The sequence below is a fragment of the Theropithecus gelada genome, chromosome 3 (genome assembly GCF_003255815.1).
Source record: "Theropithecus gelada isolate Dixy chromosome 3, Tgel_1.0, whole genome shotgun sequence".
NCBI lineage: Eukaryota > Metazoa > Chordata > Mammalia > Primates > Cercopithecidae > Theropithecus > Theropithecus gelada.
The window spans coordinates 155912761-155983350 of record NC_037670.1 but is presented as its reverse complement, the minus strand read 5'-3'; the positions used below and the strand labels follow the sequence as shown (position 1 = coordinate 155983350).

Sequence of the window (70590 nt, the reverse complement as noted above, 5' to 3'; positions counted from 1 at the left end):
GGGGATCCAGGGTGGTGTGGATTTGAAAAGTTTACAAATGACTTTGGATAAGTGATTACAAGAGGTTGTGTGGGTGAACCAATCATTTCCTTGATTTTTTAAAAACACTAGTAGTCGACTGGGCGTGATGGCTCACCCCTGTAATCCCAAGACTTTGGGAGGCAGAGGCAGGCAGATCACCTGAGGTCAGGTGTTCGAGACCAGCCTGGCCAACATGGTGAAATCCCGTCTCTACTAAAAATACAAAAATTATCTGGGCATGGTGGCACACGCCTGTAGTCCCAGCTACTTGGGAGACTGAGGCAGGAGAATTGCTTGAACCCAGGAGTAGACGTTGCAGTGAGCCAAGATTGCATCACTGCACTCTAGCATGGGTGACAGACTGAGACCCTCCCTCTCAAAAACAAAACAAAAAAACACTAGTAGTCTGCTTCATCAGCATCATGTATTTTAGATTGCTCCTAGGGTCAGATAGTTCATCTTTTCGCCATGTTTATGGGACACAGAAGGCAAAGTTGTAATATAATGAATATCCGTTTGCAGCTGTTTATTTACCCTCTAAATATCATAGTAGTTTTGGGAGTCAGGCTGCCGGGTATGAACCCCGACTCCACAACTGTTAAGCTGTGTGGTTTTAGTCAAGTTACTTAATTTCCACAAAGTCCTCTGATTCCTTATCAGTAAAACAAGATTAATAACAGCACCTATCTCGTGGAGTTGTTGTGAAGATCCAATAGGCCCATCCATGTAAAACACGTAGCTCAGCGCTAGCACACACGGTAAGGATTGGTGGACTCCAGATAGTGTTCACATTGTTCTTATTATTGAATGCCAATATTGCAACTACTCTGCCCTCAACCTGGACCAGATGCTGTGCTGAGAATGAAACGGACACAAACAAATACAGTGAGGTTCTTGCCCTCAAAGAAAGAACTTAAGGTCTGTGTGAATAACTAACAAAAGGCGCACAAAGTTAGACAGTGAATGAAGGCACCAGTACAAGGCAAAGGGAATCCAGAGGAGGAAGTGTTTCTCTCTGGCCTGAGGGGCAGGGCTCAGGTCAGAATAGGCTAGGAGATCACTGGCAGGTGGGAGCAGGTTAAATCCGGCACAAAGAGCAGCATCTAAAGCATTCAAGAGTGAAAGCGAGGCCGGGTGCAGTGGCTCACCCCTGTAATCCCAGCACTTTGGGAGGCCGAGGCGGGCAGACCACTTCAGGTCAGGAGTTCAAGACCAGCCTGACCAACATGGTGAAACCTTGTCTCTATGAAAAATAAAAAAATTAGCCAGGTGTGGTTGCGGGTGCCTGTAATCCCAGCTACTTGGGAGGCTGAAGCAGGAGAATGGCTTGAACCCTGGAGATGGAGGTTGCAGTGAGCCAAGATTGTGACATCGCATTCCAGCCTGGGTGATAGAGCGAGACTCAATCTAAAAAAAAAAAAAAACAAAAAACAAAAAAAAACAAAAAAAAAAGGGAAGAGTGAAGGTGAATGTCATAGTTGAATCTAAAGAGTTTTATCTGCCGGGCCCAGTGGCTCATTCCTGTAATCCCAGCACTTGGGGAGGCTAAGGTGGGCAGATCACCTGAGGTCGGGAGTTCGAGACCAGCCTAACCAACATGGAGAAACCCTATCTTTACTAAAAATACAAAATTAGCCGGCTGTGGTGGCCCATGCCTGTAATCCCAGCTACTCAGGAGGCTGAGGCAGAAGAATTGCTTGAACCTGTGAGGTGGAAGTTGCCGTGAGCCGAGATCACGCCATTGTTGCCTGGGCAACAAGAGCAAAACTCTGTCTCAAAAAAAAAAAAAAAAAAAGAGTTTTCTCCCAGGCAGTGGGAGAAGAGGTTGGAATGGTTAGTTGGGGCCAGAATTAGGGAGTTTGGTCAGGTACGGGATGAAATCCCATCTGACTCTGAGGCCACTTCTCTGGTGGCAGGTGAAGGGAAGGTAGGAGAGGAGACGGGTGAGGATGCAAAAGTCAGGCACTGCCAAGGGTGTGAAGGAGAGCCAGACACAGCTCTGTCCTCAAGCAGCCACAGCTCATCAGGGAAATTAGCTGCATACATGTCAACATCAGGCAGCAGGGCCACATAACAAAGACACAATGATATCATCTCATCCCAAATCTCATATAGAAATGTAACCTCCAATGTTGGAGATTGGACCTAGGGGGAGCTGATGGATCATGGGGGTGGATTTCTCATGAATGTCTTAGTACCATCCTTTTTGGTGCTGTCCTTGCAATAATGAGTGAATTTTTGTGAGATCTGGTCATTTAAAAGTGTGTAGCACCTCCTCCCTCGCTGTCTTGCTCCTGGTTTTGACCATGTGATGCACCTGCTTTCCTTTTGCCTTCCACCATGATTGTAAGTTTCCTGAGGCCTCCCCAGAAGCTGATCAGATGTTGGCCCTAGGCTCCTGCACAGCCTGCAGAATTGTGAGCCAAATAAATCTTTCTTTCTTTCTTTTTTTGAGATGGAGTTTTGCTCTCATTGCCCAGGCTGGAGTTCAGTGGCACGATCTCAGCTCACTGTAACCTCCGCCTCCGGGTTCAAGCGATTCTCCTGCCTCAGCCTCTCGAGTAGCTGGGATTACAGGCACACGCCACCACACCCAGCTAAGTTTTTGTATTTTTAGTAGAGACGGGGTTTCACCATGTTGGCCAGGTTGGCCAGGCTGGTCTGAAGCTCCTGAACTCAGTGATTCACTCGCCTCAGCCTCCCAAAGTGCTGGGATTACAGGCTTACAGGCATGAGCCACTGCACCAGGCTGAATCTGTTTCTTTATAAATTATCCAGCCTCAGGTACTTCTTTATAGCAAAGTGTTAAAGCAAACTAAATATGGCCTGAGAAGGACTATATTTGAGTCCTTGTGGATGAACTGTAAGCTAGCTTAATAGGCAGACAACATTGAAAACCTAACTTAGGGGTATGCGCCTGTAACAATAGCCAAGTCTTGGCCAATCCCAGGGGCCACACTTCAACCATTCATCTACTGTTGAGTGTACAAACTGTGTTCAAATAAGGCAAACACCAAGCTGTAATCAATCCAGCTGTTCTGTACCTCACTTCCAATTTCTGTATGTCATTTCCCTTTTTTTGTCTGTAAATCTTCTTCCACCACGTGACTGTGCTAGAGTCTCTGTGAATCTGCTGTGATTCTGGGGGCCGCCCAATTTGCAAATCGGTCATTGATCAATTAAACTCCTTTAAATTTAATCAGCTGAAGTTTTTCTTTATATATATATATACACTTATATACTTTATATATATATATACTGTTTTTTTTTTTTTTGAGATGGAGTCTCGCTCTGTCACCCAGGCTAGAGTATAACAGTGCGATCTCGGCTCACTGCAATCTCCATCTCCTGAGTTCAAGCAATTCTCTTGCCTCAGCCTCCTGAGTAGCTGGGACTACAGGCATCTGCCGCCACGCCCAGCTAATTTTTGTATTTTTTAGTAGAGATGGTGCTTCACCATATTGGCCAGGCTGTTCTTGAACTCCTGAATTCAAGTGATCTGGCCATCTCAGTCTCCCAAAGTGCTGGGATTACAGGCGTGAGCCACCGTGCCCGGCCTGAAGTTTTTCTTTTAGCAAATGTGAGAACAGAGTAATACACATGTCTACCTTCGGGTTATCCTAGGGAAATAAGGTTTTCATCTGCTCATCTGTAAAATGGGATCATGGTAATATATTTGCCTTTCCAGATATATGAAGATTAAATCATGTTAGGAATGTAAAGTGTTTAGCACCATGCCCAGAATACGGGCAAAATTCCATGCAGTACTATCCAAGTGCTGATTCTGGTCCTGGTCAGCCTCCAGGGTGGAGGAAGCTAACTGCACACTATTTTTACTATACCGGGCAGGGGAATGGGAGGGATGGTCAGGGACTGAGTGAGAATGGAAAGCAGGTTGGGGTGTATGGCGAAGACTGAGCCGAAGCTGATGCCTTGGTCTTCTTTTAGTTCAATGTAAGTAGTAATTGTCTCATAACTCCCTCCCTCAGTTCCATCTCCATGGCACATTGTCTTTTGCTCCTGCCAGGGGACCTGTGCCTTTTTGAGTTGTAAGACCAACAGCTGTGGGACACAGATGCATGCAATGGGCTGTTAGAACAGGAGCTAGAGTTCTAAGCTGCTTCTGGAACCTGCGCTGTTGATGAGTTGAGTGAGGGAGGACTTCACCTCCACTCTCTGGGACTCTGCTTTCTTCCCACATTGGGCCAAGTGCTCTCTAACATCTGCTGAGCCTTCGACTCTCTCTTAGATGCTAGGCCTGGTCCCAAGGGCCCACGTTCAGGTAACTCCATTACATCCGAGCAGGAGGGACAACCCCAGTTTTGCAACCCACAGCTCTGGCCTGCAATGGATGCAGCCATCGTGGAAAACCCTCTCTACCTGCTGTGCCAGGGCATGACCTGCTCTTCCAACCCACGGCGAAGGGCGTCCAAAAGAAAAAACATCTGTTGAAGAGCAGGCTCCTCATTGGAGTGAATGCAGCAGGAACCACACGGGCATTGAAGCTCTGCTGTGGACACAAAGTTTTGCTCTTTTTTTGAGACGGAGTCTCGCTCTGTCGCCCAGGCTGGAGTGCAGTGGCGCGATCTCTGCTCACTTCAAGCTCTGCCTCCCTGGTTCAAGTGATTCTTCTACTTCAGTCTCCTGAGTAGCTGGGACTACAGGTGCCCGCCACCTCGCCTGGCTAATTTTTTGTATTTTTTAGTAGAGACGGGGTTTCAGTGGTTAGTGAGGATGGTCTCGATCTCCTGGTCTCGTGATCTGCCTGTCTCAGCCTCCCAAAGTGCTGGAATTACAGGCGTGAGCCACCGCGCCTGGCAAGTTTTGCTTTTTAAATGTATTTATTGTGCACCAGCGAGACATTGTGCACCCCCCAACACACAAATTCTCGCAGAGATTCTGCAAAATTGATGTTATTTATTTCATAAAGGGGAAGACTGGGGCTCACAGAGGTTAAGTAAAAGCTCAAAATCACACAGTTACTAAGTCAAAAAGCAAAGATGAAGTTCTAACTCACTGCAAGGCTATTCCTATCTACCATGACAAACTGCGTTTCCATCCATACCTTCAGTGGCGAGGTTCCCTTGGCCTGAGATTAGTCCTTCCATCTCTGCTTCTCATCCCATCTCTTGTAACTTCTCCCTTTCAAATATCTTCTTCCGGTTGGCCCACAGTCATATACACCTTTCCAATTTTCTTTTTCTTTTTTGTTTTTTTTTTGAGACAGAGTCTCTCCCTGTCGCCCAGGCTGGAGTGCAGTGGCGCGATCTCGGCTCACTGCAAGTTCCGCCTCCCGGGTTCACGCCATTCTCCTGCCTCAGCCTCCCAAGCAGCTGAGACTACAGACGCCCGCCACCACGCCCAGCTAATTTTTTGTATTTTTAGTAGAGACGGGGTTTCACCATGTTAGCCAGGATGGTCTCGATCTATTGACCTCATGATCTGCCCGCCTACATTTCCAATTTTTTAAATTTTATTTTATTTTTTGAGACAGGGTCTCACTCTGTAACCCAGGTGGAAGTGGCGTGATCTTGGTTCACTGCAACCTCTGTCTCCCGGGCTCATGCTATCCTCCCACTCAGCCTCCTGAATAGCGGGGACTACAGGCATGTGCCACCATACATGGCTAATTTTTACATTTTGTGCCGAGATGACATTTCACCATATTGGCCAGGCTGGTCTCAAACTCCTGGGCTCAAACGATCCGCCTGCCTCAGGCTCCCAAAGTGCTGGGATTATAGGCATGAGTCACGGCGCCTGGCCACATTTCCAATTTTTAAATGAACCAATGCACACAAACTTTTCCCTTGACTTCATGTTCTCCCTTCTTCCCTTCCCATCCACACTTGCTGCCTCCATTTCCTCATCTCCATTCTCTCCCCTCAGTTACTTCACTTTACTAAAATCACCCTGGGTAAGATCCCCAAGGACCCTTTCATTGTAAACTTCAGCTGGTAGATTTCAGTCGTTGGAGCAGGTGACACTCTTGACCACCTCCTTCTTATTAAAACACTCTCCTCCCTCCGTTTCTATGGCCTCCTTCTCTGTTGGTTGACTTTCTATTCAGCAACACATTCTCCATCTCTTCCTAAGCCCATTCCTTAATGTTGATCTTCTTTTTTTTTTTTTTTTTTTTTTTTGGGAGATGGAGTCTTGCTCTGTCACCCAGGCTGGAGTGCAGTGGCAGGATCTTGGCTCACTACAAGCTCCGCCTCCTGGGTTCACGCCATTCTCCTGCCTCAGCCTCTGGAGTAGCTGGGACTATAGGTGCCCACCACCATGTCCGGCTAGTTGTTTTTTTTTTTTTTTTTTTTTTTTTTAGTAGAGACGGGTTTCACCGTGTTAGCCAGGATGTTCTCGATCTCCTGACCTTGTGATCCACCCGCCTTGGCCTCCCAGAGTGCTGGGATCACAGGAGTGAGCCACCGCACCCTGCCTTAATGTTGATCTTTTGAAGGGCTCTGACTTTAGCCTCTTCTCTTCTCCACGGCAGAATATTCCTAGCCCATCATCTATAGTCATGGCTACAACCCCATCTGCTTGGTTATGGTTCTTGGATCTCCATTTCCAGTCCTGACTTCAGGTCTGAGCTTCACTGTCACAAATAAAACTTCTAGGTCAGGTGTGGTGGCTCACATCCGGAATCCTAGCACTTTGAGAGGTCAAGCTGGGAGGATCGCATGAGGCCAGGAGTTTGAGACCAGCCTGGGTAACACAGCAAGACCCCATCTCTATTTATTGGGGGGTGGGGGAGGAAGGAAAGAACTTCTAGACATAGCCCCTGAGTCTTGTCTTGGATATAACTTTGAGACATGGCCATGGGTCTTCATAGTCAACCTGCTTGAAATTGGACCCATCATTTTCTTCTCCCACATTTGCTTCTCTTCTTATATTCTCCATCATGGTTTGTTCCATTTGCTCTCCCTCCAACCATGGCACTCAGATAATTCATGCAGTCCTGCCACGTCTTTCTGCCCTCAACATACCACACACACCAGCCCACATACCATGTCCACATCCAGTGGGCCACTGAGTCCTATATCAATGCTACCCTCAGATACCTCTTGCATCAGGCCCTTCTCTTCTTTCCCACCACCACTGTCTGAGGGCAGGCCCTTTAGGGACAGCTGCACTAGCCTCCCCAAATGCTGTGCTCACCTCCCACCTCACATCAGCCCACCCTTCCTAAGTCCACTGCAGCTAGAATGATCTTTCTCTCATGAAAAGCTGATCTTGAGGCCAGGTGCAGTGGCTCATGCCTGTAATCCCAGCACTTTGGGAGGCCAAGGTGGGCAGATCATGAGGTCAGGAGTTCGAGACCAGCCTGGCCTACATGGTGAAACCCCATCTCTACTAAGAATAAAAAAAAAAAAAAAGTAGCTGGGCATGGTGGCATGGGCCAGTAATCCCAATTACTCAAGAGGCTGAGGCAGGAGAATTGCTCGAACCTGGCAGGTGGAGGTTGCAGTGAGCTGAGATCGCACCACTGTACCCCAGCCTGGTTGACAAAGCAAGACTCTGTCTCAGGAAAAAAAAAAAAAAAGGAAAAGAAAAGCTGGTCTTGCCCCTTCCAGCTGAAACCCTGTAGTGACTCTTCATTGTCTAAGCATCTCACCTTTACCCACCTCCCAAGCCTCATCTCCCATCACCCCCACAAATCCTATGCTCTGCTGAGGGCAAAATACCTGTAGATCTTGTTCCATCTGCCCAAAAAGCCCTCCCTTTCACTCTTCCCTTGGTGAAGTCCTACAACTCCTCCGAGACCCAGTTCCCTCCTCTGGAGCCTTCCTTGACCTCCCCAGGTGGGGCTGAGCCATCCTGCTCTCCACTTCCCACATGCCCACCCATGCCGGTGTTACAGCCCCTACTACACGTTAGTCATGTTTGTGTACAGGGTTGCATTCTCAGCCCAGTGCACAGAACCTAGCACACTCTGCCTGTTAGAGTCAATGTTATTGAATAATAGTACATAGAGGCATGACTTTGGGGTGAGCTGCCCAACTTGAGTCCCAGCTGACATTCATAGAACCACACAACTTGGCAGTCAGGGGTAACCCAACCTTGGAGATAAAATCCAATCACTTCTTCATCCATGCAGCCTTTGAATATCATGCACCTGCTTGGGGTCAGACACCACCATACTGGGCACTGGATTCCAAGATGAAGTAAACACTGCTCCAACCCACAAGGAACTCAGAGGTCCGTGATTAGAAAGCCCAGGTAAGAGCATCCCTAGCTCCTTACAAGTAGGAGGTGTAGCTTCAGGATGGATACATGTGTGCACTCATCTTTTACTGGGGGATGTGGTAGCGGACAGTCTGTCTCACCCCTAGATGTTGTGTCTAGGGATCAATATTACTTAGGAAGAGGGTCAAGAGGACTTACTGAGTCTGTACTTAGGGATGCACTTACGTAAACAACATCACCAAATTGCACCTGGGGCAGAGAATTATGACCCCTAACATTGACAGCCAGGGGCCATGGAAAAATGTGTAACCTTGTGCCATGGGTTCCTGCGTAATATCTTCCAGGTGACATTCATATTTGCATTCAAGATCTGTATCTATAGATCTGTATCTGTATGTATGATGTTGTAACTGAGGGACAAGCCCAAACTGGGCTTACTCTGTTGATAACAAAATGTCATGTTGCCCCCAGCATGAGCAATAGAAATCTCCCCTGGAACTAAAATGACTAAGAGACTTGATGGGAACCCGAATGCCAGAACTCTCTCAGAAGCCAGAGGTACAATGGCTTGGAAGATGTGGGGCTAAAAGTCCACCTCAACATACCTTTCTGTATATGGTCACATTTATTTATTTATTTATTTATTTATTTAGAGATGCAGTCTCGCTCTGTCACCCAGGCTGGAGTGCAGTGGCACGATCTTGGCTTACTGCAAGCTCCGCCTCCCGGGTTCACGCCATTCTCCTGCCTCAGCCTCCTGAGTAGCTGGGACTACAGGTGCCTGACACCATGCCTGGCTAATTTTTTTTGTATTTTTAGTAGAGACAGGGTTTCACCGTGTTCGCCAGGATGGTCTCGATCTCCTGACCTCGTGATCCACCCGCCTCGGCCTCCCAAAGTGCTGGGATTACAGGCGTGAGCCACCGCGTCTGGCCAAATGGTCAAATTTAAAGCCCTCCAATCAGATTCTGTCAGGTCAACATTCCCAAATCTTTTCCCTTGCCTTTGGATCCCATAAATTTACCCCAGGTCCCAAATCGGGGAGACATTTTTTCTTTTATTTTTGAGATGCAGTCTTGCTCTGTTGCCCAGGCTGCAGTGCAGTGGTGCAATCTCAGCTCACTGCACCCTCCACCTCCCAGGTTCAAGCAATTCTCCAGCCTCAGCCTCCTAAGTAGCTGGGATTACAGACGCATGCCACCAAGCCTGGCTATTTTTTGTATTTTTAGTAGAGATGGGGTTTCACCATGTTGGCTGGGCTGGTCTCAAACTCCTGACCTCAGGTGATCTGCCCACTTCGGCCTCCCAAAGTTCTGGGATTAAAGGCATGAGTCACCATGCCCGGCTGGGGAGACAGATTTGAATTCACTCCTGTCTCTTTGCTGACCAGTTTTGCAAACAAAGCCACTACTTTCTCAAAAGCTAGTGTTTCATAGTATTGGCTTCTGCGCCCATGGGGCAGCAAAACCATTTGATTGATAAAAATGTGAAGGCCAGGCACAGTGGTTCTCGCCAGGAATCCCAGCACTCTGGGAGACCGAGGAGGGCAGATCACCCGAGGTCGGGAGTTCCAGACCAGCCTGACCAACATGGAGAAACCCCATCTCTACTAAAAATACAAAATTAGCAGGGTATGGTGGTGGATGCCTGTAATTCTAGCTACTCAGGAGGCTAAGGCAGGAGAATCGCTTGAACCCAGGAAAATAACCAAAATGCAACAAACCTCAGAAGGAATGATCCTGCAAACTTCCTGATGAAAAGCTTCAAAAACAGCATCCATAAAGTGCTTTGGGTTTCAAATATAAGCTCAGGTGTTCTGGGCTGGCGAACTCACTAGTTGGAGCACAATGCTAAATGGGGCCAAAGGCACAGGCCAATCACCTGAGGCTGGCTCATCTCACTGGCCACCAGTGACCTCAAAACCCAGCCAGCTTCATTCCAGAAAGCCACGTTGTACACAAGTTGAGGGGGGCTGTTGGATACTGGGAAGAGTTCAGCACAATTCTCACTTTTCTGTGTCTTCTCTAAGCCCAGATGTCTGCTCTCATTTTAATTTTGCATGATCTTGTAATGGCACCAATCCCAAATCATGTGCATTTCAAATGCCCTAAGCTTCAAAATATATGCTCTCTTTATAAAGTTAACGTGATTGCTTCTGAGTTTCTAGAGAAATTGAATGATTGAGTGCAAAACACTGTTTAAATCAGAGTGCTATACACATTTTTAAAAATCCCAGTTAAAAAAAATATGTATATATTGCTTGGTTTCAGAAGAAAACAGGCCTTTTATTGACATGATGTCAGGGGAACAGTACTAAAAAAACATCAAAGATAGTCACACACACACACACACACACCGGGAACACCCTCTGTCTTTCCCATATGCGGTGTGGAAAACGGGGCCAGACGATCCTGCAGAAACTTCCTGATGAAAACAGCCCCGTCAGCCCTTCCTAAGCTTGAGGCCGGCTGCCACGGAACCCCATCCAGGGCTCCAGAGCTTCCTTCGCGGCTGCAGGGACGCACTGCCCTGCAGGCATCGCCTGCTTACAGCCGACTTGAGGGGCTCACGAAGTGCCCCGTCCCCGGGACGCGGCTAGATCCTGGGGAAAACCCCTCCACCCAGCCCCATCTGGCAGAGAGACTCCAGATTAGCAGCTCCGGAGTCACGTGAGCCAAATTCACGCCGTACCCCGGTTCCAAGGTTAACCACCCCTCGCCCCCTCCGCTTCCCGGCCGCTCTGATGTGCCTCCTCCTCAGGCGGTCCTGGGGTCTGCGTCTCCCAAGCAGCTTTCAGGGGTAAAAAGGAGGGGAGCGGGGGAGGGGAGACGAACTTCTTTGTTCTTTCGCCGGATAAACTCAGTTTACGGAATTCTCCAAAACTCACTCCCATCCGCAATGTGCAAATATCTCTGATCCTCACGTGGAGCGCGAGCTACTTCATTCATTGAGACTTTTGTGTTCCTGGCCCTAAGCTAAGTATTATCTTGTAGGATCACATTTAAGTTTCCCAACAACCCCCTGAGGTAGGTGTTATTATCCCTATTCTACAGATGAAAAGAAATGAGGTACTGAGAATAACTTGCCTAGGGTTTTACAATTAACAGATTGGCACAGTTAGGTTTTGAGTCCAAGTCTGTTTTGACCCAAAAGTTCTAAATCTTTATAACTGTTCTTTATATAGCAGGAATAAAAGTAACAACCACTCCTTGCAGAGCAATTACTATATTCCAGGCACGGTATTTCTCCAAACTACTCTCAGAGGCAGGTTTGCCACTTACCTGTTATGTGACCTCAGAAGTTTCTTAACTTCTTTTTGACTCAATTTCCCTGTCTGCAAAATGAGGCTAAAAATATGGTTGTCATGAAGAGCAAACGAATTAATATACGTAAAGCCTGGCACACATTCATCCCTGAAATTGTTGCTGTTGTTTTTTAACCATCATCTCCATTTCACAGGTAAGGAACCTAGCCTTGGAGAGGTGAAGCAGTGAATTAGTCCAGCTTGCCCGGTGCACACCCAGCTGCAGAGACCCGCTCAGAAGTAGTGCGGGATGGGGGCCCGCCGGCAGGTGAATTGCACTTGGCAGGTGGGAGATGAGCTTCTCCGGGGTCGCTGCAGAACACGCCGCAGCCCGGGAGGCCGCGAACGGTTATCAGTTACCACGCAAGGTTGGAGGTCCGCCGGCTCCGGATTTGCTCGTAGTGCGAGGGCCCCTGCTGTGTGCTGGGGGTTCCCGCCAGGCCCACTCAGAAGCACTCGGGGGGACACCTGTGGGCGGGGCCCAGCTGCCCCGCAGAAGCCCCCGGCCCCGGCCCGCGCGCACACACTCAAAGCCCCCCAAGGCGCGGAGGCCGCCCGCCCTCCCGCCCGCCGAGCTCCAGGGCGGAGTTTCCTCCTCTGCTCATTGTTCACGGCCCAGCGCCCGCCCAGCCCCGGCCCCGCCCTGCCCGGCCGCCGCCGCGGGCGGGCTCCTGGGGGAGGGGGAGGGGAGGGGGAGGGGGAGGGGAGGGGGAGGGGAGGGGGCGGGGGCCGGCGCGGACGGGACGGGCCAGGAGTAGCCGCAGCCGCCAGTGGGGCCGCAGCCGCGCAGACGCCGCCCAGGACGCAGCCGCCGCCGCCGCTCCTCTGCTGCTGGCTCTGCGCCCCAGCCCCGCTCTGCGGCAGCAGTAGGGAGGAAGAGCCGGCGCAGCGCGACCCGGGAGCCCCAGGCCACAGCCCGGTCGCCGGAGCCACCCACAGGCCTCCCCGAGCGGCGCCCACGCTCCTACCGCCCGGACGCGCGGACCCTCCGCCGGCCCCGCAGCCACCTGCTCCCGGCCCAGAGGCGAGGACACGATGCGCTGCGCGCTGGCGCTCTCGGCGCTGCTGCTGCTGCTGTTGTCGCCGCTGCTGGCCTCCCAGGATGGTGAGTGGCCGGCCCGGGCTCCGCCGGATGCCCCACCGTGCCCGTGTGCCCCCTACCCGGCCAGGTTGCAGGGAAGCCCGACGCGCCGCGTGGTCTGACCCGGAGCAGCCCTGTCGCCGCCGGGGTCACATACGAAGCCCTGACCTTGCACCCTCCACGCCCCCTCCAAACTCCACTACGCGGCAGGTGCAGAGTCCGAGCGTGGATTCGTCTCCAGTCTCCACTCGGGAGGAGTGGGCAGTGGATTCTGCCCGGGCAGACAGGGGCGCGCCGTTGCTAAGTGGGTTTGCTTGGGAAAGAAAAGGGAGACAGCACCGCGAGGCTCGACGCTTCTGCGGGACCCTCGGGATCTGATTACACCTTTCCTTCGTGTTGGAGGGAATGTGGGGCTATATTGTGTATTCGTTAATTCCAGGCAAAGAGGCAGGCGAGAAGCTCCCGAGGAAGTCCCTGAAGCAGGTGACAAGCCTCCAGCCACTGCCCACGCGGGCAATGTGCTTACCCATTTGCAGAGAGGGTTTTCCAAGCAATGTGTGCAGGCTCAACCCCCTGGGCCTGTGCTGGGGCAGGTACAGAGACTGTGGAAGTGGACCTTCCATAGTCCCAGAGTCACCTGGCTGAGTGGGGGTCCTATCTCCGTGTCCCCAAAGCAGTCACTTCTTAGTGCGTGGCTACGGTGGTGAGACCCCCTCGAATCCTGTTGTTCAAACGGGAACTTCTCTCTCCTAGAATAGGATTGAGCTGCATTTTAGACACACCTTAGAAACCGTACCTGTCTCTCACGGAACAGAGCTGTACCTCAGAACATTCCCTCCTTGTTTCTTTTCAAGGTGAAATGTTACTCATTCTCTTTGGGGGAACAGGCGATGGCTGCAAACTCAACCAGAGCAGGTGTTCCTAAGCCCCTAGGAACAGCCGGAGTCGGATCAGGACCGGGAGAAGCACATTTCTCATTCTCTCTTGCCCACCTGAGCACGTGTCTGCAGGGAGAAAGAGGGGAGGTGGTGTGATCACCCTAGGCCAGGAGGACTGCAGGGACAGCACAGACAGGGAAGGGACTCTGCCGCGAGCAAGTGCTGGCGGTTTGGGACTGGACTGCAAGGGGCCGGGGGAGATGGGAGGGCAGTACAGTCTCTCCTCTACACCGCAGGAAACCTTTGGTAGTGGGCAGGGGCTGGCACTCAGGGAGCAGGCAGGTGTGGGCATCCTCCTGTGGCCGGCGGGAGACTCCACCAGCCTGACTAGAAAGGAAAGGTCCTGGCGGGGGAAGAATGGGGGAAGAATGTGTGTCCCCGGAAGAGGGGCTGCAGTGTGAGGAACAGTCAAAACAGCTTTCAGGGTGGCAATCACTGAAGAGCCACATGACATGCAGGGTTGAGATGACACCAGAGTGTGGTGGCACTCCTCAGCCCTACTCTCTGGGGACAGCTGGACTTCAGGGTGGGCCTTCATATGAACCTTTTGTTGGGAAGCCTCTTAGAACCACCCAGAAGGGCGTTGGGCTGTGTCAGGAAAGAGGGGTTAGTCCCTAGTGCTTCTGAGCTTAAGGTGGCTGAGCCACCCTCACTTTGAGGAGTGGGAGGTGCTGTGGGACAGACCCTCCCTGTTCTGCCCTAAAAGGAAATGTTCCTAAGCCACCAGTGGGCAAAGCTCTGACTCCAGCTCACTGCTGGCTTCAAGGATGGATGGGACTGTCTTTCCTGGCACCTGGGCACTGCCAGAAACCATGTCTCTTCCATGAAGCACCACTTCTAGCCTAGCACGGGGCATGGCACATGGCAGAAGCTTGGTATGTGGCAAACAAAAATGACCATAACCCAGTGCCTGCTATAACCAGCAAGTAACCTGGCCCATCCGAGCACTGTGTGCATTACAGTGTGCAGCACTGTTGGGAAGCACTTAGGAAAGTGCAAAGTGCTAAGTGGGGGATGGGGGGAGGATGATGATCATGATGGTGATGATGATTTGCATATATTGAGGCCAGAAAAGTCTTGGTAGGGGGGTTGCGGCAAGCTTGGTCTGTTTGGTAGCTATGGTGCATTTTACACCACCCTCTAGGGACTCAGTAAGGCCAGCTCCATCCCTGTCCTTCTGAAGGTCTGGTCGCCTGGGCCGCTGTCATCAGGAATAGCATAAACACTGCCCCTCACCTGCTGGAATCCTGTGATTTGATTCAAAGCAAGAAAGATTTATAGCTCGAGTCTCTGCAACAAAGGAATTATCCCCAGACAGATCCATCCCTGCCCCTCTCCCCCAGCTTACCTTCCAATATTTGGGCAGATCATGCAGCCTACAGCAAAGAAAGCATTCTCCTTAGGGGCCGGACAATTCATCAGACCCTCTTTCCGTGCTTTTCGGTTTGATAACCATCTGGCAGAACCACAATGGTAAGTCACATCTCTGTGCCTCCGTTTCCTTATCTGTGAGACAGAATAAAAAACCAAAGGGAACTCTAGTTCCGCCATGATAAGATATCTGGGGTTCTGTGTTCCCTCAGCTACCGAAAGGACAAGCTGATTCAGTATTGGCAATCTGATGTTGATTGGATGAATTCTGGGCAACAGAAAGGCTGCTTGGTGGGGTGGAAACACTCAGGCTTTGGGTCAGAGAGATGTGCGTGACCATGGACAAAATAGGGGACTTCCCTGAACCTCAGTTTCTTCATCTATAAAGTAATAACAGCAATACCTTGTGGGTTGCTATGAAGATGAGTGAGTATATATATCATGGGCTTGACTTTACGCCCAACTCAGGACCACCACTCAGAAAATAGCTGTGATGATTAGTAAGCATATATATTGAGCACCTGGTGGGTTTAAGGGACCCCAGGTGTTGGGATTCTGCCAGTGTTTGTGGGTATCAGTGGATGGATGATAATAAAAACTGAAGCCCCAGTGCCACTCTGTGGGACAGGGAGGCATACGTAAAAGTGTAAGATTTGGAAGGGGTGGTCTGGAGAAAGCTTCCTGAAGGAGGTGGGGTTTTCACATAGGGATTTTAAAATTAAAAGGGTCAGTGTTTCCTAATGTGGCTGAGGCTCTACACATTGTAGTATGTAGGGGGAGATGCAGACTAGGGACGGGGAGTCTGTGATGGCAGTTCTTGAGATGGGGTCATTGAGGCTTTAGGGAGATCAGCTCTCAGAGCTGAAGAGAAAGTTCCACGGTGGCAGGGCGTGACTGCTCACACCTGGAATCCCAGCAACTTTGGGAGGCCAAGGTGGGAGGATTGCTTGATTCTAGGAGTTCAAGACCAGCCTGGGCAACCTAGTAAGACTGTCTCTACTAAAAAGACAAAAAAATTAGCTGGGCATGGTGGTGGCACACGCCTGTAGTCCCAGCTACTCGGGAGGCTGAGGTAGGAGAATTGCTTGAACCTGGGAGTCGGAGGTTGCAGTGAGCCAAGATCACGCCACTGTACTCCAGCCTGGGCAACAGAGGCAGACCCTGACTCAAGGAAAAAAACAAGGTGCCCAGGGCTGGGGTGGGGGAATGTGGGTGTCTCCAGCATGGTGCAGCTTGGGACAGGATCTGAGGCATGAGTGAGCTGGACATTGGGGATTAGGAGCCAGCCTTTCTAGGGAAGACCCAGAAGCACCTGGTGTCATTGTGGCCAGAGCTTTGGGGTGTGGTCACCCAGAGAAGGGCTGAGGAGGGGAGCATGGCCTGCCCAGGAGGGTCCTCAGGGTGTCCCCCAGGCCTAGAGACGTGAGGGAGAGGCATGGAGGCTGCCCCTAGTCTGGTTTTCCTCAGGAGCCCATGTTTGAAGGGAGAGGAGGGTGCTGCCCGGGATTTTGACACCACTGCCCTGTGGAAGCTGAGAGGGGAAGGGGACTCCATGTGGTTAGAATTCCCCCCCTGCAGGGAGGAAGGGGAAGAGTCACTCCCAGCCGCCCTCAAGCGTCATCTCTGAGACGCCTTCCCTGGTTTCCTAGGGAGAACCAACGTGTGTTCCATGATCTGTGTGTCTCTTCTGCCATGCGGTGAGGCCCTCGAGGAGCCAGCAACATACTCACTGGCCCCTCCAGGGCCCAGCCCAGCACCAGGCGCTGAGCAGTGGCTTGGGATACGCTGGACTGTGGAACCGAGGGGAACCAGCCTCAGCCCTGGCTTCAGGCTCCCTGGAAGGGGAGTTTGCATCCTGGGAAGAGATGTCTGGCCAGTGGGCTTGTTCTCCAGCAGCCAGAGCTGGTGGGAGCAACTGCTGAGGTTTAAGGCTTCTGTGGGGCAGGTGACCCCTGTTGGAACTGGGGCTCAACACTTAACTCAGAGCCCTTCACTCCTTTTTTTTTTTGGAGACAAGAGTCTCGCTCTGTCACCCAGGTTGGAGTGCAGTGGTGAGAACTCAGCTCACTGCAAGCTCCATCTCCCGGGTTCAGGCCATTCTCCTGCCTCAGCCTCCCGAATAGCTAGGACTACAGGCGCCCGCCACCACGCCCGGCTAATTTTTTTGTATTTTTTAGTAGAGACGGGGATTCACCGTGTTAGCCAGGATGGTCTCGATCTCCTGTCCTCATGCTCTGCCTGCCTCAGCCTCCCAAAGTGCTGGGATTATAGGCGTGAGCCACCGCGCCTGGCCCAGAGCCCTTCACTCTTAAGGGAAGTGGGAGGAACTGTGTCTACAGTTCACTGGACTTCTTGGGAGGGGACTTAGATGACCCCTATTCCAGGAAGGGCTGCTTCTTCACACCCTTTGAGGCAGAGGCCCTCTTCAGGGCTGCTGAATGCAAGCTTTGCTCTAGCCAAAATGGAAGCCATTCCTACATAGTCAGAGAAAGAGAATGGCATTGCCCTGCCCATCCCTACCCACCAGCCTGAGCCTGCCTAGACACTTTCATCGGACCTCAGCCAGAAGCTCTTTACCCAGCTCTGGGCTCATTTCCTATTTGCACCCACTGGGCATGAAGCAGGGCAGGGAGCTCAGCTGATGGGGTGTCCCGGACCCAGGAACACGGGCAAAGTTGAATGGGTCTCTCTTTATCATGTGTCCTGTCTGCTTGATGGTGCTGTTAAGAAATCAAGTGATGTAGCAAATCCGGGATGGTGACTCCTACCCTGCACAGGCCAAATGACGGGGGCATTCTCTTTAAGAAAAGCCTTCAAGAAAATCGACACAGAGGATCCCTTAAAGGAGCCTCTTCATATTTGCAATAACATTTGCCATATGACTGCTTCGAGTAGGCAGCCTGCGGGCTGTGTGCAATGTGTAACTCAGTTGGCAAAGGGTACTTTCCACACCACTTCTAAATGAGCCAGAAAATCATAGGACACAGAATTCTAGAGCTGCGGAGCCTTCTGGAAATCATCTGCTACAACCTGCTTGTTTCAGATGGGGGATTGCAGGCCAGGGAGGTAGGTTCATTTGACCAAGTTGCCAGTGACTCTCAATAAATGGCTTTCCAGGAGATGGGTGTGCACACCTGTGTGTGTGTGCACGTGTGCATGTGCATGTATGTGTGTGTGCGTGCATGTATGTGTGTACACGTGCGCATATGTGTCAGCTGTGGGTACCAGAATAGAACTCAGCCCTTTCAGTGCTGATTCCCTCCTGGGAATTGGAAAAACTCAGCAAATCCCCTTTATATAATTTTTTATTTTCCTTTTTTTTTTTTTTTTTGAGATGGAGTCTTGCTCTGTTGCCCAGGATGGAGTGCAGTGGCATGGTTTTGGCTTGCTGCAACCCCTGCCTCCCAGATTCAAGACATCCTCCTGCCTCAGCCTCCTGAGTAGCTGGGACTACAGGCGTGTGCCACCACACCCAGCTAATTTCTGTAGAAATGGGGTCTCACCATGTTGACCAGGCTGGTCTTGAATGCCTAACCTTGAGTGATCTGCCCACCTCGGCCTCCCAGTGCCAGGATTACAGGCATGAACCATCACGCCTGGTGAAAAGCCTCTTTAAAAAGGATTTTAGGATGGTGACAAACTGTACTGTGCCCACATCTCTTTCCCTACCCCTCTACCATCAGGGTAAATTGAGGCTTGGGGTCACTTTGCTATTTAAGAGTTAGGCTCCTAAGGGTGCCTGGAATACTGTGCCATAGTACTGGCCACCATGCATTATGCCTATATATGTCTGTGTTTGCCACTGGTCCACTGGCTGAGACCCCCGTCATGTCCACGGCCTCTAGCCAAATAGGTGGTTAAGAAATGTTTGCGGGACAATTGGCTGCACAAAATGCAGCGTTCAGCTGCAGATTCATCAGTGGCCCTTGCCCACATCTCCCGCATCCCAAGCTCTTGCATTGTCTCTGAGTCCTGGCCCTGCCCTGAATCACTGGAGCAGTGGCAAGCACAGACCCTCAGCTAAGGGGGTCCCCTAGCTAACGTTGGCTCCTGGGCCACCTCCCACCATCCCTACCCTCTTACCCGACACACATCACCACCACCCTCTCTTCCTTTGTAGCCTTATTCCCCTTGGGTCAGCCACCTCACACTTCCCAGGACCAGGGTGCAGGGTGGCACCTCGTCCGCCAATTGTCATGGCCGGAAGGCTATGTGCCTCCACTCAGGGGGAAGAGAATTCCAAGTGGCTGAAAGAGGCTTGCTATCTAGCCCTGGATTAGGGTGCAGGGGCCTTCCAGAGCCAGGCCCCTAGGGATGTGTGGACTGACCTGGGGTCTAAGCTGTCTGATCTCTTACCTTCCTGCTACCTGACCCTGATCAGGGTAGAAGGGACAGCACTTAAGCAAGCCGGTGAGGGGGGCGTTCTGTAATTCTTATACATACTGGCTGTGTGTGAGGCTGAAGCCACAGCTCCTTCTTAACTGAAATTCAGGGAGCCGCCGGGTGCGGTGGCTCATGCCTGCAATCCCAGCACTTTGGGAGGCTGAGGTGGGCAGATCATGAGGTCAGGAGTTCGAGATGAGCCTGGTCAGCATGGTGAAACCCAGTCTCTACTAAAAAGACAAAAAATTAGCCGGGCATAGTAGTCCCAGCTACTCAGGAGGCTGAGGCAGGAGACTTGCTTGAACCCAGCAGGCGGAGGTTGCAGCGAGCCGAGGTCACGCCATTGCACTCCAGTCTGGATGCCAGAGTGAGACTCTGTCTCAAAAAAAAAAAAAAAAAAGAAATTCATGGAGCTCTGCCTGAGGATGGAGGCCCTTAGGTCTCCATCCAGCCAGGTTCCCACTCCCAACACACCAATTGGAACCACAGAACCCTCCAGCTGGGGTAGCTTGACTTTATCTCACAGACCATTTCAGGGAGGAGAAACTGAGGCACAGACGCAAGGACTTGCAGTAGATCATACAACCAACTCTTCTCCCAAATATGTATGTGGTTCACTCCCTCACTTCCTTCAGCTCTCCCCGTGAATGCCACCTTCTCAAAGAGGCCTTCCGGGGCTGCTCTGCATAGAAACCCCTCCCTGCAGCACACTCGTTTCCTCCTACTCACTTTTATTTTCTCTGTAGCACTCATCACCTGATTTGTCTGTTTCTCCCCCATTAGACTGTAAGTTCCATGAGGGCAGGGACTTCCATTGCGCTGTAGCAACAGCACCTAGAATAGCACTTGGCACAAAGTAGCTGTTCCATAAATATAGGTTGAAGGAGTGAGTTAGTAAGTGAGTGGGTGTCAGGGCTGGCTTAGAACTTAAAGTCTTGCCTGCCAGCCTGTGCTCTCCAAATGCAAGGCTCTTCACCTGATTCAAGAAGGAAGTGGCAGGTGGGGACTGGCCCTAGGTCCTGGGGGAACAGGCATATGGGCAGGAAGGAGCAGGGATTCCTGGTAGGAAGTGGGAGGGGGGCCATGGGAGGTGCAGCAGCGTCATGTCTCCTGTGCTGTCCCCACCCAAAGGATCCTTCAGCTGAGAATTGGGGCTTGTGTTTGTTAGAACTTGATTTGGCTGCTCATAGCAACAAAAAATAAGTAGTGGATTAAAGAAGACAGGCGTCAGTTATATCTCTCTCATATCATAGAACTTCAGAGGGCTGGTGTAGTGGTTCTCCTATCATTCACATGTGGCCTCACGGTCCAAGATGGCTGCTGGAGTTCCAGCCATCAGGAAAAAGGAACAAGAAGCATGTGGCTCCTCTTTTGAGTGCGCCTCCCAGAAACCACACGTGACACTTCCAGTCACATTTTGTTGAATAAAACTTAGCATGTGGCCACACTAGCTGAAAGGGGGGCAGGAAAGAGTACTTAGGGAAGAATAATTTTTATTTCAGGCACCCAAGTGCCTAACTGAAGAACAGTGGTTCAGTTACATAGAGGAAGCAGCGAATGGATATTTGGAGTAGGTGACTGGCAAATGCTACTGCAGAACTGGTCCCTGCAAACCCTGGGCTTCTCTGTAGCGGCCCTCTGTCCCCGCCTTGCTGGTCAGATCAGCTTCGCCTCTGCACAAGTGAAACATGGCTCTCAGGCAGCCTGGTCCCACTTAGCCCTCCGGTTATGTGGCTGTAGCCTTCTGGTCTGAGGGGCAGTTCCTGGTAATGCACAAAGAAACCTGGCTCCTTTCTAATTGGGTCTTGAGCTGCAACAGGGATCCAAGGTGTCCCAGGACCCCCATGAGCCGGGCCTTGGGCAGGCTAGGTAGGGGAAAGACCTGGGTTCCCCCACTGGCCTGTGGATAGGGAAGAAGTGCTTCTGCTCCCCATCTCCCCCTCTCACCTCAGGGCGGGTGAGTGCAGGGCCAAGGAAATACTGTCTTAGGGGTTTGGACAGTGACCCCTCAGTGACAGCAGCAGCCGGGGCCAGTGGCTTTGAAACCTGCGGGAGGTATTCCGTGGAGCTGCCTTGGGACCACCGAGGGTTTGGGGTGCTCACCTGGAGAGGAAAATGAAGAGGAGGCTGATTTGGGGGGAGTTTTACGTCCACCCTTTTCACGAAGGCCCTTCGGTATGATGAGTCTCTACGTAGGAATTCCTTTGACAAAAAAGTTTTGCTGTGACGGTGAAAAGAAGAAAAATGGAAATCTCTGCGGATGCTCTGCGGTTAAGAGGCTTGGATTTTAGCCACGGCTTCGACACTTGCTAGCCTTGTGATCTCAGACTTGTTCCTTGACCTGGGCTTCTCCAGCAGAAAGTAGGTATTGTGCCCTCCTCCATAGCAAGGGCTAAATAGGATCATGTAGGGGGTGCCTCTGATACGCAGAAAGCATCCACATGGGTTGAATTTTTTTTTTTTTTTTTTTTGAGACGGAGTTTCACTCTTGTTTGCCCAGGCTGGAGTGCAATGGCACAATCTCGGCTCACCGCAACCTCCGTCTCCTGGGTTCAAGTGATTCTTCTGCCTCAGCCTCTGGAGTAGCTGGAATTACGGCATGCACCACCAAGCCCAGCTAATTTTGTATTTTTAGTAGAGACGGGGTTTCTCCATGTTAGTCAGGCTGGTCTTGAACTCCCAACCTCAGGTGATCCGCCTGATCGGCCTCCCAAAGTGCTAGGATTACAGGTGTGAGCCACCTGCGCCTGGCTTGTTGGTGTTGTTTCTTGTATTGGCGTCAGCCCTAGCCCAGTGTGAGGTGTGAGTCAACAGACCCTGTTACCCCACCCCCCACGCCATGCTAGAGAGCATCCTCTGCGACCTCACAGGGCCAGGCTTTCTTCTTCAAGGCCCTTCCCCATTACTCAGGCTGGGGGCCTCAGTGCGGGGAGGCAGGGTCAGTTGCAGACCGCAGTTTCAGATAAAGGTAGCCAGGGTGGGCTTAGCTAAGAAGCAGCTGAGGTGGCCCCCCGCCCCTCCCCGACCTTCCTGTTCCTGCTTGGTGCTCCTCAGCTCACCCCTAGGGGGCACTGCCCTTCACTTTGGGGCTTTGAGTCAAAACAAACTTTTTTTTGAGACAGGGTCTCACTCTTTTGCCCAGGCTAGAGTGCAGTGGCAGGATCTCGACTCACTGCAACCTCCATCTCCGGAGTTCAAGCGATCCTCTTACCTCAGCCTCCCCCATAGTTGGGATTACAGGCACCTGCCACCAAGCCCAGCTGATTTTGGGGTTTTTAGTAGAGACGGAGTTTCCCCATGTTGGCCAGGCTGGTCTTGAACTCCTGGCCTCAAGTGATCTGCCCGCCTCAGCCTCCCAAAGTGCTGGAATTACAGACGTGAGCCACGGCGCCCAGCCCAAAACAGGCTTTCTGAAGTCACCTGCACCCTGATCCTGGCAGCCCCTGAGGTGGTTAGCCCATTACTTGGTTAAATGCAGTCTTCCAGCTCCTGGCTCTCTCTCTACCTGGATAAATGCGCTTGTGGTTGGCTAATCAGCTCCTGGCCACGCCCACTGTACACTCCCTCCTAGCCCTGGGATCCCAGTCTCCCTTTCACTTTCCTTTCTCAGATCACCCAGCCCTGAGCCTACCCTAACTCTTGCACCAAATTCCTCTTGATGCCATCGAGCCAGGCAGTGAAGCAAGATGTTGATCTTTCTGTGGCCAGCTCTCCATTTTCCTTCTCAGGAAAGGGAGGGCCTGGGGGAGGTGCATGGAGCTACACCCAACAACTAGGGCAAGGAGTATTTCCTCACAAGGATGAAAAGTGGGAGGAAGATAGGAAGGGAAGGTAGAAAGTACTCACAGATCTGCCTTGGGGGCATTGCTGTGTACCTCAGTTTACCCACATGGTAAGTCTGGGGTAGCACTGTATGAGGTTTTTTATTTTACTTTTATATTCCATAAAGCAAGCTGTGTTCCAAACTGTGTCCAATAAGAACATTTCGTAGTCCTCGAGATTTTAATAGTTACGCTCTCAATGAATATTTAATAAAATGAATACATTTCCCTTCTTAGAAGGTCAAAATACATTATGATCTTACATGCTTTGAAACGTCCTCTAAGGAGATTACTTTTTTACCTTTGTTTAACCCATCATTCCCCAAACGTACTTTAACCATGGGACCATTTTTCCTTTTCGGCTTCCTCTTTTTAGTAGAACATCGATTAACATCTTGTGAAACACTCGTGTTTTCCCAGGATATTTTGGGGGAAATACTGATGTGAAGATAGAGTGACCAACTGTCCCAGTTTACCCAGTATTAACAGGTTATCCTGGTATGTGGGACTTTGAGTACTAAAACCCAGACACTCCTGCGTAAAGACCAAGCTGGAAAGGCATTAACTGTAACAACACACTGATATGTGTCCGGCTGAAATGAAAATGAAACCTCACCAGGCCCTCCGACCTTAGGGGATTATAGGAAACGACATGGCAGGTCGCAGCCAGTGTGAAGGCTGCGTGCCCCAGAGTCCATGGAGAACAAGTGATGTTCAAGGCTGGTGGCCCCTCAAGAGTGTTTGCAGTGGTGTTGCTTCTAGCCAGAAGTGGGAGGCTCTGTTAAAAGAATTGTGGAAGTATGTGTTTTTGATGTTTGATCTTTCTGCCCAGATGGGGGCAGACATTGTTTGTCGGTTGCCTGTGGCTGGCTCTTTCCTGTTGTGCCTCTGTCCCCTGCTGCTTTGAGTCCTTGACCCTGACAGCATCATGGTACTGTTTTAGATCCTGAGTCCCATCATCCTGTCAGCTTGGAGGGGAGCTTGGACAAGGGGATTCCAGGATGTTCTGGTAGCCAGCACTGTCATAGTGGCTCATGGACAGTTCTGGCTGAACAGGGCCTGCTGAGTGTGTGGGTCTCATCCACCTTCATGCTGTCATTGTTCCTGGGAGTTGGTGGCTGAGGGGGTGGTGTGCTTGTTTGTTAAGCCAGCAGCTTGCATGTGCTTTTCCAGCTGCAGCTAGCACCTAAGGCACTACTTGCAGGTGTGACAATGAGGAGGGGTGCCCGTTGCTCAGCCAGATGCAGTCCTGCACCCTGCCCTGGGGGCACTGCCGAGCATGGTGCAGGGCGTGTGGGGGCCCTGCTGCTCCCTCCCCAGGCCTGTGTTGTCCTAACTCCTGCCCATGCCTCCCCGATCTGGAGGCCCCAGGAGCACCACCCAAAAAGTTGCTTCTCATCCTGAGGCCATCCTGGGTTTAGCTTCTCCATGGCTGGGGTTCTAGAGAGCTTGTGCTGTGGTTTGGCTTCTGGGGAAGGGCAGGGTGGGAGCCCGTCCTGTCCTTTCATTCACCCATGGCATCCAATGGGGGGGTTACACTTGGGCAGGGAAATTCCCTGGCTTTACAGTCCTGGACGAATCTGGAAGTCTGGTCCTGTTGACGCAGAATCACATCTCTGAACGCCACAGGCACTCTAGGGCAGTCGTGTCCATGTGCCAGCTATAACTGGCCCTGGGGCCTCCTGTTGGTTGAGCACTGGGTGTTTATGTGTGGGTGCGCCATGTGTACAAAGGGCTGGTGGCAGACACAGTGAAGAAGCACAGCAGGGTCCATCTGAGTTGGGTGTTGAGCTGAGGAGTGGATTTGCAAAAGAAAGAGATCCTCTGTCCAGACACTCACAACCCAGGGCCCTCCCTGCAGGCCTCAGTTTCCTCATCTGTGAATGAGGAGCTGGCCCAGTGGCTCTCAGGGGCCTTCCTGTTTAGTGTTTCCCATGGTCTAAAGCTGGGTGATTTTGGCCCCAGGACTGCTGGCGTCATGGGACTGATGGGTGTGTGTGGCTGCATCTGCAGAGGGAACCTAGCTGGACAGTGTGGATGCTCTGAGCCATTGGGAATGGCTGGAGGGTCTGTTCTCGTGCATTTGGCTTCTGGGGAAGTGACACCATGGATTCCTGGGTCATGTGAAGGGGGGCATGGACACATGTCCTGTAGTGTCCTGGGGGCTCTTGGTGTTTTGCTGGCCTCGGCCCTTTCTTCATCTCACTGCAGGTCAGATGCCTCCCCTTCCCCTGTCCAATGACCAGGAGGGGTGCGGCAGCTGGAGCCAGGCACATGTGGGCACTCAGGCCCCACAGGATTGGAGAGCCGCACTGGGAGTGGGACTGCATGGTTCTAGATGCCAAAGAAGGCGTGGTGGTGCCTGGTCCTCTGACTGCTTGCTCATCTCTACTTGTTGGGCTGAGATCACATGACATCTAGGGTTCTTCTAGCTCTAACATTACGACCCTGGGATGCAGAGGAATGTGATGCCTGTGTGACTTTTAAGGAGCAGGGGACAAGGGATGACCCGGCACAATGGTTCACACCTATAATCCCAGCACTTTGGGAGGCTGAGGCAGGAGTTCAAGACCAGCCTAGGCAACATAGTGAGGCCTATCTCTATATACAGTTTAAAAATTAGCTAAGTGGCCGGGCGTGGTGGCTCACGCCTGTAATCCCAGCACTTTGGGAGGCCGAGGTGGGCGGATCATGAGGTCAGGAAATCGAGACCATCCTGGCTAACACAGTGAAACGCCATCTCTACTAAAAATACAAAAAAATTAGCCGGGGGCGGTGGCGGGCGCCTGTAGTCCCAGCTACTCCGGAGGCTGAGGCAGAAGAATGGCGTGAACCTGGGAGGCGGAGCTTGCAGTGAGCCAAGATCGCGCCACTGCACTCCAGCCTGGGCGACAGAGCAAGACTCTGTCTCAAAAAAAAAAAAAAAAAAAAAAAAATTAGCTAAGCATGGTGGTATGCACCTGTAGTTCCAGCTACCTGGGAGGCTGAGGTGGGTACTACTCGCTAATCCCAGAAGTCTGAGAGGCTGTAGTGAGCTATGATTGTGCCACTGTAGTGAGCTATGATTGTGCCACTGTACTCCAGCCTGGATGACACAAGAAGACCCTATCTTTAAATGAATATGAAAATAATAAAAAGTTTCAAAAGTAGAAAACACTGGCTTAAAAACATAACTTTGGCTGAACTGATGACCAAAAAAAAAAAAAAAAAAGAAAAACAGAGAACATCCCAGCCTCTGGTCACAGAGCACCATGGACTCAGCCCCAGCCTGGCCCTGGCCCCTGCGTCCAGCCCGAGGGGTGGCATCAGCTCTTCGTGCTGTGCATCTCTAGACCTTGTGCCAACAAAGACCAAGCTGTAAGGTAAAACAAGAAAGGTGACAGCTCCTGGGACCAGGATCTCTGGATCCCGTGATCCTGGCTGTGCCTCTCCCTAGGAGCTGCACTGCTGCCATGCTGCAGAGGGCGGGAGGCTCTAACTGGCACTGGACCTGCTTTCCAGATGGGAAATCCAAGGCGGAGGATGCGGGGGATTTTACCTAGTCATGTCTTGAGGCTCCAGGTACTCCTTTTCCCCTTCATTTGTTGTTGTTATTGTTGTCATCGTTGTTGAGACAGGGTCTCCCTCTGTCACCCAGGCTGGAGTACAGTGGCACAAACATGGCTCACTGCAGCCTTGACCTCCTAGGCTGAAGCGATCCTCCTGCCTCAGCTTCCTGTGTAACTGGGACCACAGGCATGTACCACCATGCCTTGCTAATTTTAAAAATTATTTGTAGAGATGAGGTCTCATTATATTGCCCAGACTGGTCTTGAACTCCTGGGCTCAAGTGATCCTCCTGCCTCAGCCTCCCAAAGTGCTGGGATTACAGGCGTGAGTCACTGCAGCCAGCCTCCCTCCCACTTTGAATTTGCCTTTTCTTGTTCTGGGCATGGGAGTGGCCAAATAAACTTGGCCTAGACATCTGGGCCTCTGCACCCACCTTGCAGGGTAGCCAGACTGGAAATACAGTAAAGAGGGCAGAGAGAGAAGGGGCATGCAGCCCGTGAGGGCCAGGGGGCAAGAGGCGGTGCCTGCCTTTCCTCCACCCCTTTTGGAGCCCCAAGTCTGACTTAAGAATCAATCTTGTGTGATCTAAGCAAACCTGACCCCTTTCCTGACCTGCGAAACTTTAGAGGGAAATAAATATTTTGCTCCCAGTTTCTTGGGAAAAGAAGAGCTGTGAATTCACAGCTGTGTGCATGAGTGTGTGTGTGTCATTGAGGCATTTACTCAGTCATTGCCTCTGATCCCCCTCTCTGATGTCATGAAACTACTTTTAGGGGATGAATATTCAGCTGTTTGGACACCTGGCTCCAACTGGGGCTGGCCCTGAGATTCTTGATTCACTTCCCTAGGCGGTGCCCGTAGGAAACCGGGCTTCCTTGACGAACTCTAACGTCTCAAACACAGGGAGGGCCATGACGACTTGGCTTTGTTTAAAAGGAACATGGCCTTTAACTTTCCCTGCAGGCCCTGGCAGGGGACAAGGGAGCCAGTCCTCAATTGTTTAATGATATCCACTTACTTGGTTTCTTTTCTTTTTTCTTTTTTTTTTTTTTTTAGATGGAGTCTTGCTCTGTTGCCCAGGCTGGAGTGCAGTGGCACAATCTCGGCTCACTGCAGCCTCCGCCTCCCAGGTTCAAGCAATTCTCTGCCTCAGCCTCCAGAAGAGCTAGGATTACAGGCGCCTACCACCAAGCCCGGCTAATTTTTGTATTTTTAGTAAAGATGGGGTTTCACCATGTTGGCCAGGCTGGTCTTGAACTCCTGACCTCGTGATCTACCTGCCTCAGCCTCCTAAAGTGCTGGGATTACAGGCGTGAGCCACTGTGCCTGGCCTGTTTGTTCTTTTTAAGCAACACTCCCCCACCCCTAAGTCGCCCCCAACCCCACCTCCACTCCACTCCCCACTGTCCAAAAGATACAGGCTCCACTGTCATCAACCACCAAAGAAATTTGGATTGTGTGCTCTGTAGGAGGTAATCATGCTTTTTCTTCCACCTGCGGGGCCAAGGAGAGAGTTAGGTGGTAGTTTTAGCTTTATTTGCCCTGCTTTGCAGAGTAAGCGGGTGACCATCGGAGAGCCTTAGCTCCTGCTCCTGCCCCACCCTCAGCACGCACGGAGTTAGTCTGGGATTTTGCCTGGGGAACGTGCCCGGCTGTGAATTACTGTGCAGCAGGGAGGACACAGGTGTTAGTCCTGGAAGGGGAGAATTCTCGCCAGGACAGAACACAAAGAGGATAGAAATTCAGAAAACTGTTCTTACTGCCTTCACCTTCAGTGTCCACCAGACGGAAGCAGATCCTTCCCTGGGAAATTCACAGGCTCCATTTCACAGAACTTCCTCCCTCTCTTCCCAGAGGCACTGTCCGTTTCAGAGGTGACTGTCCCACAGCCATGCGTGTGGGACTTCCCTCTGGCTCGGGGCCCTTGTTTGTTTTAGGCCAGGAGTGGAGACTGGGCCCTGGTGGAGGTTTCCAGGGGCCACTGAGAAACCCATACACATCTGGTTATTTTCACGACTGCGGGAGGCCAGAGGTGGCGTGGGAATGACAACGTGCTCCCTCAGAACAATATTTACCAAGGTTGTTTTTGAACTTACTGCTAGGGGAAGAGTTGCGTGCCAAATGTCCGCACGCTTTGGCCCTGGAAGTGTGTGTGTGCCTGGGGACAGGTCGCAGGCACTCCTGGGAGCACGAACAGGGCCAGTTGAGAAGTGTGCGGGTCTGTGCAGACCCAGTGTGATGGGTGTTGGGGGGCGGGGGTGGGGTAGAGCGCTCATCCCTGAGACAGTTGGGTTAGAATCCAGCTCTCTGACCTGGGGAGGGGCCTTCCTGGGCTAGTCTGTCTCTCCTTTTCTGAACGAGGTACATAATAGGCCAGACACTGTGGCTCACTCCTGTAATCTCAACACTTAGAGAATCTGAGGCAGGAGGATCACTTGAGCTTAGGAGTTCAAGACCAGTTTGGGCAACATAGTGAGACCCTATCTGTATAAAATAATCAAAAACATAGCTGGGTGTGGTAGCGTACACCTGTGGTCCCAGCTACATGGCAGGCTGAGGTGGGAGGATCATCTGAGCCCAGGAGGAGGTTGAAGCTGCGGTGAGCTGTGATCGTGCCACTGCACTCCAGCCTGGGTGACAGAGCAAGACCCTGTCTCTAAAAAGATTAAAAATTAAAAGGTACTAAAGATGTGTCCTCAGAGGGTGCTGGAGACACAAATGGGATCATATGCAGGAAGAACGAGGCACGGAGTCCCGCCAATATGCTAAGACCTCAGTATTTGCCCAAAATTAAGTTTACAGTCATGATGACAAACTGCTCTTAGGAGGTGTCATTTAATAGGTGGATTTATAGAAAGTTCCATCATGTGAGTGAGGCAGCATGTCCACCCCTCTACCCGGTGGTCTCAGAGCTGCCCTGAGTGTACCAGGACACATGCAGTACCCAGACTGGGCACAGACGGTCCTGTCGCCTGCTCACAGCAGGGGTCGGCAAGGCTGGCCGAGCCTGGCTGCCCCTTCCTCCAGCCCCGCCCTCAGTAAGGTTACTGTAGATTTGGAATATTTAAACATTTTCCTCAAAGGTTTTACATTTCGGGGGCTGGGAGTGGTGGCTCAGGCTGTAATCCCAGCACTTTGGGAGGCCGAGGCAGGCGGATGGTTTGAGGTCAGGAGTTCAAGACCAGCCTAGCCAACATGGCGAAACCCCATCTCTACTAAAAATACAAAAATTAGCTGGGTGTGATGGTGCACACCTGTAATCCCAGCTACTCTGGAGACTGAGACTGGAGAATCACTAGAACCCGGGAGGCGGAGGTTGCAGTGAGCCCAGATCACAATACTACACTCCAGCCTGGGTGACAGAGCAAGACCCTGTCTCAAAAAAAAAAAAAAAAAGCTTATACATTCTAAAAAATATGTTCATTTTGTTCCAACTTAGATATGTCTCCCTTGACAGATGAGGAAACCAAGGTCCAAGGACGTCTCCAGCTCACACAGACATCCAGGTCTCCATTTGCAGAGCTCACTTTTTCTGTGGAGGCTGCATCATATCTTGGATGTGGTCATTTAAACTGACCTTGAAGATAGGGCGAGGGGCCACTCTGCCACCTCCCCCAGGTGCTGTGGTGGTGACTTTTGTCTGGGAGCCCATCTTGGGCAGGCGAGGTGAGCGAAGGCATCTGGGCATCAGCCCTGTCCCCACCCTTGCCTGCCTGCTGGCCGGTGGGTTGGCTGTCCCTGGGCACACGGCCCGGGCAGACAGATCAGGATTCACATGGTCTGCAGCAGGCGAAGGGATTAGGAGGCCCTGGGGAGGGTATTGTTTTAAGGAGGTTAGTCTGTTCTTTCCAGCTCAGGAAGAAACCAGCCTCTTCCCTGGGCAGGTTGGTGGTCCCTAGACAAAGCCTGACACCACGGACAAAGCTGTCCAGGGGCTCGGCATGGGGACGCCCCTCTTGTTAGGAACAGCAACAACAGCGGGAGGGGGAGTGGGGAGATGAATGGGGAGTGGGGAGCCGTTGACAGGGAGAAGAACCAGAGCGGGCAGTGGTGGGCTAAGCCCCAGGGAGTGGCAAGGCAGGAATCTTGGGTGGCACCATCGATTGAATTCCAGGCTCTCCTGTTACCTCTCTGCCTTCAGCCACAGAATTATAGTCATGAGTAATCCAAAGAATGTATTTAGAAGCTTCCTGCTTAGGTGCTCGGTTCTTTTAGTGGGTAGGGGTGGGGTTCAACCCTCTGACCTCCACCTGGAGGATGCAGTGTCACCAACTCTGGGCCAGATTTTCATCAGGTGGGACTGCAGAGGTCATCGAACCCTGTGCTGTCTGCATTATATGGGAACTGAGCCCTGCTAGCTGCTGTGCCAGTGCAGGACAGACGATGAAGCTGGCTCCCAGCACTTCTGCCCCGCCACTCCTTCCCTGCCAGGCCTCAGGGATGGAAAGCCTGGTCAGAGAATGGGTCTGGGACACACAGCTGAGTTCGGCAGCCCACACAGAGACAGCCTGAGGGTCTGCCAGGAGCTGGGGGCATCCTGCCAACTAAGTCAGAGCACAGGGGAGGGGCCAGGAGCTGGTCTCCTGGTTCATCTCCCTCCTGTACTCGGCAGGGCCACAGTGGGTCCTGTGCAGCCTTCACACAGACCTGTTTGAAGTGCATACATAAGTTCCCCAGACAGGGACTGTGATGGTCATGGAAGCCCTACTCACAATGGCCCTAAACTGGAAGCTGCCCAAATGCCCATCAGCAGCAGAATAGACAAATAAATAGTGGCATGTGCACACAATAGAGTCCTCCACTGTAATGGGGGTGAACAGTCTGCGACCGCACCCCACGAGAAGGATGAGTTAAACCAACCAAAGCTGAGTGAGGGAAGCCAGACCCAAGAGTCATGACGGTGTGATGCCATTGATATGAAATCCCACAACAGACACAACGCTGAATCTTCTCAGTCAGAATAGCGGTTACCCTCAGGGATGGAGAGGAACACAGGCAGGGCTTCTGAGACCAGCTGTCCTGTTTCACCATCTGGTGCTGGTTAAATGTGCGTATTCCCTCGAGGACAATTCATCAAGCTGTACACGTTTGATATGCACCTTTTTTTGGGGGGGGGGGTTGGGGATGGAGTCTTGCGTCCACGCCCAGGCTGGAGTGCAATGGTGCAATCTCAGCTCACTGAAACCTCCGCCTCCCACTCCCAGGTTCAAGCAGTTCTGCCCCAGCCTCCTGCGTAGCTGAGACTACAGGCATGTGCCACCATGTCCGGCTGATTTTTGTATTTTTAGTAGAGATGGGGTTTCACCATATTGGCCAGGCTGGTCTTGAACTCCTGACCTCAAGTGATCCGCCTGCCTAGGCCTCCCAAAGTGCTGGGATTACAGGCATGAGCCACCGTGCCCTGCTTTTTTTTTTTTTAGTGGGAGTCTCGCTCTGTCACCTGGGCTGGAGTGCAGTGGCACGATCTCAGCTCACTGCAAGCTCCGCCTCCCGGGTTCACATCATTCTCCTGCCTCAGCCTCCCGAATAGCTGGTACTACAGGTGCCCACCACCACGCCCAGCTAATTTTTTGTATTTTTTTAGTAGACATGGGGTTTCACTGTGTTAGCCAGGATGGTCTCGATCTTCTGACCTCGTGATCCACCTGCCTCAGCCTCCCCAAGTGCTGAGATTACAGGCATGAGCCACCGCGCCCAGCTGTTTTTTTTTTTTTGTTTTTTTTTAAGACAGTTTCTCACTGTCTTAAATAATAACGCTGGAGTGCAGTGTTGCAATGACAGCTCACTGCAGCCTTGACTTCCCAGGCTCAAGTGATTCTCCCACCTCAGCCCTGCAAGTAGCTGGGACTCTAGGTGCACACCACCAGGCCTGGCAATTAATTAATTAGTTAACTAATTTATGCATACATACATATATACAGGGTCTCACTCTGTCATCCGGGATGGAGTACAGTGGCACAATTATGGCTCACTGCAGCCTCGGCCTCCCTGGGCTCAGGTGATCCTCCTGCCTCAGCCTCCTGAGGAGCTGGGACTATAGGTGTGCGCCACCACACCCAGCTAATTTTTGTATTTTTAGTAGAGATGGGGTTTCACCATGTTGGCCAGACTGGTCTTGAACTCCTGATCTCAAGTGATCTGACTGCCTCGGCCTCCCAAAGTGCTGGGATTACAGGTGTGAGCCGCTGCACCTGGCCATGTGCCATTTTTTAAATGCCTGTAATTCTTCAATGAAACATTTTTAAAAATGAAAGGGGAAAGGGGCTGTTCTGAGAACCTCCTGACTGGGCACAGTAGAACCTACTGTGAGCCTGGGGCAGTGACACTGAGGAATGAAAACACCAGGCTCCAGACAGGCAGCTCAGGTGGGCCTCCCAGGGAGAGGGGCGCTGTGGACAGGAACCAACAGGGAGAGGCCCCAGGAGAAGTGGCAGGAAGGCCAGATTAGGCACCTTAACCTGCTGTGTTTGACTGGACTTTTTTGCTGGCTGATTTCTACCCCAGCCCTGACACCGGCTGCCGCTGGCCCGAGGGTGTAAGCACCATCCTGGAACACTTACCAGGTGTTCGTTGGGACTGGGTAACAGTCGTGGTCCCTCCTACAGACGCCTCAGCATCTGCCCACGGAGGGGTGGCAATACCAGCAGACAGCACCAGCCATCCAGAGGGGAGGGCACCTCTCCAAGGACCCGTCATGCTCTACGTCCCTCTGGCGTCTATTATTGGAGTGTGGAACTTTCAGATTTTAAAATCTATCTTACTTTTTGAGTGGTTGTTTTGAGTAGCTAGCTAACTGCTTAGGTATTTCCCTTTGCCATATGAGTTGGAACTGTTTTTTCCCAGTTTGCCATGATGTGGCTTGGTTTCTAACAGGCTAGTACAAGTGACACTTGTCAGGCTCTTTAGGGAAGTCAGAATAGGATCCACAGCTGGGTTAAAAACATAGTCCTCTTTGGCCAAGCACAGTGGCTCATGCCTATAATCCTAGTACATTGGGTAGCAGAGGAGGGAGGATCACTTGGGCTCAGGAGTTTGAGACCAGCCTGGATAACACAGTGAGACTCTCTCTCTACAAAAAAATTAGTTGGGCATGGTGGTAAGCACTTGTAGTCCTAGTTACTTGCGGGGCTAAGGTGGGAGGATCGCTTGAGCCTGGGAGGTCAAGGCTGCAGTGAGCTCTGATTGTGCCACTGTACTCTAGCCTGGTCAACAGAGCAAGACCATCTCAAAAAAACAAAGAAACAAAAGTAGGCCTAGCCCGAGGGGCATCTTAGACATCAGCGGTCCGCGCTTGACTGCTTGGCCAGCGTATTTGTCAGTGAAGTTTTCCTGGAACACAGTCAAACCCATTTATGTACAGGTTGTCTGCGGTTGCCTTCAGGCCCATGACAGCAAAGTTGAGTAGTTGTGGCAGAGACTGTATGGCCCCCTACAAGGCCTAAGATATTTACTTTGGCCTTTTATGGAAGAAGCGTGTGACCCCTGTTGTACACTACTGTGTCACAGAGCGATTCCACACACGAGAGGGTGTTCTTTCCTGCACACAGGGCCGTGGAGAGAAAGCTGCCCCTGGTCAGACTGGCATCCCAAACGGACCTGTTTACTTGCTGTGGTGTTGAACGCTTTCTTCACTTTTGTGTGTATGTCGTCCAATTGGCTTACCATACAACTTACTGTAATAACCATTTTTAGGGGTGCAGTTCAGTGGCATTAAGTACTTTCACATTGTCATGCACCTGCTACCATCATCCACCTGCAGAAGATGTTCATCCTCCGACACAGAAACTCTGCACCCATCAGATGCTAACTCCCCCTTCCCTCCCCTCCAGACTGCCTTCGCTTTCAAAATGGGGATAATAACACATATCTCATGTCCTTTTGAGAATTAAGGAGATACCCTAGCCCTCCATTGATGGTCAGTATATTTCTTTATCTTTTCTTTTCTTTTTTGAGATAGGGTCTTGCTTTGTCACCCCGGCTGGAGTGCAGTGGCCCGATCTTGGCTCACTGCAACCTCTGCCTCCCAGGCTCAAGCCATCCTCCCACCTCAGCCTCCTGAGTAGCTGGGACTACAGGCTACACCACACCCAGATAATTTTTGTGTGTGTATTTTTTGTATAGACAGGGTTTTGCCATGTTGCCCAGGCTGGTCTTGAACTCCCGAACTCAAGCGATCTGCCCACGTCAGCCTCCCAAAGTGCTGGGATTTCAAGTGTGAGCCACCGCGCCTGACCACATGTATTAAAATACCTTTTAATACATTTGAGTTCCCTGCCTTCTTCCAGAGTCACACTTCCATCTTGGTCCACACCCTTTGTGATGGACAAGGGAAGGAGGCAGAAGTGATTTGAGCTTCATTTCCCTGAGGAGGAAACCCAGGCCGGAGAGGGAGAAGGGCACAGCCAGTGAAGTCTGAGCTCCAGCCCCCTCCTGATCCCCACCCCATCCCTGCTGCCTACCCCTGCCGGCCACCCCTGTGGTCCTGACATCAGGTGCTGGTCCCGGAGCCCAGCCGACCTCACATAGAGCTTTCACAGATGGTGGCCTTGCCCTGCCGGGATGGGGTGTGGGGTCGTTGTCGGACCAGAACTTGAGGCTGACAGCCGGAAAGCCCCTCCCTCGGTCTCTGAGCCAGTGAGGAAACACTTCCAGGCCTGGGTTTCCTTTCCTTCCCCGGGAAGGTTCAGGCTCAGCCCCTCGTCTAGGTCTTCTCTTGACCACAGCTGCCCTGGTGCCTCATCTTCTCCCTTCCCCAGATCAGCCATGCCTCACTGGGAAAGAAGAGCCCCATGGGTCTGGGCAGACCTGTGCCTACTCTTGTCTGGGCAAGGCCTGTGCAGGTGTGAGTGGCTTGAGAGGGAGTGGAGGAGGTGGGCGGCACGGTTCTAACAGGGAAGGGGAGGTGGGGTGCAGTGCAGGGCGGGAGAGTGGAGTGCCTTTCCTTCCCCCCTGCACGGCTCAGCAGGAATATAATTAGAGCTGACATAGACCGGGCACTTTCTATGTGTACACACTGCTCTCAGTACTCAAAGGTATAGAGTTTGTTACTTTTATTACCCTGCTCCCCACTTCTGACAGATGGGAAAACTGAGGAACAGCGTTCAGACGTGTGTTAAAAGTCGAGACTCTTGCCTGGTTGTACAGCTCGTGTGTGGACCGGAAGCCGGGTGGTCGGGCTCCCTGCTACCTGCTCTTAGCCTCTGTCCTGTGCTGCTTCGGTGGGGAGTCACAGAGGGGCACCGCTGAGGCAGTGATGTGGGCACACGGGAGCCAAGTAGCCTTGGGTGCTGTGCCCTGCTCCCAGGTGTTGAGGACAGGAAAGAATGAGGACTTGTCCGCCCTGGGAAGAAGTGGTGTGAACCAGGGCTTCTTACAGGTGATCTGGCCACAGTGCCCTCCCTGCAGGGAGAAATTCTCCCAAGTGAAGGTGGCCCTTTCCCATTGCTGGGACATCTCCACGCTGGACAGTGGCAGCCCCCTCCTGCCCAGGGAAGCAGGCAGACGGCCCCACCCTAGGGGAGCAGCGGGTGGCGGCCAGGCCAGCTGAAACAAGCTGATAAGGGCAGAACAATTCCAGATTTGAAGAATGCCCGGAATTATCTCCCCTGAGGGGGCAGCTCTGGGCCCCTCTGGGAGAGGTGATTCTGAGAGGCAGGCCTGATGACCCCACCCCTGGGGTGCCGTCCTGCTGCCTAGAGTCTCAGTGTTCCAGGGACCGCAGAGCCAACAGAACTGCCAGGGTCCCAGGGAAGGGACGGGGAGGGTGGAGCATGACTGGAGTCTGTGGCTGCACCTGACACTCAGCCTGTGTGGGGGTAAGGGGCGCAGGTTGGGGACCCGGCCCTGCCCCAGACAGTTGGAGCAGCCCTTCTTGCTGTCTCTGTTCTCGTTGTGAATCTCCATCCTGAACCCCTTGTCTTAGCTCTGACTTTTGTTACAGTATAACAGAATACTGTCGGCTGGGTGGCTTAGGCAACAGACATTTATTTCTCACAGTTCTGGGGGCTGAAAGTCGCAGATCAGGGTTCCGGCATGGTCAGGTTCTGGCGAGGGCGTTTCCTGGCTTGCAGACAGTGCTTTCATGCTGTGACCCCACAGGGCAGAGAGAAGGTCTGCTGTCTCTTCCTCTTCTTAAAAGGACACTAATCCATCATGGAGGCTCCATCCTCAGGACCTCATCTAAACCTAAGTATCTCCCAAGGCTCTACCTTCACACTGGGGGTTCGGGCTTCCACATATGCATTGTGCGTGGGGCCCAGACAGTCAAGTCTGTCGTACCCCTTATACCCAGGGAAGTCAAGCCACCCCACTTTTGGGATCCCAAGCAGGGGACCATTTGGAGGGAAAGAGAGCAACCCCAGGAGTCACTACCCCCTCTTTTCCAGATGGGGACCTATGGCAGACCAAAAATGTCCCCCCACCTCAAAAAAAAAAGATATACAAGTAAAAATCTCTGAAACGTGATTATTATCTTATGTGGACAGAGGGTCTTTACGGATAACTAAGGACCCCAAGATGAGAGCATGCTGGATTTCAGTGGGTGGGCCCTAAATCCAATGACAAGTGTCCTCATCAGAGGCATATAGAGAAGGTGGCCATGTGACCATGAGGGCAGATGGTGGAAGGATACTGCTTTAGCCAGGGAGTGTCAGAAGCACACACCTTGATTTTAGACTTCTGGCTTGCAGAATGGTGAGAGATTACATTTCTGTTGTTTTAAACCTTTGTGGTAATTTGTCATGGCAGTCATAGATAAACTGATCTAGGTAGGACCTGAGGTGCAGAGATGGGCCAAGGTTCACCCAAGCACATGCAGATGGGGAAGACAGCCATCACCGGTTGGCGAGAGTGAGGCGAGTCAGTTCCTCTATGGCCTTCCCATGCTGTCCTCTGCAGACAAGCCCCTTGCTCTTATCCCGGGTCAGGTTCCTCCTGGAGGCACCAGCATCTGGTTGGCACCTTGCGGGTTAGAGAGGGGGAGACACTGGTTTTCTTAAAGCCACAGAGGGCAATTGTTTATAAGCGGGTGGATGTAGCATTAATAAGATTTCAGAGCGGAAGACCAGAGCCAACAGCCTCCAAGGACAGGACCCACACTGGGTTGGAGAGATCCAGAAGGGCCTTTTGGTGGAAAGAAATGAGCGCCCAGCTAAGCAAGAGCTGGGCAGGGGGATGACCAGACTGCTGGGGCAGGGAATTAAGGGTATTGATTTAATTTTTTTTTTTTTTTTTGAGATGGAGATTTGCTCTTGTTGCCCAGGCTGGAGTGCAATGGCGCGATCTCGGCTCACCGCAACCTCCGCCTCCCGGGTTCAAGCGATTCTCCTGTCCAGCCTCCCGAGTAGCTGAGATTACAGGCCTGTGCCACCACACCCAGCTAATTTTGTATTATTAGCAGAGATGGGGTTTCTCTATGGTGGTCAGGCTGGTCTCAAACTCCTGACCTCAGGTGATCCTCCCACCTCGGCCTCCCAAAGTGCTGGGATTATAGGTGGGAGCCACTGCGCCCGGCCTTTTTTTTTTTTTTTTTTTTTTTGAGACTTGATCTCTCCCCATTGCCCAGGCTGGAGTGAATGGTGTGATTATAGCTCACTGCAGCCACAAACTCCTACAGGTGCACCCCCCACCCCGGCCATGCCCACCTAATGTTTTGATTGTTTTGTAGAAATGAGGTCTTGCTATGTTGCCCAGGCTGGTCTCAAACTCCTGGGCTCAAGTGATTCCCCTGCCTTGGCTTCCCAAATTGCTGGGATTACGGGTATGAGCCACCAAGCCCAGCCCTGACCTGACAAAACCCAAGACACATGGAGGTGGGACTGCAACATGGGGAGCATCAAGTTCTTCACAAGGAAGGCAGGGGAGTGAGGGGGCTGCACGCAGGGGCAAGAGAGGGCACCTGGTGCCTTGGTGCTGGGAGGAGCCCTGGCCAGGTGAACAGAGAGCAGCCCCGGGTCCCTTACTGACCCGGCTCTCCCATCCCACCCTGCCTCGCTGTCCTGCCCAGCTACCACCCAGAAGCCTGGCAATAAAAGGGCCAGTGTACAATGGCCAGCAGGACTTGTAGCCTGAGAAGGTGGGCCCTGGAGAGCTGGGGGTGGAGGCGTGGGATGTAGACCTCAACCTGGCTGAACCCCACAATGGCATCACACCAGGCCCCTCGCATCACACCAGGCCCTGCCCGAGTCCTAGCAGCTCCCTGCACCCCCTGGAAAGAAGGGGCTCGTGGAGCAGATGTCACATGTTGGAAAATGATGTTAGGGTTGGGCAGCCCTTGGAAAGGCCCCGCCTGTACCCCTAGGGAGGCCCAGCGCGAGCCCTCGGAAGTGACTGGCTAGGATGGCTCTGCTGTCATAGCCAAAGCGGGCTTACCTAGTACAGTGTCGTGCTCGACAGAGTCCGAAGCCGGGGTGTGTCATACACACCCAGAGGGACCTTAGGAATCTTCTGGCCCACCTTTCACAGATGCATTTCAAGAGGGCGGACAGCTTGCCCAGGCCTGGGGGTCCCACGCAGGGACAGGACGAGGAGGTTTCGGACCTCCCATTTCCCAGCCTGCGCTCTTCCCTTTGGCACACCAGTCGAGGAACACATCCGCCCGTCTTGCCTGTCTCTCCCCTTGGAGCTTTTTTATTTTACTTCTGTGGAGATGAGTTGGGGGTGGTGAGCAGAGGACAAAGAAGGAAGGAGAGGTCGACACTGGTGTCCAGGCGGGAGCCTCCCATCCCACCTCCTCCTTGGACTCTTTCCACACCCCTCTTCCCAGAGCATTCTTTCCAGTTTCCTTTCCCACTATTAATAGTCAAGAGTCAATCCTAGGTCTGGAAATAGCCAGGAACAGAGGAAACAGGCCCTCCTTGAAGATGGAAGCAGCCTTCCCACCGCAGGGGAGCAGGCCGAAGTCCGTCTTCTCCTCCCACTGTCCCCCTGGCCCCTGCGGCAGCTGGCACTGTGCTAACTCATTCAACATAGGCTTCCACATCAGCAGGAATGTCATGTCATTTCTGCCCTGCTGTGATGTACTGGCCTTTGCAGCCCTGTCCATCACTCACTGGACTTTCACTCCATCCTCTTCATCTCAATACGTGTCATCATTCTTGTTGACTTCAGTACTCATTTGGGTAAACACTGAAATACCCTGGCCTCTGTTTCTCAACCTTTTCTCATCTCTACTTCATTGGGTCATTCCCATTTCACCCCCTGAACTTTATCAGCCCCTCAAACTGTATCACCTCTGAAATCTTGGCATTTCCTCCTTGTATCACTGTCTCTCTACCTTCCAACTTATCTGCTCAAGTAAACCCACATCACAGTGCTTGAACTCAAAACGTAACAAAGTCCAGTAACCTTCCTCTTTGCCTTTTGGCCCCTACCTGGCCTTATTTCTGTCCTTCTCCATCCTCTATGTCAATAATCCACCATTAGAATCCCTACCTTGCAAAGATATTCCCAAATTCCTTGCACCCTCTCCTGCTGTCATACCTAGCAAAACCCCATTCTCAGATAAACCTTTGCCTCTATTTTTCTACACCAAGCAGCTGAACATTGCTACAGTAAAATCTGGCTGATTGCATTAACTTTAAATTCATGATGCCATGCCTCAATTTAGCACCAAATACTACTTGACAATCATATTTTACTTCTTTAGCATGGTAGTTCTCAAAGTGTGGTCCTCTGGCCAGACGCATCAGAATCTTTTGGGAACTTGTTAGAAATGCATATTTCATATCCCAGGCCTGTGGAATCAGGAACTCTGGGGCTGGATCCAGCCACTGGTGTTTTCACAAGGCCTCCGTGTAATTCTGACGCTTGCTGAAGATTGAGAACCTCTTTTCTAAGAGGTTTATGTTCCTATTTCCAACATGAGTATTTTACACTTTTCCCTCAAACACTCCCTCCTCCTTTTTTCTATCTATATCACTATAACTGATTTCATCTAGACTTCATTGAGAAAATTAAAGCTGTCAAATGTAAACTCTTTCTACCACCAAAATACAGCTGTACTTACGACTGTATCCATTTTCTTCCCTCCTGTTTCAAAGATGGAAGTGTCGGCAGGGCGCGGTGGCTCATGCCTGAAATCCCAGAACTTTGGGAGGCTGAGGCGGGTGGATCACTTGAGGTCAGGAGTTTGAGACCAGCCAACATGGTGAAACCCCATCTCCACTAAAAAAAAATACAAAAATTAGCCGGGTGATGGGTGCTTGTAATCCCAGCTACTTGGGATGCTGAGGCTGGATAATTGCCTGAACCCAGGAGGGAGAGGTTGCGGTGAGCTGAGATTGCACCACTGCACTCCAGCCTGGGCAACAGAGCAAGACTCCTTCTCAAAAAAAAAAAAAGGTGTCTGACTATCCAATGAAGGCCAAGTCCTCTATGGGTGCTGAGTTGGCACAGGTATATCTCCTCTGCATCTTAAGGACCCTATGAAACAGTAGGAAGAGAACACATACACAAAGAAAGCATTCATACCAGCTCTAGCATCTCCTACCTTCGAAAAGAAAACAGAAGTTTCTTAACTGTCCCAGCGCCCTCCAGCTGCTGCCATATGTCTCTGATCCCCTAGCATTTGATAAAGAGTTGTCCACACATGCAAATTCATTTTTCTACCATTCATTCACTCTTCACTCTGCCCGAGTCAGGCTTCCACCTGCCCTGTGCCCACTGAAACTGCACATGGTGGTTGCCAGGGACTTCTCTTTGCCAGTCTCATCATTCAGCACAGCCAGCCACTCCTTCCTTAAAACAAAACAAGAATCTAAAGCAGAAACTTCTGTTGCATCTCCCTGTTTCCCCTTAGAGATAACTAGTATCCTAAACTTAGTGTTAAATTCTGTGTAAAATTTTCGTAACATTTTCTGTTTCCCTAAAAACATTTAGTTTTGCCGATTTTTGTACCCTGTAAGTAGAACCATGTAAGTGTTCTTGTTCTTCCTTTTATTGTTCAGTATTATTCTTTAGATTAATGCTAATAGAGGTAGTTGTAGTCCACTCATTTTCAGTCCGGTATAGCATTCTCGGAGAATATACTATCACTTTATCCATACTACTGTCAGCCGTACTGTCGACTGTACTCTACTGTACTACTGTCAACACTGCGTTTTCTTGCTACCTACATGGGGCCAATGTAAACTATTCTTAAGGGCATTTTTGTAAATGCACTGTGATGCACATTTTGTCTCCCTAGGATAAATGCCTAGTGATACAATTGGAAGTTGTGGGCCGGGCGTGGTGGCTCACGCCTGTAATGCCAGTACTTTGGAAGGCCAAGGTGGGTGGATCACTTGAGGTCAGGAGTTTGAGACCATCCTGGCCAACATGGTGAAACCCTGTCTGTACTAAAAATACAAACATTAGCCGGCCATGGTGACGGACACCTGTAATCCCAGCTACTAGGGAGGCTGAGGCAGGAGAATTGCTTGAACCCAGGAGGCGGAGGCTGTAGTGAGCTGAGATCATGCCACAGCACTCCAGCCTGGGCAACAGACTTCTCAAAAAAAAAAAAAAAAAAAAAGGAAGTTGTGGATTGAACAATATGCGCATGTCTAACTTTCTTTGATAATGCCACACTCTTTTCCAAAGTGTTTCAACCAATTTACACTACTGCATATTCTTGCTACCCCTTCTTACTGACTTGAAAATGTTTGTCAATCTGATGGGTATGAAAAGAAAATTCTTTCTTATTTTGCATTTCCCTCATTACTAATATTCTCAGATGTTCTTAGGCTGTTTGTGCCATTTTTTTCTGAAAAATGCACGTATAATTCTTTTATTTTTCTATTGGGCTGTTTTCTTAAGTATAGAAGTTTTCGGGGCATATCTACAATTTTTTGGAATACCACTGTAAGGATGATTTATTTATTTAATCATTTATTTATCAGATTAGACTCATGGATATTTATTTTATTCTTGGGGTTCCAATCCAATCTTTCTTGTTTTGTTGCTCAAATTGTTCCAGGTTTGGCCATTATGAGCTCTTTCCTGTTGACCCTCTTTCAGGTCTTTCAGGTTGAACTTGCCTTCCTCTTCCTTTTTTTTTTTTTTTTTTTTAGCACTTCTTTACTTTCTGACATTACAAGATGTTTCAGGCTCATTTTGCATTTTCCCTGTATCAGCACTAGAATCAAGCCCTTTCTCCAAGGAGCCTTGGTTCCTTTTTTTGTAGAATGGTATCAGAAACCAAATATGGACCCTGGGTGTACCCTATGCTACTGGTATGTCTCTGCTTCTAGATGCTCTGAGTGGACAGAGCTGGGAAATAGACATTTGTTAACTATGTATTCATTTCCTCATCTATCATCTATTTGTCTATTGAAACATGAGTTCTGACTGACTGACATCCGCTGTCTCTCATCAAGCATCGCAGGGCTAGCATCCTCTCCACCTGTTTACTTACTTGTAACTTCTTTCTCCAACAGTTAGAAACCTGGCTTATGTTATCTATAATTTGTTTAATTATTTGTTCATTAATTAATTGTTTAATTGTTAGTATACATGTAAAGTAGGTTTGAAATTGACATGCCCTTGTAAGAAACATTCTTATTACTTAAAATACACTGTTTATATGCAGTTCTTTTGTTACAGTATCTAGTTAAAAAAAGAAAACTGAAAAAAAAAAAACTCTTCTAGAGTTGTTTAGGTCAACTCTTGTTCTCCACCCCCTTTAGCGAGGTTATGTTATACCTTTTTTTTTTTTTTTTTTTGAGACAGAGTTTATCTATTGTCTCCCAGGCTGGAGTGCAATGGCACGATCTCGGCTCACTGCTACTTCTGCCTCCCAGTTCAAGCAGTTCTGCCTCAGCCTCCCGAGTAGCTGGGATTACAGGCATGCACCACTGTGCCTGGCTAATTTTTGTATTTTGTTTTGTTTGGTTTTGTTTTGGTAGAGACGGAGTTTCGCCATGTTGGCCAGGCTGGTCTTGAACTCCTGACCTCAGGTGATCCGCCTGCCTCGGCCTCCCAAAGTGCTGGGATTACAGGTGTGAGCCACTGCGTCTGGCCATGTTATACCTTTAGAATATAGTTAAATTGATTTTTGTAGTCTCCATTACATCCTAGGATTTCCTGGACATCCGAGGTGATTATTTTTCTAAATTGGCATTAAGTAAAGTTAATTCTTGGAGTACACAAATCTTTGGGTTTCAAGAAATGCAGAGTCTTGTGGATTCTTGTGCATCACTCACTGTCCTAAAAATAACCTTGTATGGAGCTGAGGAGTCCGTTCCTCCCAGTTCTCTCAACCTCTGGTGTCCACTGATCTGTTTTCTTTCCCTATCATTTTGCCCTATCTATAAAATCAAAATGGAATCATGCTGTGCAGACTTTTGGCTTCTTTCACTTAGCAAAATGTATTTAAATCTTATATATGCTGTCACATGAATCACTAGTTTATTCCTTTTTATTGCTGAGTAGTCATTATATGGCTATATAATATCCATTCACTTGCTGAAGAATATCCCGGTGGTTCTCAGTTTTGGGTGATTGTAAATAAAACTGCTGTAAACATTTGCATGTAGGTTTTTGTGTGACTATAGGTTTTCATTTCGTGTAGGTAAATAAGAGTAGAATTGCTGGGTCATATAATAATTGTTTGCTTCACTTCAAAAGAAACTGCTAAACCGTTTTCCAAATTATCTGTACCACTGTGCATTCCGACCAGCCATGTATGAGAGATCCTGTTTAGCGTTTGGTTTTGTCAGTTTGTTTGATTTTAGCTATTCCAATAGGAATATTGGTGCTGCACTGGAGCTTCAATTTGAATTTGCCTAATGACTAATGATGAGCATCTTTTCATATGCTTATTTGCCATCTGTATATCTTCTTTGGTAATTTTTCCTTGGAGATCTTTTGCCTGTTTTAAAATATTGGGTTTTTATTGTTGAGTTTTCTTTGTTGTTTTCTCTCTCTGTGTGTGTGTGTGTGTGTGTGTGTGTGTTTCCTATTGAACCCGGTAGGACTCACAGTACAATGTTCAATAGGAGTGGAAAGAGAGGACATCCTTGCTTTGTTCTCAAACTTCATAGCAAAGCGTTCGGTCTCTTCCCATTAAGTATGATGTTAGCTGTAGGTTTATTTGGAGACATCACTAATTAGGTGAGGGAAGTTCCCTACTATTCCTGGTTTGCTGAAAGGTTTTGTTTTGTTTTAAATCATGAATGGATGTTAAATTTTGTTAGATGGGCCGGGCGCGGTGGCTCACGCCTGTAATCCCAGCACTTTGGGAGGTCGAGGCGGGTAGATTTTCTGAGCTCAGGAGTTTGAGACTGGCCTGGGCAACACAGTGAAACCCCGTCTCTTCTAAAATACAAAAGATTAGCTGGGCCTGGCGGCGTGCACCTGTAATCACAGCCACTTGGGAAGCTGAGGCAGGAGAATTGCTTGAATGCGGAAGGCGGAGGTTGCAGTGAGCTGAGATTGCACCACTGCACTCCAGCCTGGGTGACAGAGTGAGGCTGTCTCTGTCTCAAAAAAAAAAAAAAAAAAAAGATGATTTTTCTGCAAATATGAAGATAATCATACGGTTTTTCTTATTTTGCTTCTTAACGTGTTGAATTGCACTGATTGATTTTTCAAATACTGAACTGTCCATGANGCTTCTTAATGTGTTGAATTGCACTGATTGATTTTTCAAATACTGAACTGTCCATGATGAGCCTCACTTGGTCATGATGTCCTTTCTATGTAGTGCTAGATTTGATTAGTCATCAGGGAAATAAAAATTAAAACCACAATGAGATACTACTTCATGCCCACTAAAATGGCAATAATGGAAAAGATGATAATTGTTGGCAAGGATCTGGAAAAACTGGACTCAACAAAACAATTGCTGATTGACATGTAAAATGGGGCGGCCGCTTTGGAAAATAGCTTGGCACTCCCTCAAAATACTCAATAAAGAGTTACCATATGACCTAGCAATTCCACTCCTAGGTATATACCCAAGGGAAATGAAAACATGGTCACACAAAAACTTGTACACATAGCAGCATTATTCATAACAGTCCAAGGGTTGAAACAACCCAAATGTTCATCAGCTGATGAATGGATGAACAAAAATGGAAGCTCCATACTATGAAATATCATTTAGCAATACAAAGAAGTAAGGAACGGACACATGCTAGCATGGATGAACCAGGCAAACAAAAGTGAAAGAGAAAAGCTTGAAAACACATCAAAGTGAAAGAAGCCAGTCACAGAAGACCACATAGTGATTGATCCCATTTACGTGAACTCTCCAGAATAGGTGAGTCCGTAGATAGAAGTAGATTGGCGGCTGCCTACTGTGTGGCTTTTCTTTTGCTGTGTCTTTAGTGTGAAAGTTTATGTTAATCAAGGCACAAGTTAGGCTGGGCTTATAATTTGTTGTTGCTGTGGATACCTTTGCTGCACCCGGGGCTGCAAAGTCCTCCAGTAATATCTCTGTGGGTCCTTGCTTGGCTGTAGCTCATCCTTGTTTGCTGCTCCTCAGATAGTCTGCCTTTTACAGCTCCCCACAGCTGTATTCCACTGTTTTTATTTGAGATGCATCCTCACCATGTTGCCCAAGCTGCAGTGCAGTGGCACGATCTCGGCTCACTGCAACCTCCACCTCCTGGGTTCAAGCGATTCTCCCGTCTCAGCCTTCTGAGTAGCTGGGACTACAGCACGTGCCACCATGCCTGGCTAATTTTTTGTATTTTTAGTAGAGATGGGTTTCACTGTGTTGGCCAGGCTGTTCTCGAACACCTGACCTCAGGTGATCTACCCGCCTTGGCCTCCCAAAGTGCTGGGATTACAGGCGTGAGCCACTGCGCCCTGCTGCTCCACTGTTATTTTTTACTTCATACTTGCTGGCCTTGTAGAACAGGGGAGGGGACCATTTCCTGATGTTCTGTTTAAGTGTCCCTCAGGCACTGGGAAGCTGAGCTTGAGGGTGTGGCCTTCACTCCCATTCCCACCTCTTACCTAGATGTTGCAGCTGGGTTTAGCTTCAGGTGTAAGGAGCTGTTTTATTTTTCCTGTTCTCTTCCCTGGCTGTGGGAGGTTTCCGCCAGTGCCCTCAGGCCGGAGATTTTGTTGACCTCCACCTGAAAGGCTTTTTTCCTGCCCTATAGTGATGTGGAGGGTATGGAGTTTCAGCACCGGCTGTTTCTTTCCCCAGCCAGCCCCACCCATAAGGGGTTGCTTTTTCAAGGCTTCCTGTGAACACCTGATGGGGTTCCTAGGAGTAAACTGCCCTGTGTTGTGGACCTGACAAGCCTACAGCTCATAGGGCTTCACATTTTCATACGAACTCATCCACAGCTTTTAGAAACTCATTTAAAATTTGTCTTTAATCAGCTGGGTGCGGTGGCTCACGTCTGTAATCCAGCACTTTGGGATCAGCACAAGGTGGGTGGATCACGAGGTCAGGAGTTCGAGACCAGCCTGACCAACATGGTGAAACCCCTTCTCTACTAAAAATACAACTGAGCATGGTGGTGTGTGCCTATACGCCCAGCTGCTCAGGAGGCTGAGGCCGGAGAATCACTTGAACCTTGGAGGCAGAGGTTGCAGTGAGCCGAGATCATGTCACTGCACTCCAGCCTGGGTGACAGAGCAAGACTCCTTCTCAAAAAAAAAAAAATTGGCCTTAATCTTCTTACTGAACTTTGCCCACGTCCCAGGTAAAGCAAGTGCCCTGGTCGGGTTGCTCCCTGCAGTTGTCCATCCGTCTCCACTTTTTAGGGTTGTTTTCTTCATGACCTCGGGGCTCAAGAAAAGTCATAACTTTTTGGCTTCTCAACTTTTTCTTTTTTTCTTTTTGTTTTTTTGAGACGGAGTCTTTTTTTTTGAGATGGAGTCACCCAGGCTGGAGTGCAGTGGCACAATCTCAGCTTAGTGTAGCCTCCGCCTCTTGGGTTCAAGTGATTCTCCTGCCTCAGCCTCCTGAGTAGCTGGGATTACCAGCGCCCGCCACCACGCCTGGCTAATTTTTGTATTTTTAGTAGAGATGGGGTTTCACCATATTGGCCAGGCTAACCTCGAACTCCTGACCTCAAGTGATCCACCCGCCTCAGCCTCCCAAAGTGCTGGGATTACACATGTAAGCCACCATCTCCAGCCTCTCAGCTTTTTTCTTGTAGTCAGAGTAGGAGCAAAGTTCTTTCTAGTCTGCTCTCATTAGCTGAAACTGGAAGTCCTATTGTTTCTTTTGATGAACACAAATTCTTAACTTTGATGCTAAATGTATCAGTCTTTTTCTTTGGTTTGTGCTTTTCATGTTTTGTGGATGGACAACTGTATATGAAACAATTCCTTTTACAGACACATATTAGAGCAGAATAGACTGTGCTATAGAAAGTTCATTCATGTAAGGCCAGAATGATTTGATCTTTGAATCCTGTTTTGGAGTTTCTTTATGATAAAAGTAACTATTCAATTTCTTTTTTTTTCCCTTTTTTGTGGTTTTATAACTTTATTTGGTGTACTTGACAGTCAGCAGTTACTTCTCATCCACATTGACTGTCTATAGATTTTTGAAAGTGGTAACAGGCATGTGGGTAACCAAAGTATAGAGCTTGTTTGGTGGATCTTCATCCTGTTTCCTGGACAACCGCACAGGGATAGATAGGTATGGGACATTCTTTATTCCTTGGGCCCAGACAGCTTTGATGAGCCTGGTATCCATGCGCACATCTGGAGTTCCCATCTCCTTCATGGCAAATTTCTGGATCTCTGTGAGTACCTGAGGGGCATGCTGCTTGAAGCCCACTCCAGGATGCTCTTGGGATTGTTGATGGTACATTCTCGGTCACCACCTCGTTGATGGTAGAATGGCCTTTCTTCTCACCACCCTTCTTCGCAGGAGCCATTTTATCGTACCCAAGTTGGAAAGGCTCAATTTCTTTATGATTATAGGATAAATGATTATTTCCATTTTCCTTGAGTCACTCTGGTAAGCTTTTCCTTTTCCCAAGAAATTTGTGGCAGGGCACAGTGTCTCATATCTGTCGTCCCAGCACTTTGGGAGGCTGAGGCAGATGGATCCCTTGAGCCCAGGAGTTTGAGACCAGCCTGGGCAACATGGTGAAACCCTCTCTCTACAAAAAATACAAAAATTTTAGCTGGGTGTGGTGGTACATGCCTGTATCCCAGCTACCCAGGAGGCTGAAGTAGGAGGATTGCTTGACCCCAGGAAGTTGTAATGAGCCAAGATCACATCATTGCACTCCAGCCTGTGGGACAGAGTGAGACCCTGTCTCAAAAAAGAGAAAGAAATTTGTCTATCTCATCTGCTTCAAATTTATAAGTATTTGCCCATAAGGTATTATGCTTTAAATATCTATTATTATTTTTGTACCTCACATTGTTTACTTATGCCTTTGGATTTTTTTTTCCCTTTTGATCAACTTCTCCAAAGACTTTTTGGTACTTTATGAGCCCGTTTAATAAAACCAGTTTTTGATTTTGATATTTGCTATTGTATTTTGCTTTCTATTTCTTTGGTTGTTCTTTCATTCTTCCATTTTTTTCTTTAGGTTTGTTTTGTGGCTTTCCATTGTCAGACTGAAGGTGGTAGATAGAGGACCAGGCCTGGGTTGGTCCTAAAGGAGGACAATGGAAATTGCAGCGTGGCTCACACCCTCAGAATGCCTGTTCCTGCCGCCACCCATACCTAAAGGTCTCTAAGAGAATTAGTTCCCTGTGATCAGCTGAATGAGGAGTGAAAAAGCCAAGCCTGGTTTTATATGATTTGGGGTAATATGCTAGTACCAGCCAAAAGTGGACGGTGACAGGAGAAAAGCTCTATTTAGGGGGGATCCTGAAGGGTGGTGTAGAAACAAAATTCTCCCAATGACCAGGACTTTAAAGAATACATTTCCTGGTCTTTTGTTTTTGAAGGAAAGGTCCACTGAGGCGAGGTTCTGAACAGATTCATCGGCAGGAGCTAATGATTTTTAAAGCAATGCTAGGGAACTCAGAAGGAACAGCAGTGGAGAATCAGTGTGACTCGGAAGGTTAGGCAGGCATGTGGGGGGACCCGCAGGGATAGGTCTGGAGTGTGAGGATGTTTGCCTGGCTCTGGAGAAGGTTCTGGGTAATCAGATGGGCAAGATGATCCCTTCTGCATATCAGTTTCTTTCTCCATCGCCTAATGATGGCGCTGTGGACCCGTGGCCAAGTGGCCGTGGTGGAGGGCGGCCCGTTCCAGACCTGCATGTACCTCCAGGCTGCCACGTTTCTTGTCAGCAGCGCCGTTTCTGGACTCCCAGGATGCTTTATTCACCATCACAATTACCCCACAGACCATAGGCTTTACCAAGGAGCTCACTCTACAGCAGAATCAGTGGCCTGTTCAATTTAATCAGACTTAGTGTGAACCCTACATGTGGCTAAATAATGAAGCAGGAAGGAATATGGCTAGAACCCCAGGGATTCCCCATGGTGCCAGTCATAAAAGTAAATGGAAAGACCTCTTACGGACAGCATCCTTAAACACTCTCATCCCCAATAAAATCCAGTATCCAACACTAACGTTGCCAGTGGTGCGAACTGCTGATGCTTGATGGTGGTAGAAGTGATGGCCTCAGCAGACCAGCTCAGGAGAAGAGGTCTTGAGCACTGTTTCTGACTTATGCTTGATTCTTTAGTCACCTCGAGTGTTTTATTAGCCAACGCACTATCTTTTTAATAGATTTACTTTCTCTTTAAAGCAGACAGAATTAATTTCTAATATTTGAAAGACTCCTGGTTTTTATACGAGGATGTAGGAGAGCAGATTAGGAGAGCAAATGGCATTCCCCCCCAAAAAGACATGTTCAGGTCCTAATCTCTGGTACCTGGTACATGTGCAGGTGACCTTATTTAGAAATAGGGTCTTTGCAGATGTAATCAAGTTAAGATGAAGTCATACTGGATTAGGGAGGGCTCTAAATCCAATGACTGCTATCCTTATAAGAGGAGAGCTATGTGGCCGGGCTCGGTGGCTCACGCCTATAATCCCAGCCTGTAATCCCAGCACTTCGGGAGGCCAAGCAAGGCGGATCACCTGAGGTCAGGAGTTCGAGACCAGCCTGGCTAACATGGTGAAACCACATCTCCATTAAAAATACAAAAATTACCCTGGCATGGTGGTACACACCTGTGGTCCCAGGTACTTGGGAGGCTGAGGCATGAGAATTGCTTGAACCCACGAGGCGGAGGTTGCAGTGAGTGGAGATCGTGCCATTGCACTCCAACCTGGGAGACAGAGACTCCATCTCAAAAAAAAAAAAAAAAGGAGAGTTATGCAAGGAGGAAGGTCATGTGTTGATGGAGCCAGAGATCGCAGTGACACAGCTACAAGCCAAGGAGCAGCCAGGATTGCTGATAAGAAGCAGGAAAAGAGTCTTCCCTGCTACCTTTGGAGGGAGCTTGCCCCTGCCAGTCTTGGACGTCTAGCATCCAGAACCGTGAGAGAATATATTTATGTTGTCTGTAGCCACCTAGTTTGTAGTCATTTGTTAACGCAGCCATAGGAAAGAAATGCACGATTCATTCAAGGAACACTGAGTCCGTGAAAACATTGAGTTCTGGGACCTGGTTAAGTGGCTGCGTTCTCTATCGTGAATCAACACAGTTCCCAGTTTGTGGACCCTACACCTAGGAAGTCAGTGAGCTGCCCAACCATTCTGATCCGAAAGAGCACATAAGCTCTTAGCTGCTGCTCGAAATAGCCTTGGTTACACCATTGTGATCGCCACGCTGGTCTTGCTGCCCACTGTGGAAGCACACACACCTTTTTTCCTGGAAATGAAATTCTATTATTTTCTCTACACCAAGGAACCTGGTGTCCATCCCCACTGAAATCAGCAGCATTTCCTATTAACATACCTGACCAGTGAAGGACAGCCACAGAGTTCTCAGAACATGTGAATAGTCCTCTTAACAATATCCCAGATGTAATCAAATCCAAGCCACCATCAGTTATAAGATGCACTATTATTTTATGAACCACTTAGAAAAAAAGCCAGGCATGGTGGCTCGCACCTGTAATCCCAGCAGTTTGGGAGGCCAAGGTAGGAGGATCACTTGAGCACAGGAGTTCACGACCAGCCTGGGCAACATAGGGAGATCCTGTCTCTGCAAAATTTCTCAGGTGTCATAGTGCACACCTGTGCTCCCAGCTACTTGGGAAGCTGAGGCGGAAGGATCACTTGAGCCCCGGAGTTTGATGCTTCAGTGAGCCCAGATCATGCCACTGCACTACAACCTAGGTGACAGAGCAAGACCCTGTCTCGAAAAAAAAGAAAAAGCACCACAGTCAAAGTGTTATTTATAATACATTCTCATTTCAGAGACACGGAAAGATGTAAATCTTAGAAGTCATGAATTATGTTGCCCAAAGCCTTGTAAAGGGAGTGTCATTTGAGTTCTCATGACACACCAGAGCATGAGTGAGCAGGACAGACATGATAAACATTCTGTCTTTCCAAGACTTTGCCTTTTTTTTTTTTTCCCCCCTGAGACAGAGTGTCACTCTGTGCCCCAGGCTGGAGTGCAGTGGTGCAATCTCCCGGGTTCAAGCAATTCTACTGCCTCAGCCTCCTGAGTAGCCAGGATTACAGGTGTGCACCAACACGCCCGGCTAATTTTTGTATTTTTAGTAGAGACGGGGTTTCACCATGTTGGCCAGGCTTGTCTTGAACTCCTGACCTCGTCGTGATTCATCCAACTTGGCCTCCCAAATTGCTGGGATTACAGGCGTGAACCACCGTGCCCAGCCAAGACTTTGCATTTCTTCCTATGCATTGTTCCAGGGTATTTCTGACAACTCAGCTTTATTTAATGTGGATTTCCATTGAGTCCAGGTTTCAGTCATCCAACTAAGAAAGCAATGAGAACTACCTGTAGCTGCTGGAGTCAGTATATTGGATCCAAAACCTATGGTATGCGTACCCATAATTCAGCCTGATGTAAAATTATGATCATCCTCCTTTTGATACAGCACCCTTATGGTAAATATCCATAAGTATTTGCAAGTTTTTTTGTAGATATTTTTAGTGTGTGAGCCTTCTCCTAGGTCAGAGTCTGTGTTTTTCCTCCTGGGACATGCTGGAATCTGACTCTTGTTATAGGTTTGAAGAAAAGAAAGAGCGGTGGGGATCATGATGAGATTCGGTTTTAGGTGCCAATAAGCTCAAGTGAGGTTATTGAGAATCTTACAGGAGAGCAGTGGTAGCGCTTCCTGGCAAGTGAATTCCATTGAAGATGGAGATTTACGGGTAGTCTGACTCATCTACACCCTCTCATGTCACCATTTAATTCTCTAAGTTGGCCAGGCATGGTGGCTCACGCCTGTAATCCCTGCACTTTGGGAGGCCAAGGTGGGCGGAGCATCTGAGGTCAGGAGTTCGAGACCAGCCTCGCTAAGATGGTGAAACCCCATTTCTACTAAAAATACAAAAAATTAGTTGGGCATGGTGGCATGAGCTTGTAATTTCAGCTACTCGGGAGGCTGAGGCAGGAGAATAGCTTGAACCTGGGAGGCAGAGGTTGCAGTGAGCTGAGATTGCGCCGTTGCACTCCAGCCTGGGCAACAAGAGCGAAACTCCATCTCAAAAAAAAACCCAAATTCTCTAGGTTCTATTTTCACATAAGAGACCTGGTGAGGTTATGAATTAAGTTAACACCGTAATTCGGCAACTCATGGAATCAAGCTTTTAAAGTCTTTTGGCTGTCTCAGCCCTTCAGCTGCAAACAAAGAGACTCCTTGAATGTGTTCTTGGAAAGTCTCTGGTTTTCAGTCTGTGCTTTCACAGGAGGATTTAGGAATTTGAATTTGTTGTTCTCTTTCTTTAAACCAGTAGTTTTCACTGGCAGTGATTTTGTCTCCCTCAGGAGACATTTGGCAATATCTGGAGACATTTTTCGTGGTTACAACTGGAAAGGGGCGTGCATGTGTATTACTTGCATCTAATAGGTAGAGGCCAGGAATGTTGCTAAGCGTTCTGTGTATAATGCATAGGACAACTTCCCATAACAAGAAATATCCAGTTCAAAATGCCAGTAGTTTCAGAGTTGAGAAATCCTGTTTTAAGCTGTTCACCATTGTAAGAAGCAACCATCCAGGGCTGGGTGCTGTGGTTCACACCTGTAATCCCAGCACTTTGGGAGGCCGAGGCTGGAGGATCACTTGAGCCTAGAAGTTTGAGACCAGCCTGGCCATTATAGCGAGATCTTGTCTCTACAAATTATAAAAAAAATTAGCTGGGTGTGGTGGTGCGTGCTTGTGGTCTCAGCTACTCGGAGGCTGAGGTGGGAGGACTGATTGAGCCTGGGAGGTGAAGGCTGTAGTGAGTCCTGATTGTGCCACTGTACTCCAGCCTGGGCAACAGAGCAAGATCCTGTCTCACAAACAAAACAAAACAAAAAAATCATCCCACATATTCCTTAATTCCCCAAATACGCTGATATAGTCCCTTTGCAATCTAGTATCTTGCCAGATGACACTATGATACCATCAATAGTAAGAAACACTGTTATTTTATGAACTACTAAGAAGAAAAAATGCCTGTCAAACCCTCACATTGCACTGCTTTTTTTTGGTTTTTCTGTTTTTTGAGACCGTGTTTCACTCTGTCACCCAGACTGGAGTGCAGTGGCATGATCTCAGCTCACTACAACCTCTGCCTCCCAGGTTCAAGTTATTCTCCTGCCTCAGCCTCCTGAGTTGCTGGGATTACAGGCACCCGCCATCACACCTGGCTAATTTTTGTATTTTTAGTAGAGGCGAAGTTTCACCATGTTGGCCAGGCTGGTGTCAAACTCCTGACCTTAGGTGATCCACCTGCCTTGGCCTCCCAAAGTGCTGGGATTACAGGTGTGAGCCACCACGCCCAGCCTGTATTGCTTTTTAAAACAGATTTGGTGAGTGTGCCTTTCATACTCTGGCAGCAGCCACTGGGCCACACCAAAGCCACTTCCTGGGCACTTCACTTTAGATTAGAGGTGATAATGTCACTGCTTATCCTTGAGATGTCACGGGACACTTGCAAGTATTCCTTAATACTTGCAGAATTTTGACTGCCGTTTGTCCCCAGTAAGGCCTGACAACCAATCCCTGAAGTCTTGCTGCCGGCAGCTACTCCTGATAAACATTTCTGCTTTTCAGTAGCAAAATGTGTGTGTAAAAGATTTTGGATACTGTCCAGTGTATGGAGTAGCTGGGATTGCTGGAGGCCACAACATTCAGAGCTACTTTGAACAACACCCAAGCCAGGCTGTAGAAGTGATCCAGGGAGGCCAGCGCTGCTTACCCATGCCAAGCACCAGGTGGCGCTGCGGCCCGGGATGAGTGCTTGGCCTGCTTGGCCTCACCTCCATGCATGATGTCACCACTCTTGCCTGCAGAGCCCCTCACGGCTGGAATGAGACTGCTCATTCATGGTGGCACTGCCACCTGCTTATGCTCATCCCAGGGGAGGCTGGCAAGGCAAAGAGCTGGCATTTTCATAGGAGCATTGCCATAGGAGGCAGATTCTGCTGCCATCAAGTCTCATGGGGTGCAGAACTCCCAAATATAGAGAAATGGTATGGGTGTTGGCTGGTACAGAGAACGGGATGCAGCCAGCAGCCCCCTTCCCACCACTCCCTTCTGCTCCAGACAGAAAACTAGGAATCAACGTAGATTCTCCTCTTCCCTCACTTAGGACATCAGCAAGCAGTTGATCTCCAAAACAGTCTTTACGCTATCTGCCTTTTGTCTCCAGTGTCAATAGCTTCCTGTGGCCAACGCTGTTCATTCCATCTGGATCACTGCAATTGCCTCCTAACTTCTCTTCCCTCTTCCACACGCTCTTCTTTCCAGTCTGCCTTCCCCAAAGCAGCAGGAACAGGTTTCTCTGTAAGTCATCCTATAAAACTTCCTTGCTTTAATGCCTTCAGTGGCTGCTTTTTTGCATCAAGAATAAAATCTGGAATCTGCGTTTTGGCCTCTGAGGAGGATGAACTTATGTCTCATTCTACGTAGGATATGATTTTTTTATTTTTATTTTTTTGAGACAGAGTCTTGCTCTGTCGCCTAGGCTGGAGTGCAGTGACACCATCTCAGCTCACTGCGACCTCTGCCTCCCGGGTTCAAGCGGTTCTCCTGCCTCAGCCTCCTGAGTAGCTGGGACTACAGGCTGCACCACCACACCCGGCTGATTTATTTTGTATTTTTAGTAGAGACGGGGTTTCTCTTCATTGGCCAGACTAGTCTGTAACTCCTCAACCTCAAGTGATCTGCCTGCCTCAACCTCCCAAAGTGCTGGGATTATAGGCATGAGCCACTGCACTTGGACGAATGTGATTTTTAAGAGAGCCTTTTATTCTCAAAAATGTCTGGTTTGGACATTCAGTTGCTGTCACTGTCATAAGACCCTGTATTTTCTCAGCCCTGTGCCTGACGCCTCCTCACCCAACTCCATTCCTGCTTGTCTTCTTTCAGCTCCTTTCCCTACTCGGGGGCTTTGTAGATTCTGTTCCTTCTGCCAGGGACACTTTTCCTCTTATTCTTCACAAAGCATTCTCCTTGTTACCCTTCAGGTCTTAGCTTAACTGTCACTGCAGAGATGCCTTTCCTTTCCTCACTCGACATGGTCCCTCCCTGCTCGCCTCTGCATCCTTTCCTTCCTCACTTCCTCCGTGCTCTGTCCACGTGTTTAGTCTCTGCCTCTCCACCAGAGTGTAAGCGCCTCGAGGGTACAACTCTCTGTGTCGTGTTCACCATTGTGTCTCCACTGCCTGACACAAAACCCATTTCCTCAAGAAATGGCAGGTGAAGCCGCCATGCCGCATGCAGTCTGGGCACTCGGCCTTTCTTTCTTGGCACAGCTCACCTAGTACTGAAATAGTAATTTGTGTAATTTCAGTTTATCATCAGTTTCTCCTAGATTTAACTTCCATGAGAACAGGGCCCATGTCTTTTTTTGCTTAAGCTCAGAACAAGGCCAGGGCAGTTCAGGAAGCATTAGTCTGTGGAATTTTCTGTGGGCCATGTGCCTGGGCGCTGGGGAGGAGCTGGTTCTGGGGTAGCATATTGAGAAACTTAAGGGGGATGTGCGTGGGGCCGGACGGGGAGGGCAAGGTGTGCACGACAGCCTCCATGTGTGGTGGGCCTTGCTGGCCTGGTCTCCCCTTCAGCAGCATTTCGCTTTTCTGACCCTGCTGCACTCCAAGCTGCCCGCTTAGAGGTTTCTTGAACCTCAGAAAATTCGGGATTTACCAAGGACCCAGGCCTTCAGCAAGGCAGACGGCAGGGCTGCGAGCAAGACCTCTGAATCCTGGGGAAGAGCTGGAGAAGTGTGGTGAGGAAGTCTCCCAGCCCTAACTCCATTCTGTGTTGTCTTTGCAAACAGCAGCCTCGACTACTAAGAACCCATCTAGCACAACAATGGAAACCACTGTCAAGCAAGACCTGACTTCAGCATCCAGTGTCTCCACTACAGCTACAGTCCAGCAGAGCACAGTCCCCACTTCCAAGGCCATGAACACCTCGGCCCCGACCACGGCGAGCACCCGTGGTGTGTCCAGTGACTCACCGGGGACTACAACCCAGGTTCCGCAAACCTCAGGCCCGGTCACCACTACCGTGACTACAAGATGCTGCTCAGACAACACTACTACCGCCAACAAGGGCTCCAGGAGCACGCAAGGTGCAGACGCCACTACAGTTGCAATCTCCACGACCACAGTGAAACCTTTCACCACAAGCAGCCAGAATGGAGCAGAAAATACAACTAACTCTGGGGGTCAACGCAGCCACAGTGTGACCACAGACCTCTCATCCACTAAGGCAGAACATCCAACCACCCATCACCCTACAAATCCAGTCAGCCCCTCACAACCCACTTCGACGCATCCTGTGGCCACCCCAACACGCTCGGGACATGACCATCTTACGACAGCTTCAAGCAGTTCAAGCAGTTCAAGCACTGTGGCTAGCCCTGGCCACACCTTCACAAGCTCGGGGATGATCACCACCCCACGTAAGTAATGCCTGGCTTTCTTCAAGCACCAAGAAACTTTTCAGGGCCTGATTACAGGGCATGATGGCTCATGCCTGTAATCGCAGCACTTTGGGAGGCTGAGGCAGGTGCATCACCTGAGGTCAGAAGTTCGAGACGAGGCTGGCCAACATGGCGAAGCCCTGTCTCTACTAAAAATACAAACATTAGCTGGGTGTGGTGGTGGGCGCCTGTAAAGCTACTCAGGAGGCTGAGGCAGGAGAATTGCTTGAACCCGGAGGTGGAGGTTGCAGTGAGCAGAGTTTGTGCCACTGCACTCCAGCCTGGGTGACAGAGCGAGAGACTCCATCTCAAAAATAAACAGGTATGGAATAGATCCTGACCTTGGGTGATCTGCCCACTTTGGCCTCCCAAAATTGCTGGGATTACAGGTGTGAGCCACTGTGCCTGGCCAATACTTACTTACTTACTTACTTATTTATTTATTTATTTATTTATTTATTTATTTATTTATTTATAAGAGCTGGTCTTAACCTAGTAAATCAATTTCAAAATCTACCTGTGGATCATGAGCCTTAGGATCATGACCCATCTCAGATCTGTGGACCCAGAATTTCTGAGTGCTCCCTGGTGATGTGGCTGCGTATCAGCAGCATATGGTCTGAAGTCAGCAGGCCACCACTCTACAGGAGGGTGCCACACAGGAGTGTGGGCTCCGGCTGAGATAATCCTGGATTCGAATCCCTGCCCTGCCACTTGTTGGCATGGGAACTCGGGCAAATCACTGAGCTCCTCGGAGCCTCAGTTTCCTTGTTTATGAAATAGGGACGGTGACGATTCCTCCCCCAGAGGGTTGTTATGAGGATTCAGTAGGAAAGTACCTTTGAAGCACTTGGTCCCTTGCACACAGTAAGTGGTTGGTGAATGTTCACTGCAGCTGCTGTGACTTCCTTTGCCGGGTTATTCCACTGGCTTGTCATAGGAGTCAGTCCGCTGCTTCCGTCTCTGTGGGAAGTAAGACTAAAGAACTTGGGAAAACTATTAGCGCGAGAAAAGACTGTCCTCTTCTCACGAGGGTGCACTCATCTTTTCCCATTACCCTCGTTTTCCCAATGACAGCGCCATCAGTTATCTTGCAAAGAACTGAACAGACCTCCAGCCAGATGCCAGCCAGCTCTATGGCCCCTTCCTCCAAGGGGACAGTGCAGCCCACAAGCCCGACGACAGCATTGAGAATGTCTCCCCTGCCAGAGACCATGAGCTCCAGCCCCACGGCAGCATCAACGACCCACCGATACCCCAAAACACCGTCTCCCACCTTGGCTCATGGGAGTGACTGGGTAACTCCGGCGGGCGTGGGGCAAGTCTGAGAACCCAGACTCAGGTAGAAGGGGCTTTCAGACAAGCTTTTCTGTTCTTTCCTCCAACCCAGGGCCCCTGGCTGGGGCTTTGAGCAGCACTTACCCGTTCGCTCCTCCCTCTCCCTGGTTAGCCTGGTCCTGGTTTGGGCTGCCCTCAAGCCACGCAGCCAGGACATACCTGGTTCTGGAATGGGTCCAGCCATGCCTCCAGCTTGCCATGAACTCCTTCCTATCTGGGTCACCCCTTAGTTGGGGGGAAGTGTCAAAGATTCCCTGACTATGAACCCAAACCTTAATCTCAGTGGCTTCTTGCAGACCAAGTGTGAGGCTCCTGAGATGCTGAGTGAGAAGCTCCTCATCCTGAACCTCACAGGAAACACCCTCTGTGTGAGTAGCTCGCTGATCTGAGGCTCGCAGCAGGGCTGAGGGAGGGAGAGGGAATGCATGTTCTTTCTAAGTGCATTTATAAGCGTATTTCTAAGGCGCATTCGCTTTCTGGCCCTCATTTCTTCCTAGTAGGAAGTGGTCCTTTCCCATCTTACAGAGTGACAGACCGAGGTTTAGACTTCTCTAAGTCAGGACACACCCACAGGACTGAACCCCCTCGCCCCCCGGTTTCCTCGGTTTTCACTGTGTGACTATTCCCAGTATGCTGAGTTGAGGGACCCTGATCCTAGTTCCTGTTTGCCCTTAGTTCTGGGAGTGACTTTGGCGAGTTGATCTCTTTGGGTTTTAGATGTCTCAGTTGAAAACGAGAGGTGAGGCCAGGTGTGGTGGCTTACACCTGTAATCCCAACACTTTGAGAAGCTGAGGCAGGAAGTTTGCTTGAGGCCAGAAGTTCAAGACCAGCCGGGGCAACATAGGGAGACTCCGTTTCTACAGGAAAAAAAAAAAAAAAAGAAGATGAGAGGTGTAGTCTGCCTGAGTCTCTCGGCTTTAATCGTCTGTGGCTTCACATTTCCCGGTCTGTGGACTATCTGAGAGCCTTGATGGACGAACAGTCCTGGGAGATTCTCCCTCTAACCTGAGGAGCTGACGGGATGGGTGGGAGAGAAAAGGGCCCAGGAATGCAGGAGCCACTGCCAGCAGTTCTCCAGTCTGGGTGGTGTGTGTATGTGTGAGCACCTGTATGAGGGAGGTATAGCAGTGTGTGAACAGCCTTCAGGCTGGCGGTCTCTCTGGGGCCAAAGGCTTTGGTCTGGGGATGCGCTGTGCATACTTGGTAAATAGCTGCTGAGCGCTGCGCGTGCTGGAGATGGCTGGCTCACTGCTGCCCTCTCCCGGTCAGTGCCGGTTGTTTGCAGCCACCCCCTAGGAACCAGAACTAGAACAGACCCAAACACTGTGTCTATAATAGGACGGAGAATTTGGGCTTACAACACTTTAATGCTGCCTGAATTTTCTGCAGTTGTTTTCTTTTGGGTGTCCATTATGCCGGCATTTTCCAAGTGAACTTTACAAAAGCCTACATCTTGACCAGAGTTTTAAAAGTCAGTGTTCTCCTAGGGTTGGGCTTATTGGACAAGGCAGGCATTGCGTGAGATGATCTCTGGGGACAGTCAGGTGCCCGCCCAGCCATTCCTCAGACCCTCTTTTTGGATGTAGCTTGGCAGGCTGTATGATTGTTTGTGAGAAACATTTTTTTTTTTTTTCCTTGCTAGAAAAGGAAGATGGAAAACCCTGGATCCCTTCCTGATGTCAGGGTGGGGAATGAGTAAGCTTAAGGAAATTCTGGTAGAACCCTTAGGGGTGGTTTGTATGGGTTCTGTGCTAAGCCATCCCTAGAGTCCTTTTCTTTGTCTTAGACATTTATTCCGGAATCAGGTCAGAGAAACCCCAGGGAGGGGTGCCCCTAGATGGCACGGCAGAACTGGGTAAAAAAAGCTGCCCATACCTCTCTCCTTATCCTCAGCCCTAAAGCCACGTCAGCCATAATCTTTCTTCTTAGAGCTAAATAAGACTCCTCCAAGATATCCTAGGGGTAGCTTCAAGATTCCACCTGTTCCCTTACTCAGTGGAGATCCCTTCCCCTGTCAGCCTGTCTGTGTCTTCAGAGCCAGAGGCTCTGCCTAGGGCAAGGGCACGTGGATTTCAGCTTTGCGGGTAGAGACCCTTCTGCTGAGAGTTGCAGCCTCCTCGCCTGATTTCTCTGAACTGGGCATGAAAGGCTGGTGAATGGGAGTTCAGGGGGAATTGGAGTCTCCCCGCAGGTTGTGGGGTGGGGTCGCTGTGCAGTGCCCCCACTCTAGCCCTTTCTAGGAATGGAGATGAAAAAGACCCCCAATCCACGAATAGCTTGGAGGGAAAAAAGGGGCACTAGGGTGAAAGGAATGAAAAGTGCAAGCATAGACCAGATAAACACAGTGTGGGGAACAAGCTGATGGGAACGAGGCAGAGGAGGCAGGAGCTGGCCCAGGAGAACAGCGTGCAACCCTTGGCTCCTGGCTGGCCGGCATGGAGCAACAGCTGGGGCCGGAGAGGGAGGCAGGTTCTAGCAGAGCAACAGTATTGTCCCGACGGAGCTGGAGGGCAGCCCTACAGGCCTAGGCTGCTGTCACACTCCCGCGGAGTCACCTGCGCTCTCCCCACCATAGGCAGGGGGCCCTCCAGATGAGAAGCTGGTCACGCTGATATGCCAAGCAGTCAAAGCCACCTTCAACCGGACCCAAGATGAGTGCAACATACGGCTGGCACGCATTCAAGGAAGTCAGGCAGTGGCCGTCAAAGAAATCACTATTCACAGTGCGTGGAGGGCAAGGGGGCCTGGGCGGAGGACAAGGGGGCCTAGGCTGAGGCCTGCATGGGTGGGAATGGGGGCGTGCAGGAGCCACATTGGAGGGTGGGTCACAGTGGTACCCCTTCTGTTCCCTAAGAACTGCCAAGCCACACCCCCTCCCAGGTCACCCAAGAGACACACTCAGGAGACTGAGATACCTGCGTCCCTCTCTTGGGGTGCAGTCCCCGTCCCCCACTGCCTCTCTCTGGGCTGGGCCATTGGACAGCGTCTCCCTCCTCTCCCACAGCTAAGTTCCCTGCCAAGGATGTGTACGAGCGGCTGAAGGACAAATGGGATGAACTAAAGGACGTAAGCGGCCCCCCAAGTGTTGGGACAGAGTAGAAGCCCCTTGTGGGAGGTCTGGTTACTACCCTCTCTCTGGGGGGAGGAATCCCATCACGTGCCTGCATGTAGACGAGGGTGGTGGCACGGACCCCAGCAAACTGCAAGCAGAGGGGCTCTACAGTGAAGCCGGGGGGCTGATGGAGAGAGGGTGCCCCCAGACTGTTTTCTGCCACTTCCTGTGCAGGCAGGGGTCAGTCACATGCAGCTGGGGGACCAGGGGCCACCGGAGGAGGCCGAGGACCGCTTCAGCATGCCCCTTATCATCACCATCGTCTGCATGGCGTCCTTCCTGCTCCTCGTGGCGGCCCTCTATGGCTGCTGCCACCAGCGCCTCTCCCAGAGGAAGGACCAGGTAAGCAGCTGTTTGCGGCCACACAGAGGAAGCAGCCCAGGTCACCAGAGGAACCCTCCCCTCGTGATTCCCAAGTTGCAGAAAAGGAAAAGGGAGCAGGCCCTGGACCCTTTCTAATGGGCAGAGGCCATCCCTGATGGGCAGCCGCCTCAGTCCACGGAGCATTACAGAGGCAGCGTGGCAGAGGACATGGTGTGGGCTTTGGAGTCAGGAAGTCTTACTTTTTATTTTATTATTGTTATTTTTTTCAGACAGTGTCTTGCTCTGTCACCCAGGCTGGAGTGCAGTGGTGAGATCTCGGCTCACTGCAACCTCCACCTCTCGGGTTTAAGTGATTCTTCTGCCTCAGCCTCCCCAGTAGCTGGGATTACAGGTGCCCACCACTATGCCCGCCTAATTTTTGTATTTTTAGTAGAGATGGGGTTTCGCCATGTTGGCCAGGCTGGTCTCAAACTCCTGACCTCAAGCAATCTGCTCGCCCCAGCCTTCCAAAGTGCTGGGATTACAGGTGTGAGCCACCACGCCCAGACTGGAGTCAGGGAGATTTGGTTTAAGTCCTGGCCCTGACCTTGAGAAAGTCAGTCAGATGAGCTCTTTGGACATCAGGTTCCTCATCTGCATAGCAGGGATAACCTCCTTGCAGAGCTGGTCTGAGGATTCATTGATAGAAGCAGGTCTAGGTGTTCCTGTCTAACCAAACATTTTTCCGCCTGCCTTACTAGAATTCCCGCCATGACGGTGCCACCCAGACCCGTGGTTCTCACTCCTGCCTGCACACTGTGGGGAACTTGAGAAAAAATTCCCTTGCCTGACTGCCTCCCACACCAATTCAAACAGAATCTCTGAGTCCATCAGTGTAGTTGTTAAAACGCTCCCCAGGTGATTCTAGCATGCACTCAAGGTTGTGTTTGAGAGGGACAGAAAGCCCCTCTGCCAGATGGCTGCTATCTGCAGCAGGGATGGTTCTAGAGACACCGTACCCATCTTAGAGAGGCTTAGAGAGGGCTCAAGTCACCCAGCCCAAGAGAGGTCATTTTTTAATGATCTTTCCCCATTCATTACGATAGGTGAAGTAGGTGTCTGGAGAGGAGGTTTTGGGGGAAGGGATGAAGGGGACGAAAGAGCTTAGAGGACTCTGGAGAACAAAGTCCATCTCCACTGACTTCACCGGTCTGCCACCAGGGTGAGGGTGAGGGGCAAGTCTTTGTTCCAAACTAGTTCCGGGAAGGCTGAGAGCCAGAATGACCACCAGGAGCAGCCAGCCCCACAGGGGAGCAATGAGGGCCTGCTTTAGCTACAGTGGGGCTCCGGAGTGGGAGGGGTACATGTGCTATATTAAGCTCCGAGCCCTCTGAAACCCCCTTCTCACTGGTCACCTTCCCCACTCTAGCAACGGCTAACAGAGGAGCTGCAGACGGTGGAGAATGGTTACCATGACAACCCGACACTGGAAGTGATGGAGACCTCTTCTGAGATGCAGGAGAAGAAGGTGGTCAGCCTCAACGGGGAGCTAGGGGACAGCTGGATCGTCCCTCTGGACAACCTGACCAAGGACGACCTGGATGAGGAGGAAGACACACACCTCTAGTCCGGTCTGCCGGTGGCCTCCAGCAGCACTGCAGAGCTCCAGACCGACCACCCCAAGTGCCGTTTGGACGGGGAAGGGAAAGACTGGGGAGGGAGAGTGAACTCCAAGGGGTGTCCCCTCCCAATCCCCCCAGGGCCTTAATTTTTCCCTTTTCGAGCTGAACAAATCACATTCTGTCCAGATTCCTCCTGTAAAATAACCCACTAGTGCCTGAGCTCAGTGCTGCTGGATGATGAGGGAGATCAAGAAAAAGCCACACAAGGGACTTTAGCAATGAACTAGTGGAATGCCTTCATTCCGCAGTGAGGTTGCCGAGACCTGAGGAGGGTAAGTGACTTGCCCAAGGTCAGAGCCACTTGGTGACAGAGTCAGGATGAGAACAAAGATTCCATTTGCACCATGCCACACTGCTGTGTTCACGTGTGCCCTCCGTCCAGAGCAGTCCCGGGCAGGGGTGAAACTCCAGCAGGCGGCTGGGCTGGAAAGGAGGGCAGGGCTACATCCTGGCTCAGTGGGATCTGATGACCTGTAAGTCCAGCTCCCAAGTTTTCCTTCTCCTACCCCAGCTTTGTGTACCCGTCTTCCTACCCTCTATGTTCTTACCCCACCCTACACTCAGTGCGTGTTCCCACTTACTCTGTCCTGGGGCCTCTGGGATTAGCACAGGTTATTCATAATCTTGAACCAACCCGTTGTTCTGGATTCTGATTTTCTCACATTTGCCTCGTGAGATCGGGGCTTAACTCACACAGGTCTCCCTGCGTGAACCAGGTCTGCTTAGGGGGCCCATGTGCAGGTGGAGAGAGAAAGGGACACTCTTCAGTCCAGGCTAGCGTCTCAGGGCAGCTGATGAGGGGGTCAGCAGGAACACTGGCCCCTTGCCCCTGGCACTCCTTGCAGAGGCTCCCCGCGATCTTCTTTGGGCTTCCATGTCCACCAGGGACTACAATCTGCTGTAGCTACTGAAAGCAGCGTGTTCCTTTTGTTGTTCACTGCTCAGCTGATGGGAGTGACTCCCTGAGACCCAGTATGAAGGAGCAGTGGCTGCAGGAGAGGCCTTCCCAGGGCCCCCCCATCAGCGATGTGTCTTCAGAGACAATCCATTAAAGCAGCCAGGAAGGACAGGCTTTCCTCTGTATGTCATAGGAAACTCAGGGACATTTCAAGTTGCTGAGCGTTTTGTTGTAGTTGTTTTCTAACCCAGCCCTCCACTGCCAAAGGCCAAAGCTCAGACAGTTGCAGACTCCCAGTTAGCTCATACACTCATTCTGATTCTCCTGTGCCGCAGGGAAAGGGGCCTGCAAAGCGCAGTGCATGCTGGGTGCATGAAGGGCAGCCTGGGGGACAAACTGTTGTGCGAACATCTCACTGTCCTGGCCTGGAGCTAGGCCTTGCTGTTCCTCTTCTCTGTGAGCCCAGTGGGGCTGCTGCAGTTCTCTTGCAGTTTCTGGTGGCATCTCAGGGAACCACAAAGCTATGTCTATTCCCCAATATGGGACTTTTATGGGCTGAGCAGTTAGCTGCCATGTAGGAGGCTCCTAAGCAGTGGGCATAGCGAGGTTTCATCTGATTGAGAAGGGGGAATCCTGTGTGGAATGTTGAACTTTCGCCATGGTCTCCATCGTTCTGGGCATAAATTCCCTGATATCAAGTAGGAAAATGGGCAGAACTGCTTAGGGGAATGAAAATTGCCATTTTTTGGGTGAAACGCCACACCTCCAGGGTCTTAAGAGTCAGGCTCAGGCTGCAGTAGTTCTGATGAAATAGGCTATCCCCTCTGGAAGGCTTACTTTTTAAAAGGGTAGAGGGAGAGGCTGGGGAAGATATCTGTCCAGCCCCGTCTGCCTAATTCCTTCCTCACAGCCTGTAGCCATCTGATATCGTAGGGGGAAAGGAAGGCCAAGGGTTCACTTAGGGCCCCAGCGAGTTTCCCAGGAGTTGGGGGATGTGAGGCTAACAAGGTCCGAAAACATCTGCCCCAACGCTCTGGTGTTTGGAGGTGGGCAGGATGGAGAACAGTGCCCATTTGGGGGGAAACAGGAAATCTTGTTAGGCTCAAGTGAGGTGTTTGCTTCCTTCTTGCCCAGCGCTGGGTTCTCTCCACCCAGTAGGTTTCTGTTGGTCAGACTGGATTATTGCTCCTTTGCTGATCCTGGGACACACTTCACCAGCCAGGGCTTTTGACAGAGACAGCAAATAGGCCTCTGCAAATCGATCAAAGGCTGCAACCCTATGGCCTCTTGGAGACAGATGATGACTGGCAAGGACTAGAGAGCAGAGTGCCTAGCCAGGTTGGTCCTGACTCTGCCGACTCCATCGCTCTGTCCAACGAGAACCCGGAGAGGCTTTGGGCTGATTCAGAGGTTCTTTATATTCATCCAAACTGTGTTAGTCTAGTCTTAGGGCAGCTTCAGAATCTGACACCTTGCCTCGCTCTTGCCACCGACACCTATGTCAACAGGCCAAACAGCCATGCATCTATAAAGGTCATCATCTTCTGCCACCTTTACTGGGTTCTAAATGCTCTCTGATAATTCGGATTCTGGGTCTGGGAAGAGGTAAGGGGAACACCAGAAGCTCAGCATGACTTAAACAGGTTGTAGCAAAGACAGTTTATCAACTCTTTCAGTGGTAAACTGTGGTTTCCCCAAGCTGCACAGAAGGCCAGACACCACGAGTACGGTGACTGGGAAGCCTACTGTCATGTGAGTGGGGAGCAATGCTTATGAAGGAGGTACAGAATATTCTTTGCATCGTAAGACAGAGTACGGGTTTAATCTAGTCTAGACACCAGATTTTTTTCCCGCTTGATAAGGAAAGCTAGCAGAAAGTTTATTTAAACCACTTCTTGAGCTTTATCTTTTTGGACAATATACTGGAGAAACTTTCAAGAACAAGTTCAAACTGATACATATACACAGATTTTTTGGATAATGTAAATACAGTGGCCATGTTAATCCACCCTGCACTGCTTTAAGTGAACATACGTTGAGAAAACATTATGTTACCTGAGTGATGGCCAATTTTTTTCTCTGGACAGGAATGTAAATGTCTTACTGGAAATGACAAGTTTTTGCTTGATTTTTTTTTTTAAAACAAAAAATGAAATATAACAAGGCAAACTTATGATAAAGTATTTGTCTTGTAGATCAGGTGTTTTGTTTTAAATTTTAAAATGCAACCCTGCCCCCTCCCCAGCAAAGTCACAGCCCCATCACAGTAAAGGTTGGAGTCAATATGCTCTGGTTGGCAGGCAACCCTCTAGTCATGGAGAAAGGTATTTCAAGATCTAGTCCAATCTTTTTCTAGAGAAAAAGATAATCCGAAGCTCACAAAGATAAAGTGACTGCCTCAAAATCACATGGTTCAGGACAGAAACAAGATTAAAACCTGGATCCGCAGACTGTGCGCCTCAGAAGGAATAATCGGTAAATTAAGAATTGCTCCTTGAAGGCGCCAGAATGACACAAAGGACAGAATTCTTTTCCTAGTTCTTACCCTAGCAAGGCTAGGGAGGGCATGAACACAAAAATAAGAACTGGTCTTCTATACTTTCTCTGAATCATTTAGGTTTAAGATGTAAGTGAACAATTCTTTCTGCCAAGAAACAAGTTTTGGATGAGCTTTCATGTATGGAATTTATTCCAACAGGACCGAGGGACCAAGGAAACAAGGTGGGGGAGGCAGAGAGGGCAAGAGTAAAACTGTAGCATAGCTTTTGTCACTGTCACTAGCTGATCCCTCAGGTCTGCTGCAAACACAACATGGAGGGAGGGCGCAGATGACTCTTTAGTGTGGCTCTTTTTGTCTGTAGTGAATGTTCAACAGTTTGCCCAGGAAGTGGGGGATCATATGTGTCTTAGTGGACAGGGGTCTGAAGTACACTGGAATTTACTGAGAAACTTGTTTGTAAAAACGATAGTTAATTATTGCATTTTCTTACAAAAATATATTTTGGAAAATTGTATACTGTCAATTAAAGTGTTTTTGTGTAAACTGGCTCAAGCTCTAGTATTTTGCTGTGACTTAAAGCCTTCACTTGCGACGAGGCTCATTGCCAAAGTGCCTGAGAATGTCGGATCACACTCATAGCACAGGGGCCTCTGTGCTGAGTTACATTTGTCCAACTCTGCGGGCAGAGAAACTAGGAGAGAGTACGAGAGAAACTGAAAGGAAAAAAAAGGGGGATCCTAAAGGTAGTTATGAGTCTACGTTACTCAAACTGTCCTAGTGACCGTAAACGACCTCACTTTCCCCTAAGATGTTGTTGTATAAATGTTTCACTCTCTTCCTTCCTTCCAATGCCTCAGATACATTGGGAATCACCAATATCAGAAATCTCCAAGGGGGCTGCTGAACACTGATCAGGTATGAAAACACTGACAAAGGGACTATATATATATATATATATATATATATATATATATACACACACACACACACACACACACACACAAACAAGCTCTGTTCTGGCCCTGTTTCTGCCATAAACGGATCTGTTTACTGCCACAAGAGGCTTCTGCCTATCCCTCCTCCAGGTCTACAGTGAAGATAGAGGTTTAGGGAAGGACTCACTGGAGATGATTCTGACTTTCTCCATCTCCTAGCGTGGTATGATCCACAGCTGCATGCTTCCTCACTGGAAGGGGAAAACTTCATCATTCCCAACTTGCAGAAGGGAAACTGTCAGGTAGAATTGGTCTGTAATCTTAGTTGCTAGACAACAATCTTGTCTGTTTGCCTAGCATCTTACCATTTACAAACCATTTTATAGGAAACCTATAGGTTTACAAACCTATCTTACAGGAATTGTCCCCACTCGGGAAATTAGATGCAGGGGTTAAGTATTCTCTTTGAGATTGATCACACAACCATTTAAATGGCAGCACAGGCCTTGATTCTCTATCTTTTTGCTCTTTAGTCCTACACTCTTTTCTTAGTATCATGTTAATGCCAGAGTTCCAACAGCAAAATACATTTCTAGAATGCAACCACTGTTACAATATGATTTTCCTGTCATGAGAGTTGTGAAAGGCAGTTAAACCCTGAAGAGAGGGCTAGAGTTGGGCCAGGGTTATTTCGAGGTTAACTTCAAGAGGGTGCCAAGGATACAGAAAGGAGTCCAAGTACAAGGAACTCACACAGGACGCTGGCCATGGTCGAGGTGCACTGTTCTAAGAGTGACTCATAGCTTATCATGGGCCACAAGTTAGACCTAAGACCCCATTCTCTTCCTGAGTAGGTCATTGACCTGCTCCCTGCCTGCCAACCAAGACACATGCTCATTTGTCAATTTAAATGTGTTATGCTGATTTGTCACTCAGAACCTCCCCTATAAGCTCCCTCCTAAATCACAGATTTCTTCTGTACACAAGGGAAAAAAGTAAAGCATAGAACTGGCTACATAATTAACACCAGTGATAAACACTGAGATAGCTAGTGCTTTCAAAGACCTTGGCAGGGAATGGTGGCTCATGCCTTTAATCCCAGCACTTTAGGAGGTCAAGGTGGGAGGATAGCTTGAGCTCAGGAATTCAAAACCAGCCTGGGCAACATAGCCAGATCCCATCTTTACTTTTTTTTTTTTTTTTTTTTTAATTAGCCAGTTGTGCTGGCACGTGCCTGCAGTCCTAGCTACTCCGGATGCTAAGGCAGGATCACTTGAGCCCAGGAGTTGGAGGCTGCAGTAAGCTACGATCATACCACTACACTCCAGCCTGCATGAGAGTGACACCCTGTCCAAAAAAAACAAACAAACAGCAACAACAACAAAAATCAATAGGATCCCAGCAAACAAGATCTGCTGCCAGTATTTACTTCACAGAAGAAATGAGGCAGAGAAGGTGTGGTTGTGAACAATGCTATGCAGAAGTCATTGGTCATCAGGAAATATCAGCCAGGATTCCCGATTCCTCCTGGGCTCTCCATTCTATGACCCAAGTTTAGAGGGGAGCTGTACAATGCTGCTATGTACATCGCCAAGGGTCCTAACTTCCTCTCGGGGTTTGCCAACCATTAAAACTTACGAACATAGTGCTAGGCAGGCTACTTCTGCGTAGTTTCTCCTTCCCTGTAATAAGAATGTCTCCGGCAAGCATATGATTGACGGCTGCTGCTTTTGCTGGGTGAAAGCCCACAGGAAAAAAGGCCCCGTAAGACAATAGTGAAGCTGTAGAGTAAGGATGGTGGCATCATCCTCTGCTGCCCCAACCGCCCTATGCCCCAGAAAGCCCAAGTCTCCAGTCCCCTCTTGCTTTTCTCTTTCCAAGACATGTAAAAGGCAAAGGAAGATGTAGCATAATGTGCTGCTAAAGAAGAAACGTCATTAACCAGGATTTAGACTTACGCCAGGACTGTACAAGCCTCAGATGGTCTTTCCAGTCATATGAATACCTTCAGAATCTGAACGGTTAGTGATAAACCAATGTTGCCTTCATTTACAGGGAAAATGTTTTCCCCCAGTTTCTAGGAACCCTGCAGTCATTTATATGAGAAGCTATGGGAGCATGGGCACACACAGCCATTTCCCTATTGGGTGCTCGGTCGTCTTCCTTAGACGGTAGAA

At 49.9% G+C, this 70590-nt stretch overlaps 1 protein-coding gene across 3 annotated transcripts; it reads left to right on the top strand.

The window, feature by feature from the left end:
• The first annotated feature begins 12292 nt into the window (after positions 1-12292).
• On the top strand, positions 12293-68025 carry PODXL (podocalyxin like). Of its 3 annotated transcripts, XM_025379567.1 has the most exons (10): positions 12303-12660; positions 13219-13225; positions 40695-40700; positions 56997-57623; positions 58722-58942; positions 59279-59350; positions 61559-61706; positions 61988-62049; positions 62270-62437; positions 63828-68025. In XM_025379567.1, the coding sequence occupies exons 4-10, from the start codon at positions 57029-57031 to the stop codon at positions 64023-64025; spliced, it is 1464 nt and encodes a 487-aa protein (XP_025235352.1). In that variant the 5' UTR covers positions 12303-12660; positions 13219-13225; positions 40695-40700; positions 56997-57028; the 3' UTR covers positions 64026-68025. The 3 variants fall into 3 exon arrangements, with proteins under 3 accessions (XP_025235351.1, XP_025235352.1, XP_025235350.1); XM_025379565.1 differs by lacking the exons at positions 13219-13225; positions 40695-40700 and adding an exon at positions 12755-12803 and having other exon boundaries at positions 12548-12594; positions 57011-57623; XM_025379566.1 differs by lacking the exons at positions 13219-13225; positions 40695-40700 and having other exon boundaries at positions 12293-12617; positions 56994-57623.
• Positions 68026-70590: the final 2565 nt, after the last annotated feature.

Excerpts from the sequence above, each read along its gene's own strand:
- PODXL (XM_025379565.1), top strand. The coding sequence starts at position 12,548 with ATGCGCTGCGCGCTGGCGCTCTCGGCGCTGCTGCTGCTGCTGTTGTC. Across the intron at positions 61,707-61,987 it reads CAAAGAAATCACTATTCACA|CTAAGTTCCCTGCCAAGGAT; the intron begins GTGCGTGGAGGG and ends CCTCTCCCACAG. Across the intron at positions 62,050-62,269 it reads AATGGGATGAACTAAAGGAC|GCAGGGGTCAGTCACATGCA; the intron begins GTAAGCGGCCCC and ends CTTCCTGTGCAG.